Raw genomic sequence first — 72089 nt, forward strand, 5'->3', positions numbered from 1 at the left:
GTTTCATGTGAGCGAATGTTGCCTGTGGGTCCACACCATGCTGCTCTATCTGCTCATCCATCTCTTCCTCTGTCTTGGGCGAAGGCGACCTCGTGCCTTTGTCAGAGCCCCGCTATGTTCCACCTATTTACTTCTCCATTTGCTGAGCGGCATTGCGCTCTGCTTCGGCCTTGTCAGTGGCCTATTTCTTTCTATTTTCAGACAGTTGTGTCATCTTGAGCTTGGCCTCCTCCTTCTTGCGTTGTGCGGTGAACTTGCTCCCTCCCACCACCAAGTCTGTTGTAGTGTGCCATTCTGTCGGCCAGTGATCAAGTACTGCATCAATGGCGTCATCCATTTCCAGGTAAGGCAAGTCATACCATGTCTGCGCAGGGTCCTTCCACACCCTGATGGACACATGGTGAAAATATGCCTTAAACTCTGCGTAGCCCTGCAGGTTGGCAAACACTATAGGCGACAACCGCGGTTTGCGATTGATGGCCATGAAGATGTTCATCTCCATAAAGATCCAGAAGATCTTGCTATCCTTGATGCAATGCACATCCTTGCTCGCCCACAGCGAAGTGTACTTCGCTGGTTCTGCTATGTCTGGCACAACCGAAGGGAATTGACTGTCCTTTGGTAGCTCCCATGCTACCAACACAATAAATAGCAAGAGCCACACGTAGTGGAATGTCTTGCTGAGCTCATGTGCCTCGCGACAGTTCGCAAGGAACTCACTGCAGAGATAGTGCGCCTAATTTAAATGGACTCCTTTGGTGCACTGGGCTGCTAGCGCAATGACAGGTGCGGACACCTCATCGGCGCGCCACTTCCTCATCACCTTCCCTGCCATAATCTGTGTAGCCACCTTTACAGTAGGGTCAATGATGCTTGATATGGCATATCCGCGTGGCTTCTTCACAAGCTTAAATTTCTCCTTCATGGCCTCTGCAAGGGCCTGCTCACCACCTTTTCTGCCAAACATCATGGCCAGATTTTCTCCTGTGTAGGGCAACTGCGTGATCCTCTAGATCAATCTGTCAGTGATGGGTATTGGCTCCTCCAGCCACGACACCCATCATGCACCAAGCATAGCAGTTTCTTGATGACAAAGACTGTAATTGGGTTGCGGTTGTAGTGCGGCACCCATAGCAGGTTGAGCAGACCTGCTTTGTCTACTCCTCTAAGCCACTTCTGCAGCTCTAATGCGGTCATCTTGGTGGTTGTGTCAATAATGCAGTGAATTAGCTGCTCGGTTGCCAAGTGTGGGAACTTCTCATGGTTATCTAAGTCCCAGTATTTGAGCTTTAACAGAGGAACCCACCCCATCCTTCAAAGACAATCTCATCCAAAAACAGAGGGGTTTGCAAGGGGACCTTGCTCTCATCGATATCTTTTGGCACCTTGGTCTTGCCCTTGGGTGGAGGGACGTACTCATGCAAGCGAGAGATAGGGTCAGCACCCTGGACTTCAACTTCCTCCATGTCTATTCCCACGTCCTCATCATCCATCTCCAAATCGATGGCTTTTCCCTTTTCTATGCGATGGGCTTGTCTTTCGGTGGGTTTCTTCTTGGCGATGCGCGCACTGGTATTGCAGGTTGCTTGCCCTTCTTATCCTTCGTGCTCTCCTTAGTTGGGGTCGGCTTTAGTCTCGGCATCCTTGGTGATTTGGGGACTTCCGCTAATACTTAGGCAACCTCTGCAGAAGCTTTTTCTGCCTCTATAACAATTTCCGGCACCGACTCCTCTGTTGTCCCTGCTTCGGTATCTATAGCTTCTGTGGGTGCCAACATGACGCTATTCAACAATGCTCGTGTTGTCTCTAGTAACTCCTCAAACATCAAACTCACTATCAGAGCCTCGAAGAAATCTCAGTTGATGTGCACCTAAGAGCTTAACAACTCAATTCTCAAAATGCCAAGTGTTTTTTGTTGGGCAACCACCTGTAATTTATAGGGCATTTTGAATTCAAATCCGATCGTTCCCCCCACATTCGGTTCATTATGTCGGATTGGCGGCAGATTTTCAAGGATCTCACCCATAAATTTCATCTTAAATGTCAGTCTCTCGCTCCATTTGGCTGCATTTCTACCGTAAAATCATGAACAATGACTTTAACGGTCAATTTCCGGCCGACCTACGCGATTTCTCCCTGGGTAGTGCAACTCCCTTCATGTTGTCGTGAACCCTATGACACTTCCTTACTTTGCACAATCCTCCAATCGCGTAACTCCCCAACCCAGGCAGCATAGTTTATAGTCTTGTGCCTCCTTTCAGCTACCTGGAGCACTAAGACTGTGCTACCTTCATATAGTCACATGGCCAGACCATCAGTGTATGGCTTCAATCCACTACCATTCACCCCTGGGAAGGGATCTCCATTCAATTTGACCAACTGAACTACTCCTCTTTCGGTAATCTCCTTAATGACATAGGGCCCTAACCAGTGCATTCTAAATTCCCCTGGAAATTTATCAAACTTGTTGTCATATAACAAAACCAAGTCATTTACCTTTAAGGTACACAGCTTAATGTGTCGATCATGCCATGCTTTTTCGCGCTGCTTTTCGACCTGTTGGTGAAATCTAGCTAGAAATCTCTCTTCCTCAAGCTCTACCAGTTGCGAGAGCCTCTCTTCCAGAGCTCCGCAATCCGTCATACCCGTGAGTGTTGCTATGTGCAGACTAGGCATAATGTATTACATGGGCATCACTGCTTCAACACAATATACAAGCCTAAAGGGTGTCTATCCAGTCTAGTGTAGATAATATCGGCGAAATATCGTTGAATAGCATAAATATCGCGATATTTTCAGCGAGCTGAAATATCGCCTAGAAAATATCGGTGATATTTCGGCAAAATATCACGCGACGATATAAAATATCGCCAGGCGTGTTTTTCCGTGGCTAAAAAAAGGAAAAATTGGTTTTTTTTCTTCATTTTTGTTTCTGAGTGTTGGAGAAGGAAGGGAAAGAGTTTTGTGGTGCTTGTCAAGGAGGGTTTGAGGATCAAACAATTATTATCACCACCAATTAAGATTTTTTTGTGGATCGAAGATTGAAGAATAGTGAGACAAACTTCATTTCTTCCATCAACAGGTATGTTCTTAAAAACCCTTATGTTAATGATTTTTTCATAGATTTAGGGTTATGCTTGCTTGCCTCTTTGCCTACCAACATTTTGTTTCTTTGTTTTTTTCCATTTGCTATGATTTTCATGCCCATGAACCAATGCAAGGGTTTTCTCCATATTTGGACAACAAGCTTCATTTATTTTTTCAACTTTCTTATGCACCCTCTTATTGCCATTTTTCATTCACATTGCAAAATGCAAATAATGTAGTAATTTTTTTTTAATGAGGTGGTTATTACTTATTATTTTTTCATTTTGTGTTGGGGGGTTCAATGCCAATTTTTTGTTTTTTTTGTGCCCTAGGTTTGAATTAGTTCACTACAAATTTCAAATATGCCAAAAGCCTTGGACCCATTTTGGGAGTATGGGGAGACTATTGGTGGGGCAAATCAGGCATATATATCATGCAACTTGTGTGGGACCAAGATGTCAGGAGGGGTTACATGATTGAAATACCATCTGGCCAGACTCTCTGCATATGATGCAGATGTAATGCCTTGTATGGTTTCTAGTGCAGAGGTTACACAAAAAGCTCGTGAAGCAATTGCTGAACAAGAAAGAAAGAAGATGCTAGGGAGAGGCCAATGGTCTCAGATAGATAGCTGCTAGTTTTATTTGTTTTGCAACTTTTGCTACATATAAGTTTATAACTCATGATGATGAAATACTTTTAAAGTTTATATATGTGAACTTATTTTGTTTGAGTCCTTGATTGGACAACTATCACTATCAAGATCAGCTGGATATGTGATGTTATTTTGTTTGAGTCCTTGATTGGACAATTATTAGGGATCAGCAGGATTTGGTATCACCTTTGAAGTTTGATGTATCATTTCTATTTGACATCATATATATCAGTGCCTTCTTCATATTTATTTGCCAATGTGTTTAGTTCATGTTGTTATTGCTTTATATGTTTAGAAATCTAAAAAAATTGAATATATTATGCAGTTTTTATGCTTGCCGATATTTGTCGATATTTTCGCCGATATTTTCCCGATATCGATATTATCAACACTGGTCCAGTCAACTTCTTGCATGTCATCCGATAGGCCCATAGTATTGTGAGTATGCGTAGGTCCCAATCACTTTTCTAAGTGTTGCAAACCTTGTTCAGCGCATTCTCTAGCACTTTATTGAATGCTTCCACTGTCTCGTTAGCCTGCGGGTGATAAGGTGTGCTCTTCTAGTGATATACCTCCATCAGCGCGTTGATTGTCTCATTCAGAAAGTGAGTACCGCGATCACTCATCAAAATATTTGGACACCGAAATCGCGTCAGTACATACTCAAAGAGGAACTTTGCAGTAGTCGCACCTGTGCAATCCTTCACATGTTGTGCCTCCTCCCATCGAGTCAAATACTTCATCGTGGTGATAATGTACCTCGCTCCCGTCTCCTTCCCCTGGGGCTGAATGGGTCCCACAAAATCTATCACCCATTCCTCAAAGAGTTATAACGTCATCTATGGATTCAAAGGCAGTCATCCCTCCATGATGGCCTGCCAGCCCTTTGACACGCATCACACGCTTTGCAGTAAGCTTTTGAATCTCGATGGAGGGTTGGCCACCACAACCCTACGCGTAGAATCTCTTGTGCGGTTACTCTCCTTGCATAATGTCCTCCAGCGGCACCCCCATGAGCATCCGCGAGGATACTACTCCTTTCAAACTCTGGTAAATATTGTCGCAATATCTCATCGGACCTCATTTTGTACAGATGCCCGGTAATGACAGAAAAGTCAATCGTGCGCACCACTAACTCCTCCTTCCGCTAGACAGTGTAACCTTCCGGGGCAGTTCCTGTTGTTAGGAAGTGTATGATATCTTCAGAATGACCATCCGTGACGCGCACTGCAAATAATTGCACGTCAGGCAATCCCTCCTCCAAATTAGTGGGCTCTTCCCCTGTTTCGATGTGCGACAGATGGTAGGGTCCCACGTTCAGTCGTCGAGGCTTCACAATAACTTCAAAATCATACTTCTGGAACAATAACAACCACCTGAAGATTCTCCCCCCCACAAAGGCTTATTGGCTAGGTATTTCAACGAGGAATGATCTGTATACATCTTAAAATGGTCACCCAGCAAATAGTATCTAAACTTCTGGAGCGTGTATACCATGGCTAACCCTTCGCGCTTGGTGGTGGAATAGTTCTTCTCCAACTTGGATAACCTTCTGCTTGCGAATGTTATAGTATGCTCCAAGTTTCCTCCGCCAACCTGTGTCAATACTGCTCCCAGCGCTATACGTGACGCGTCGACTTGTACATGAAACTCCTTCTTCCAATCCGGGAAGACTAGAATCGGCACGGTGACCATCTTTTCTTTCAATACATCCAAGATTTTCTTACAGTCCTCGTTCCAGCAGAACGTGATGTCCTTTTTCAATAACTTTTCCATAGGTGCGGTGATCTAGGAATAGCCCTTGATAAACTTCATGTAATATCCAGTCTGTCCTAAGGTTGCACGCAACTATTTCACACTCCTCGACGCTTCCAAGTTAAGTATCATCGCGATCTTCGCAGGATCTAACATCAGTCCCTGTCTACAAACCACATGACCCAAGAGAGTCCCAAAAGGAACACAAAACAGGCATTTCTTTAGATTGAGCGCGGTCTGGTGTCTTCGACAAGTATCTAGCATCAGGCGCAAACTTGTCACATGGCGTTTCACCAGCCCGAACATAGTCCAGTCATCAAAGTACACTTCCAGAAACTTGTGAATAAATACCTTGAACGCAGCAATGAGTACGTGCGAAAAAATCACAAGCGCATTTTTCAATCCAAACGACATTACAGTGTACTGAAAACATCCCCACTCAGTCACGAAGGTGGTGAGCCTCATAAATGGGCAATTATATGGGCTCATTTTACCTCCTAACCTAGTCAAATCAACCATTCTTTTAGCTTATTGTATGATTTCTTGATTATATTTATGTTTATAGAGTGAGTTGAGTCAATTATTGTGCCATGTGGTCTAACATGTATTTAATGCAGATTATTGATGGATTTTTCGGTCAAAGTCAAGGATCCAGTGGACAAATGGTAGCAATAAATCGAAGTGGACAAAGGAGAGGACTTATAGGAGGGAATCCCCCTCATTTATTACTCCTCACTTCAAATTCCCCTCCATTCAGCTCGTAGTACAAGCAGCCGAATCATGCACTAGAAGGCAACCGAGCAAGTGGAGGATGACTGATGATTATCTCGAGTTTTGGGAACCAAGCCTCCTTGATTTTAAGGAAGTTGTTGGTAGCTTCATTTGTATAAGTAGAGGGACCTAGGGCCTCACTAGGGTCAGATCATTTTTGGATTTTTTCTTATGTAAACTCTGCTCCATCTTCGAGCTTATTAGTTTGTGACAGTTTCATGTAATCTTGTTATTGTTTTGACAATAAAGATGGGCTCCTTTTTGAACTAGCACTGAGTTACCTCAGAGGGATGAAGCTCTTGGGTTAGGGCCCAATACAAGTAGCCAAGCTCCTCTTTACTAGCATTTGTATGTTTTATTTCAGTTTGTAGATTAGGTTGTTGTTAGATGTATTTCTTTTATGGTTAAGAATAGGTTGCTTTTGATGATTAAGTAGTTTTCTTCCATTTGTGCTTTTTGTAGCAGGTTAAACAGTGATCAACAAAGATTAAAAAGGCTAGAAACAGTGCCTTGGCCTCTCTTCCTCCCTTTGGGACCATGATTTGAGGCAAATACCCTCTTGCTGCCCCAAAAACACAGATTGTCCTCCTTCATAGGACTTCTAGTGTTTGCAGCTTTTTAGTAGGTTAATAGTCCAGCTTTGCTTTGCTTTAGATCATCTTCATCATGCTCACTTCCTGATTTTCAATAGTCTTATTTCATGCTTTCCTTTCCTACAGTATTTCTCAGCATTTCCTTTCATAGATCATAGTTTAGACCATTTTAATGCAAAACTCTGTTTTTCCTAAATGCATTCATTTCAGTTGTTGCTTGATTTCCTTGGTTGACTGTCTGTTTCTATGCGGCAGATCTCTTCCAGTAGTAGGCTTTCTTATCAGCAATCACACCCTCCATCTGATCCATGCCCTAGGTCTCCCAAATCTCACCTCAATTCTGCCCTAGTTTCTTGCATTTTTTCGTAGAACTTCTTCCTCTCTCCTTGACCAAACCCAATCATCTTTTTCTCTCTTGGTGATTCATGGTAGAACTTAGGCACCCTAGCACCTCATTCCAACCTTCATCCACCTTTTTCACCCACTCTCACACCCTCAAAACAGTGAAAAATGCTCTCGGCCTCCTCCTGTAGGCCTCCTGTAGATTCCTTGTTTTCCTCCTGTAGATTTCCTGTGTCCTCCGGTAGATTTTCATGTAGGCTTTCTTTTGAAGGCCAAGTGTGGGAAAAGCCTCCAGAAGGCCACCAGAGACCTCCTAGAACCCATCCACACCATCCTACATCCTCTCAAGTCCCAAAACCACCCTTCAACGCCACCTATTCGCTGCCACACTCACACACAATAAATTACATGCATGTCAAATTCACATAAAAATACATGAAAATCCAAAAATATGTTTTTTGCCTATTTACTTCCAAAAGTAGCATAGTTAGATGTTGTTTAATTATTTGAGTAGGTAATGGAATTCCTTTCATGGTTTTCATAGTGCTTTCTGCAAAAGTATAATTAGTTGGTTAATTAGGGTTTACTAGGTTTTCTTTACATTTCAGTCTTTCCCCTTTCTGCAATTAGAATAGCATCTGTAGAGTAATCTTTCTTTCCTTTCATCACATATAGAGCTTCTTCTGGAATCCATAGAAGTTAGCTTGAGATCCTAGTGATCTTGCACCAACTGACCAAGTGACAACCAGTAGTAAGAACTAGTACTTGTGCATACAGCACCGACGCTTTCAAGTTTGTTACGAACTACCGGGTTGATAAGAGTAAAGTAGGCAGCCTAGGAGTTGCAACATTATTGCTGCAATATTGGTGCTCACCACTTTTTGGCATCGTTGCTGGGGAAGAATCAGAGTATTCTGTGATTACTGCTTTCTTCTATTTTCTTCTTGCAACATTCTGCTAATAGTTTATTTCAGTAAAAGTAGACTAGTCATTTCTTTTCTTTCAAGTTCTGCATTTCTTTTCTTTCCTTTCCAATTCTACAAATTTCATTTCAGCAAAAGTAGACTATTCATCTATTTCCTTTCAGGTTCTGCATTTCCTTTCTTTCCTTTTCAATTCTACAAATTTCCATTTCAACAAGTTCATTTCAGTTAGTTGCAATTTGTCTTGTTCAATCAATTTCAGTTTTTGCAAGTACTATCAGTGTGGGGAAAAAGAAACAAAAACCAACCAAAAAGATTTCCTTTCATACCTCGTAGGAATAGAGATAACTCAAGAAAAATTTTGCCCAACACCCCCACTGCTTCACACAACCAACCTTCTCTCTTCTTCGGTGGCTGTGATAAAAAAGAACCCTTAGGTGAACAGCCAGACATATTTAAAGAACCTATAGGGGAAGAAGAAGAAGAAAACATTCCTTTGGAGCCAATGGCTGAAAACAGAAATGCCAGGGGGAATGGAGAGACAATAGAGGGTACCTTTCCCATTTGGGAGACCAATGGGGACACCAAAATGAAGAATATAAGCCCTTCCACCCTACCTCATTTCTATGGTCTGACTAAAGAAGATCTTGACACCTTCTTGTTCGAGTTTGTTGTCATCTGTCGAACTTATGACTATGCAGAAAATGAGCAAAAGTTGAAACTATTCCCTTCTACTCTCAAGGATGCAACACTGCGCTAGTTCATGGGATTACCTAGCAATAGCATCACAACTTGGGCTCATATGCAGCAAGCCTTTAACAACAAGTATCGAGACTATTGTAGGTCAAAAGATACTAAAGAAGAAATTTTCCGAATGACCATAGGAAGTGATGAGTCCCTGGAAGATTATGAAGAGAGGTTCCAGCTCAGTTGCAAAAGGACCGGGTGTACACTTGACCCTGAGTCTCTGAAGTTGGTCCTGCCCAGGGGAATCCAGGAAGATCTTTTAGACACCCTCCATCTACTGGCAGGAGGAGACATCTACCAACTATCCTATGAGGACATAAAGATTGTTTTTAGAAACCATTCTAGAGCAGCCAGAAAGAAAGGTAGGGGGACTCAACCCATATCCAGTACCTCTTCCTCCAACTCATTCATTAAAGAAGAAATTGGAAACATGTTGGAAGACTTCAAGAGTGAGATGTTGCAGACTCTTGCCATGCAAATGGACACTTTACATATCAAAAGAAAACAAGAGGAAGCAGAGAGGGCTTTGGCCATTTTTTGCCCTAGATGCACCAGGAGGCATCCTAAGAATGAATGCCCATTGAACTCCATAGAGGTTTGTTCAGTCTGTGAAGAAAATCATTCTACAGATAAGTGCCCTTCCTTGCCCGGACTTAAAGCTGTATATCAAGGGGCTGAGGGAGTCACTGAATAGCTCTATTACATAAACCAAAGAAGGTCGCATGGACCTAGACCATACCAACAGGGGATGCAAGGGACATCTCAGGCATACTACAACCCCAACCAAGTGCCCTCCATACCTTCTTGGGTCCCCCTGCTCATCCTTCCTAGTCCACACTACCTCCTTGGTCCTTCACATCTCAATACCATGCCCAACCAGCCACCCATTCATTTCAATCCTATGCTCAGCCGCAGCCTCAGTGGAATGCATCTCATCAGGGGTGGAGGCCCAAATACAACTCTCTTCCCGCTCTTATGCCTCCACCACCTGCCCAACCATAGCCGTTACCTTCTGCTCCACCAAGGCAACCCCAAATGCCTGCACAGCAAAATCCGAACCCGAACAACAGACATGCTTAGCAAGTGTATAATGGGGAACCATCATGCCCAACTTATGTTGTGGAGATTCAAGAAATCAACTTGCAGTCTGGGAAAGTTCTCCCAGATAGCCAGCCTCCACCTAGGGAGGTTGAGGAAGTTAAAGTGGAAAGTGAACCTAAAGCAAATCCACCCTTTCTTGAGGGACTATCCGTAATAGTCCAGCCTACCCTAGAAGAGACTGAACTCCTAGGAGAATTGAAACATTTATGTGTAAAGATACCACTTCTTCAAGCCATAAAATATGTGCCTATCTACAATAGGTTGATCAAAGAGAAGTGCTTTAGGCATCCAGGAAGGCACAAGAGAGATGCCCCAACCATCAATGTCATAGGACAACTGTCCGACCTGATGTTGGGCAGGTAATCTGTCCAAAATATCTGGACCCTAGAAGCCCAGTAGTTGATGTCCACATCAATCGCACAATGATCCCGCATACCTTGATTGATCTCAGAGCTTCCATTAATGTGATGACAAAGGACACAATGCTCAAACTCAACCTCCAAGGCTCCTTGAGGAAGACCATGACAGTGCTACAGCTAGCAAACCGCTCCACTGTGACCCCTGAGGGGATTGTGGAAGATGTGATGGTATCCATTGATTCTTGGGAGTACCCTGCTAATTTCTTAGTTCTCCAACCAAAGGCAAAGCTCACTGGGTATCCTCTCATTCTGGGAAGACCCTAGTTGGCTACAGCCGATGCCAACATCAGCTGTCGAGCTGGGAACATCACCATAAAGAACGGGCACATGTCCAAGCAATTAATCATATATCCTCCTGCCCAACCCTTGCTAGAACATGATCTACCTCTCTGGTTGGAGGAAGATGAGGATGGAGTTTATTCTGCACCGCTTTGTGCATTAGAAACCACCATGGGGGGAAACTGCAAGATGAGGATGATATGATCGAAAATTTGATTCAAAATCCACCTCCCAGTGTATCACCATTAGAAGACATAGTAAGAGAAACCCAAAATAACCCCTCAACTAATCTTTGTGTGGCCGATCCTACTTCTCTTTGTGTTAAGAATATAGAGTTCGGCCCAGAAAGAACATTGAAAATCAATCCATCTCTATCTACTTCCCAAGAGAAGGAACTATGCAGCCTACTGAGAAAGCATCTAGATGCCTTCGCCTAGAGTTATAAGGAGATGAAGGGAGTGCACCCTTCAGTATTTACTCATCATATATACATCAAGGAAGATTGCAAACCAGTCAGGCAGCGTCAAAGGAGGATGAATCTAGCACTTAAAGATATTTTTAAGGAAGAACTGTAGAAATTGTTTAATGCAGGATTCATCTATCCCATCTCTGACAATGAATGGGTCTCTCCTTTGGTGCTAGTTCCAAAGAAAAATGGTAAGTGGAGAATCTATGTTGGCTATCGAGAATTGAACAAAGCCACTAAAAATGACCATTTTCCTTTACCTTTCATAGATCAAGTGTTAGACGGTCTATCAGGGAAAAAGTTTTTCTCTTTCCTAGATGGGTTTAGCAGGTACAATCAAATTCAAATCAGCCTGGAAGACCAAGATAAGACCACTTTCACTTGTCCTTGGGGCACCTTTGCATATCGGGTCCTTCCTTTTGGTTTGTGCAACGCTCCAACCACTTTCCAAAGACCGGTATTGAGTATATTTTCTGAATTAGTTCATGATGCAGTAGAGATATACATGGATGAATTTACTCCTTATGGTTCTGACTTTCAGGAAGCTTTATCTAACCTAAGAAAGTTCTAGACAAGTGTATTGAGATGAACGTATCCCTCTGTCCGAAAAAATGTGAATTTTTGATGACTGAAGAGATAGTGTTAGGTCATGCAATATCTCAACAAGGACTGTAGGTGGACCCCAACAAAATTGCCATCATCCAAAGGGTACCACCTCCTCAAAAGGTGATAGATGTCAGAAGTTTCCTAGGCTTAGCTGGGTATTACAGCAGATTCATTAAAGATTTCAGCAAGCTAGCCTCTCCTTTGTTTGGCCTCTTAGGCAAAGATGTTGAGTTCATATGGTCAGAAAATTGTCAAGAAGCCTTAGATACCTTGAAGAGCAAGCTAGTAACTGACCCAATTCTCAGAGGCCCAAACTGGGCCCTGCCATTTCACATTCATACAAATGCCTCGAACAAAGCGATAGGAGTAGCCTTAGGACAAATTGATGAAAAGTTACCTTATGTCATATACTTTATAAGCAAAAACTTGTCAAAGGCAGAGTTAAACTATATAGTGACCGAGAAGGAACTCCTAACTGTCGTGCATTCCTTAAACAAATTCAGACATTATATCATAGGCTATCAAACCTTTGTGCACACTAATCATGTTGTAATTAGATATTTAATGAACAAACTAGATGTAAATGCTCGCATTATTAGATGGTTGCTTTTATTGCAGCAGTTTGATTTGACCATTATTGATAAGCCTGGTAAAGAAAATGTTGTTGCTGACTTTTTGTCTAGAGTAAATTTGCCTGCAGGTGAAGAAGGAATGGTGGATGACCAAATGCCAGACGAACATCTGTTGGCTATCTCAGTACTCTCTCCATGGTTTGCTGATATAGCAAACTATTTCGTTTCAGCACAGTTCCCACCGCACCTGTCCTCAAAAGAGAAGAGCAAGATAGTAAGGAAAAGCACCCCTTTCACCTGGATTGGGGGCAATCTCTCTAAACTTGGCCCAAATCAAATATTGAGAATATGTGTTAGGGAGGAGAAGGTCTTTGACATCCTCCTGACCTGTCACGATGAGCCTTGTGGAGGTCATTTTGCAGCAAAAAGAACTGCCTTCAAGATATTGCAAGCAGGCTAATATTGGCCCACTCTTCATCGGGATGTGAGGAGATATACCAGCCAGTGTGACCGGTGTCAGAGGATGGGGAAACCTACTCCAAAGGATGAGATGCCCATGCAACCTTAGGTGACCTTTGAGCCATTTGAGAAGTGGGGCATGGAATTTGTAGGTCCTATCAGCCCTCCTTCAAAGAAGAAACAATACATCATTGTATACACCGATTTCCTGACAAAGTGGGCAGAGACAAAAGCAATCAAAGCAACGACAGAGGAAAAAGTAGCTGAGTTTTCGAGAGAAAACATATTATACAAGTTCGGGTATCCAAGAGAGTTGGTCACAGATCAAGGCAGTCAGTTCACTTCCAATTTGATTGAAGACCTGCTCACACATCATAAAATCAAGCACAAAACTTCCACCCCTTACCATCCACAAAGGTGGAGGTCACTAACAGAGCATTGGAAGGGATCCTGACCAAGGTAGTGAGCAGCAGCAGAAAAGACTAGGTGGACAGATTAGTTGAGGCCACTTGGGCCTACAACACAACATGGAAGACCACCACAGGGTTCACACCATATGAACTGGTCTATGGGAAGAAGGCTTTGCTGTCAATAGAATTCGAGTTCAAGACACTAAGGATGGCAGCTCAGCTTAACCTAGACCTTAGCCATGCACAAAAGGAGAGATTACTTCAACTCAATGGATTGGATGAATACAGATTGCAAGCCCTTCTCCATACAGAGGTAGTTCAGCTTCAGAGAAAGATATGGCATGACAAAAATATCAAGGAGAAGCAATTCCAAGAGGGAGATTGGGCACTACTCTATGATTCAAGATACAAATATTTCAAAGGCAAGCTAAGGACAAGATGGTTGGGACCCTACACTGTGGAGAAATGTAATGACAATGGTTCAGTTCTGATCAAAACCATTGATGATGAAGCCATCCCCATGCTTGTAAATGGACATCGGTTGAAAGTCTACAAGAAACCCCTCTCCAAGTGAGAGTTTATTGAAGGTCTGAATAAAACAATGATGGTAGTGGAGCATGTCTTAGCTTCCACTTCACCCACTCACTGAAGAAAATAAAAAATAAAAAATAATAAGGACTCAAGTGAAAACCTCCATGAGGCGCTTGAGTCCCATCATTGGGTTGAAAACCTCTTCTGAGGCAGCCTAGTGATGTCAAAAAAAAAAAAAGAAAAAAGAATAAGATCCCTGGGTGAAAACCTCCCTTGGAGGTGCCCAGGGTAGGCAATTAGGGTGAAAACCTCTTTGAGGTGCCCTAGTTGTTTTTCCAACAAAAAAAAAAACAAACAAACAAACAAACAAAAAAGAAAAAAGAGAAAATAAATGAATTTTTGTTGCATTGCAGGTCTGCAGGAGGACTACAGGGAAGAGAAGAAGGTGCCAAGGGGACCTTGACATTCAAACCATCATCCATCTCACCTTCTCCACACCTTCCTCCATCATATTTGGTATTTCTTTCACCCCACTGTACCTCTTTTCCAAAAACTGTGTTTTCTACAGGAGGCTCCTATAGGAATTACAGAGGGCTAGAAATGGATACAAAAGGCAGTTTGAGGGACATGGAAGCTTCATGAAGGACTTATAAACCCTCCTATAATATTCAAACCTCCTTGCCATCATTTCCAAACTTGCATCACACCCCAAGCATCATTTTTCTTCCTGTCCAAGAAAAACACAGAAAAACAGTTTTTCAGTTTTTTTTTTAGAAAAACAAAAAAAAAGGAGGAAAAAGCACCATCAACCTCACCTGAAGCCTACCTACTACCTCTCCATCTTTATCTACACCTTTGGCATCATCCTTAAAGCTCCAAGCACAGAAAGAAGCTGAAGTTTCAAGAGGAGAAGCAGCTACAGGAGCTCCTGTAGGAATTTCTGTAGCAGCTGATCCCATTAAAATCCAGCACCAGCAGCAAGAGAGTGCAAACATGAAGGTTGAGAAGGCACCTAAAGCTCAGATCCAACCAGAGAAGAACCTGCATAAGCACACAGCCACACATCAGCAAGCATACAACATGCATCAAAAGAAATAAAGGCATTGACAGAGAGAGCCACAGCACCTCACAGCAAATACATTCGGATCACAAGTAAGTAACTAAATCGCTCCTCTGTTTGCATTTGTGTAAGTAGAAGTCATGCAAAAGCAAAGAGATGGTTGAGGTTGAACAAGAGAAAGGTGGTCAGTTAACTTGGCCACCTTCATCTAGTTAACTCCACTCATCCGAGATGTCACCCACACATTCGCATAGTCAACTCTAGCAAAAGATGCCAAGGACAGGTAGTGGAGGAAGTGTGAACTCCGATGCAATAATGGGAGATGATTACGAGGAAAAGCCATGATGACAAGGCAGGTGGGGACCAACGGTCCGAATATGGCCAACGTATACCTTGCCAGCTCACCCCTCATCACTAGAAATATCCATAAAGGGTAATAAGTACTCCTCTCCGAGCATTCTCACCACCTTTTCCTTCATTCTCTCCTCGTAACTCAGCTACAGCAGTCTCCTTGTGCCCCCAAAGCCTCATAACCATCGTCCTCCATCGATCTCTCCCATATTCTTGCTCTCGGCGTTTTCTACAGGAACACCTATAGGTTCTATAGAAGCACCTACAGGAATTCTACAGGAGGGGCAGCAGACTTCTACAGGAGGGGCAGTGAGTTGTTTTGAAGGGAGAAAACACGAGTTTTAGCACGATTTTCAGTCTGAAGAGGTAGGGTTCATGCATGCCCCCTATTTAATATCAATATATGCAAGAAGTGGTTTCAATTTGAGGAGGAAATAAAGTCTTTAGGAGAGAAGAAAATACAAAAAAAAAAATCTGCTTATTAAAAAAAAAAACAGACTCCTCTGTTTCTCTGTTTTTCTCAAAATTTGTTGTCTCCATCTCCACATTTGGTTTCCCAAAAGAGTATAAAAAATGACAGGATGGTTTATGAGAAAGGAGCCCACTAACTCCACTAGGCTCCATGCACATCCACAAGTGGTGGACATCTTCACAAGGGCAAATTAGATGAATTTCTTTGAGAAATTCCAAGGGTTTGATTAGGAAATTGCCCAAGAGTTTGCTGTCTCTCTAGTACCCCACACAAGAACTCATGCCACTGTCACCTTTAGAGGTCTTTCCATGGAGATAACCCCTAAATTTATCAGTAGGGTCACCACCCTTCCTCTTGGGTTGCCTTGGAATAAGGATGAGAAACCAATTTTCCGGGCTGCCAAGAAATTTTTTTTCCAAAACAATGAAACCCCTGTAGAGGATAAAAATGGCATTAGAAGGGCTAGCATACCATATCCTTGGGATGAGGTTAGCTATCAAATAATCAAATACATTTCTTGTGAGGAGAGGTACAACATTGTCTATGGTTATCACTTTAGAATCCTCCATAAATTAAGGTATGGCATGGACACTCCAGCACCTTAGAAGTTCAGTATCCCCTACTTCCTCCGGCAGTCCCTCATTGACTCCAGCACTAAGGTTCAAGCAGGAAATTCAGAGTAGCTGAATCACCATGCGTTAATCAAAATCCTAGTGGAGGAAGCCCTCCATACATTTACACTCCCTATAGCATGGGAAGTTTTCTGAAACATGATAGCTGAGGATGACATAAGGGCCTTAACCTATGATGTCATTCCTACTGGCAGTGAGGAGGAAGAGCAGCAAGGGGGAGAAGGTGAAGCCACTGGTGACCTAGAAGAACAAGAAAGGAAGGAGGAAGAAACCGAAATAGAGGAGGAGAGAGTTGAAGAAACAGAGCAAGAAGAGACAAAAAAAGAGACAGAAGGAGGAGAAAAGAGGCAGAAAATGCAGAACAAGGAGAAGAGTCCCTTGAGAATCTGGAAAGGGAAGCAGCAGCTGCCCTCACTGCCCTCAATACACCAATCAAGCCAAAGCAAAAGAGGAAAAGACAAGCCTCCATGTATTTCAGGACTAGGAAGAGCACAAGGATCAAAACAAGCAAACCTCAGCCCTCTTCAAAAGTGCCAATTACAATTGAATATTCACCCTCTACCAAAGGGAAAGAATCCCCTTCCAAGACACCTATAACATATGAAAGGGGGACTCCTAGATCTTCCACATGGAAGGAAAAGGTATTACTACAGGACCCAAAAACAGTCCTACAGGAGGCTCAGGCAGTTCTACAGGAGACACTATCCAAACTACTGGAGACCCAAAAGCTTGAAAAAATGATAGAAGGACAGCCACAGGCAAAGGAGGAAGCAATAGAGCTACAAGAACTTGATCCCCAACCTAGTCTTGCCTCCTATTACAATCTACTTGAAGGAGGAAGGATAATCCCACAAAAATTTGCAATACCACTATTCTTTGAATTGGAGAAAGAAAGAGTAAGAACACATAGGTGGATGCAAATAGCCAAATCCAAAGGAGTTGAGGATGTTGGCCATATGGAAAACAAACTCAGAGAAATGGGCAGAGAGTTGAGTGCTCTCAGAGATAAGGAAGCAATTACAAGAAGCCACCTTGAAACTGAAAATGAATTGTTAAGGAGGCAGCTGCAAGAGAAAGAGACTCAGTTGGCATGCATGGCCAGCTTATCCATGGAGGCATTGCAATGCAGAACACCAGCCAAATCCTATGGCCTCTATCTCAAGGACCAATGGTTACAATTCCAGATAAAGACTTTGGCACAAAGAGGCACAATGCCTTTCCAAGATTACAGGCAGTTTATGGATTTGTGTGACCAAAGCACCTCAGAGGATAAGGCAAAGATGGTAGAATTCTACCTACATAACATGGCCCTCATAGACATGAATGTGTGGGACCCCAATGCCAAGCTAGGGGACCTGCAATTAATGGCCATGGCCTCATGGATGAACCATGAAGAATTGAGGGCAACAGAAATAAAAATATTGATGATAAAGGAGCAGAATGAGCCACTAATGATAAGAGTTGAGCCATCAAATCCTATGGCACTCATCAGCACACACAACCTACTTGCCAATGACCCTCAGATTGCCCCCAGATATCTCACCAATCAGGCACAAGCCATTGCACACTTTGAGGATATGCAAAGGCTACTTGGGGATGACTGTGTGCATGCATGCATGAGGAGATGGAACACCTTACCACACAGTTTGCAAATCATGGAATATCATTCCCCCATGAGGCTGAAGGAGGCATTAAAAAGAGTCTCAATGTACAAGCACTCCATGCAGAGGCTGAAGGTCAACTGGATTGGCCTCAAACTGAGTCCCCCACTGCTGTTAGGCATGCTGGAAGGCAGAAGGGAAGAAGAAGAGGAAGAGCAGTGGAAGGAGATAGACAGGAAGGCAGGATTCTATGGCAAAGAAGAGCAGACCACATCAGAAGCCTGGGATGCTAGGGAGGCCACCAGGGCCATAAAAGATGAGGAGATTGACTAAGTTGCTCAAAGGATGAGCAACACTTTCAGTAGGGGGGTGATGATGAGCCTCATAAATGGGTAATTATATGGGCTCATTTTACCTCCTAACCTAGTCAAATCAACCATTCTCTTAGCTTATTGTATGATTTTCTAATTATATTTATGCTTATAGAGTGAGTTGAGTTAGTTATTGTGCCATGTGGTCTAACATGTATTTAATGCATATTATTGATAGATTTTGAGGTCAAAGTCAAGGATCCAGTGGACAAATGGCAGCAATAACTCGAAGTGGACATAGGAGAGGACTTATAGGAGGGAATCCCCCTCATTTATTACTCCTCACTTCGAATTCCCCTTCATTCAGCTCAGAATAAGCAGCCGAATCATGCACTAGAAGGCGACCGAGCAAGTGGAGGATGACTAATGATTATCTCGAGTTTTGGGAGCCAAGCCTCCCTGATTTTAAGGAAGTTGTTGGTAGTTTCATTTGTATAAGTAGAGGGGCCTAGGGCCTCACTAGGGTCAGATTTTTGTTGGATTTTTGCTTATGTAAACTCTGCTCCAGCTTCGAGCTTATTGGTTTGTGACAGTTTCATGTAATCTTGCTATTGTTTTGATAATAAAGATGGGATCCATTTTGAGTTAGCACTAATTTACCTCAGAGGGATGAAGCTCTTGGGTTAGGGCCCAATCCAAGTATCGAAGCTCCTCTTTACTAGTATTTGTATGTTTTATTTCAGTTTATAGATTAGGTTGTTGTTAGATGTATTTCTTTTATGGTTAAGAATAGGTTGTTTTTGATGATTCAGTAGTTTGCTTCCATTTGTGCTTTCTGTAGCAAGTCAAACAATGATCAAAAAAGATTCAAAAGGCTATCAATAGTGCCTTGGCCTCTCTTCCTCCCTTTGGGACCATGATTTGAGGCAAAGACCCTCTTGCTGCCCCAAAAACACAGATTTTCCTCCTTCATAGGACTTCTAGTGTTTGCAGCTTTTTAGTAGGTTAATAGTCCAATTTTTCTTTGCTTTAGATCTTCTTCATCATGCTCACTTCCTGATTTGCAATATTCTTCTTTCATGCTTTCCTTTCCTACAACATTTCTCAGCATTTCCTTTCATAGATCATAGTTTAGACCATTTTTATGCAAAACTCTATTTTTCCTAAATGCATTCATTTCACTTGTTGCTTGATTTCCTTGGTTGATTGTCTGTTTCTATGCAGCAGATCTCTTCCAGTAGTAGGCCAGCTTATCAGCAATCACACCCTCCATCTAATCCATGCCCTATAGGTCTCCCAAATCTCACCTCAATTCTACCCTAGTTTCCTGCACTTTTCTATAGAACTTCTTCCTCTCTCCTTGAGCAAACCCAATCACATTTTTCTCTCTTGGTGATTCAAGGTAGACCTTAGGTGCCATAACACCTCATTCCAACCTTCATCCACCTTTTTCACCCACTCTCACACCCTCAAAATAGTGAAAACTGCTCTTAGCCTCCTCTTGTAGGCCTCTTGTAGATTCCCTGTTTTCCTCCTGTAGATTTCCTGTGTCCTCCTGTAGATTTTCCTGTAGGCTTTCTTTTGAAGGCCGAGTGTGGTAAAAGCCTCTAGAAGGCCACCAGAGACCACCTAGGACCCATCCACACCATCATACATCCTCTCAATTCCCAAAACCGCCGTTCAACGCCACCTATTCGCTGCCACACTCGCACACAATAAATTACATGCATGTCAAATTCACATGAAAGTACATGAAAATCCAAAAATATGTTTTTTGCCTATTTACTTCCAAAAGTAGCATAGTTAGATGTTGTTTTCTTCCTTGAGTAGGTAATGGCATTCCTTTCATGGTTTTCATAATGCTTTCTGCAAAAGTAGAATTAGTTGGTTAATTAGGGTTTACTAGGTTTGCTTTACATTTCAGTCTTTACCCTTTCTGTAATTAGAATAACATCTGTAGAGTAATATTTCTTTCCTTTCATCACATATAGAGCTTCTTCTGGAATCCTTAGAAGTTGGCTTGAGCTCCTAGTGATCTTCCGCCGGCTGACCAAGTGACAACCTACAGTGAGAACTAGTACTTGTGCATACAGCACCAACGCTTCCAAGTTTGTTACGAACTACCGGGTTGATAAGAGTAAAGTAGGCAGGCCAGGAGTTGCAGCATTATTGTTGCAATACTGGTGCTCACTAGAAGGTTGTCTTGCTTCTATCCTCCAGCGCAATTTTGATCTGATGGTACCCAGAGAACCCATCAGTGAAGGAATATGCTTCGGGAAAGGAACATGTACGCAAGCGCCATTCAACTTCCTGAGATCTATGCATATCCTTATTTCATCCTTCTGCTTCTTTTCCTATACCACCATTGGGCTTACCCAATTAGATTCTTCTACGGGTTGAATGATGCCTACCGCGAGCTTCTTTTCTATCTCTAAGTGGACCTTCTCCTTATACTTCGAATTGAGATGGTAAGGTCTTTGCTTAACTAGTTTCGCATCGGGCTTCAACGTGATCTTCATAACACCCAGGTCTCCTATTATCCATTCTAGATTCGTAAACTTGGTAGGGAACAAATCCTGTTATTTGCGGAGCAATTCAACGACCTTATCCACCATCGCGTCATCCCAGTAATCTCCAATATTTGCGAATTTGGGATCTACCTCTGTACCAATATTTACCTGTTTCGTTTTTTGTGGCGCGGTTATATCAGGATTCTCAATTTACGGTCCCTCATCCTCGCGGTGACCTTCTGTTTTAGGGATGTTAATCTTTCGCAAATCCTCAACTTCTTCTTTAGTGGTCACGTTATAGCATTCCAGCACATGGCTCAACTAACTGGTCCAATCGGGTTGAATCAAGTCCAAAGGATCCTGTGGTATCCTAAAGATCGTTGCTTTAACTTCTTGTAGCACCTCATCAATACAGTCAAACCCATCTTCAAAGTTGAATTTCATTATGAATCCTTCACATAGAATATCCCATTCACTTGTACCATGGCGGAGCTCTGTTTCCAAGTACCAGTTCATCGGGATGACATCCAAGGTGTGATAGAACAAGTGCACCCATTCAAGTTGGGGCTTCGCTCCGTAGGCCTCGGCCCATTTCACCAAGTGTGTGCGTGGATCGTCCTTCCCATCATATTTGTCTTTCATTCGTACCTTCGGCTTCCCAAAGCGTCTTCTCATCATCCTCCTACATTCACGCCAGTCATCAAAGCTACCCTTGTGCGTACCCCACCATCTTGCAGGTGAAGCACGCAGTGCCCAATCCAAAGCCTGGAAGCGTTGCTTCTCTGGTACCTCCCTCTCAAATGCATCCAAAAATATATCTACATCATTCATGCCATCATAAGTGGGCACCTCTGACGACACACAACGTAGCGACCCAGTCATCATGTTACAGCTCAGTGTGGTTACTTCATGTAACCAATTCTGCCAATGCTCTAATTCTTCATTAGAGTCTGAGGTGCAGGAACTCTCACAATCCCATGTAATTCGCCCATCCGTTGTTGGATTCACCCAATCTTGGTCTCACGCTGTTATCTTATAGATACATTCCATATCGTCATTGCTCTAATAATCGCGGACTGGTTTAGTATAGCACAATCCTTCAATGGGATCTAGGGGTACTATTACGCGGAGCAATTTCTTTTCAAATATCATTTTTCGCTTCTTTAGGTTAATTACCTGTTAAGAAACCAGCTCACAAAAAGATAGAAAAGATAGATCAACGCCTTAGAATTCAGCCTCTTCGAGGGGGCAACCTCCTTTACATTACACAAATGAATGATTCTTTTATGATTCAAATGACAAAACCTCCTTTCTATATATAGGATTCTAAGGAGTCACAATATAACCCAGCCGACCTAACAATAATAATATAAAGCCACAAAAATAACAATAGAGGGATTCTATGGGGCACAGTAATAACAATATGGGGACAAATAGGGGCACAACAATATTAATAAGGGCTACAACTACAATAGTAATGGGGTAATCACTAGTATTATAGGGACCTAACATGCCCCTCTCCTTCAAAAAAGTGTTGTCCTCAACGCTTGAGTAGTTCTGGATGCTTCTATATAAAATTCTCATCCTCCCATGTGGAATCTTCGTCAGATAAGTTCTTCCACTTGATGAGATACTCCAAAATTGATTGATTTCATAGCTGTCAAGTTCTTGTTTCTGTGACTGCTTCTAGTCCCAATATAATTTTTCCTTCCTCGTCAAGTTCTGGCAATATTGTTTGAACTGGGAGCTTGTTGCCTATAACCTTCTTTAAACATGAAACATGGAAAATTGGGTGCACTCGAGAAGCTGCAGGAAGCTCCAATTTGTATGCCAGAGTACCAATCTTTTGCAACACCTTGTACGGACCATAATACTTTGGTGATAATTTATTATCTCTCTTAGCTTGTTTGAGGGACATTTGTTTATATGGTTGTAGTCATAGGAATACCCAATCACCTACCTCAAAACTTCTTTCACTGCGATGTTGATCTGCCTGTTGTTTCATTCTATTTTGTGCCAACACGAGGTTATCATTTAAGAGTTGGACGACTTGTTGTTGATGTTCGATGTGATGTTCCACTGCTTGAACCTTAGAATTTTCTTGTAAATATGATGTGATGGATGGTGGCTGATATCCATAAAGTGCCATAAATGGGGTCATTTTTGTTGTTGTATGGAAGGAACTGTTATACCACCATTCGGCCAGAGGCAACCATTTGACCCATTGTGTATGTTTATTAGATACAAAGCAACGAAGATATCCTTCCAAACATTTGTTTACTATCTCAGTTTTCCCATCAGATTGACGATGATAATATGAGCTATGAGCTAACTGAGTACCAAGACAAGAAAATAATTTTGTCCAAAAATTTCCAGTGAAAATGGGATCTCTGTCACTTACAATAATCTTTGGGTTTCCATGTAGCTTTGAATTGTTTCCATAAATGTAGTAGAAATTGTACTGGCTTTAAATGGATGTGATAATGCACAAAAGTGTGCATACTTGGTAAGTTTGTCAACTACCACCATGATGACACTCTTTCCCTCAGACTTGGGTAAACCTATGATAAAATCCATGGAAACCTCCTCCCAACGTTGGCTTGGAATGGATAAAGGTTGTAATAGACCCGGGGTCTTAATTGTTTCAACTTTATTTTGCTGGCAAACCAAACATTCTGCCGCAAACTTTTGAATATCCGATTTAAGGCCATCCCAAAAAAATTCCTTCTTAACCCTGTGGTAAGTTTTTAAAATCCTGAGTGCCCTCCTAAGGGAGAAGTGTGCAATTCCATAAGAATCTTTTGTTTGAGTTGGGAATTCTTACAGAGGTATAAGCGATCTTTGTACCATAACGAATCATTTTGCCAGCTAAATGTATCAGATGTACTGGAATCTTGTTGTAACTTTCGAATAAGTTCCCACACTTCTTCATCATTCTTCCATTCCTCCCTTGCTTCGTTTATCCAATCTGGTTGCATAATAGAAATGGCGCACAACAATGCTTCCACATCCTCATCCTTTCTTGAGAGTGCATCTGCCACCACATTTTGCTTTCCTTTTTTGTAGATGATTTCAAAGTCATAACCCAACATTTTTGTGACCCACTTTTGTTTCTCTTTAGAGGATAATCTTTGTTCTAAAAAGTATTTAAGGCTATCATGATCCGTTTTTACCTTGAAGTGTATTCCCATTAGGTAGGGTCGCCATTTCTTAAGCGCATGTAGTATTGCCAACATTTCCTTCTCATAAATAGCTTTGTGTAAAAACTTTCCCTTGATTGGACGACTTTCAAAAGCAATGGGTCTTTCATCTTGCCTTAAAACAGCACCAATTCCATTTCCTGAAGCATCACATTTCACAATAAAGGTTTTTGTGAAGTTTGGTGTAGCTAAGACTGGTGCTTGGCACATTGCATCTTTAAGATGTTCGAAGGCCTTTGTTGCTTTTGGAGTCCATGAAAATGCATCTTTCTTCAATAATGTTGTTAGAGGTGCTACTATTCTCCCATAATTCTTAACAAACTTGCGACAATACCCTGTCAACTTGAGAAATCCTCGCAGATGCTTTATGGATGTGGGGATTTTCCATTCCTTAATGGCTTTAATTTTGCTATAGTCTACCTTAACTCCTTCATGAGATACAATATGACCCAGATATTCCACCTCTTGTACTCCAAAGAAACATTCGGATCTTTTTGCATATAATTGTTTCTCCTCCAATAGTTGTAGCACCCTGTCAACATGTTCAACATGATCCTTCCAAGACTTGCTGTAGATTAGTATATCATCAAAAACTACTAACACAAATTTTCTAAGGAAGGATTTGAAAATGGAATTCATCAAACCTTGAAATGTAGAAGGTGCATTGGTAAGGCCAAAAGGCATGACCAAAAATTCATAATGACCCTCATGAGTTCTAAATGTTGTTTTTGGAATGTCTTCAGTCTTCATTCTTATTTGATGATATCCTGAACGAAGATCCAACTTGGTGAAGTAAAATGATCCATGCAATTCATCCAATAATTCATCAATGACAGGAATGGGAAACTTATCTTTAATAGTGAGCTTGTTGAGCTCCCTATAATCCGGAGACATGTGCCACGATCCATCCTTCTTGTGCACCAATATTACTGGAGCAGAGAAAGAACTTTGACTAGGTTGAATTATACCAACCTCTAGCATTTATGCAACCATACGTTCAATTTCACTCTTTTGGGCATAGGGATATCTATACGGCCTGATGTTTGGAGGAACACTTCCTGGAATCAGATGAATAGCATGATCATGATCACGCATAGGTGGGAGACCTTTGGGAGTCTCGAATACCTTGGAATGATTTTCCAAGACTTTTTGGAGATCTGGAGAAATAGATGATTCCGATGTGGAAACATCTAGCGAACATAATTGTGCAATTGCAGCTCTTTGTTCTTTTTTTAGAAGCTTGGTCATACCATTAGAGCTGATTATCTTTCCCGGTTTCCCTGCAATACCCCTTAATTCAACTTCCTTTCCTTCCACAGAAAATTTCATGAAAATTTCTTGAAAATTAAAAGCTATTGTACCCAAGGATTGTAGCCATTGGACTCCTAGTACAACATCAGCACCTCCCATTGGAATGGAAAGCATTGGGCTAGTCAATACATATTCTCCCATGGATAGCTTGATATTATGGCACTTTCCAGAGCAATTTATTGTTCCTCCATTTGCAACTATCACTTGACACTCTGGTGTTGGATATAGGAAGCAATTCAATTCTTTTGCTACCTTACAATGAATAAAATTGTGGGTACTTCCTGAATCAATCAACACTATTACCTTTTTCTTCTTGATTTGTCCTTCTATCTTGATGGTTGGAGGAGTGGTAATTCCAGCCAATGCATTACAAGATATGGTCGGATTCATTTCTTCTTTATCTAGGCTTTGTTCCTGGAGTATATCCTCTTCTTTTTACCTTTCTTGCTCCTTTTCTTCTTCCTCTTCACAATCTATGTAGAATAATTTCTTCTCAGCACACTTATGACCTTTAGTGTATTTTCTATCACAACTGTAGCAAAGCCCTTTTTTTCTTTTTTCTTCCAAATGTTGTGGTGTCAACCTTATATGTTGTGGAAGACTAGGGGCAACACTTCCATCTTTATAGTTGTGAGTGGTATGCTTCCTGGTTGCCATAATTTTACTTTCCATTTTTCTTGCTAACCTGAATGCCTTCTCTAATGAATCAAGTTCCCAAAGGCGTACATCATGTTGGATATTATCCTTTAAATTCCCGATGAACGCATCAATCCTATGCTCCTCTAGAACATTTTTTACCCTTATGTTCAATTTTTGCAACTCCTCAATGTGCTCCATCATTGAACCCTTTTGTTTGAGACTTATCAATTGGCTAAAAAAAGTGTTGCTTTTTGTATCCTCATAATGTGTTGTCAATTCTTTCGTAAAAATTGCCCAAGTGATAATTTGTTTACGAGAGCAAAGCCATTGATACCATACAAACTGATTTGTTTCCAAATATAAAGTTGCAATACGTACCTTTTGTGTGTTTTGCACATTATTTAGATCGAAAAATTGCTCCATCTGTAATATCCATGCTGCGAGATCCTTGCCATCAAACTTCATCATATCAATTTTTGGAATATGGTGGGTCTTCGATCCAACATTAGAGTCTATGAAATCATGATTAACATATCTTTTGTTCGCATCATGAGTTTCCTTTACTACCCTTTCACCATTAGTAAGTATTTCTTGTAGAAAATTTGTCAAATCTGTCTTCAAATCTGCCATGCCTGTCGTCAAATTTGTCTTCAAATCTATCTTCAAATCGTCCATCTTAGCTTCCACACCATTCATCTTAGCTTCCATGCCCTTTATCTTAGATTCCACGCCATTTATCTTAGCTTCTATTAGCTTTTGTGAGAGTGACATTTGTTGCACTTGGTCTTGTAATTTTGATATGTCATGTAGCATTTCTTCCTCTTCTTCATGAGTCATGCTAGAGCTTTCAGGTTGCTTACTAGGTGTTTGCATTTTCTTTCCTTGGGGCATCCGTTACCAATAATAGTGCTCTACTATGCCCTTTGAATTCTGTCAAAATAATTTTTCAAACCAAGCTTAAGCAAAAATTTAAAAAAATCTACACACCTTTTTTCACTTTGTAAGAGCTTGATATTGCCTCTGATGTATCTCTGTAATTTCAGATCATCCAGTTCTGAAATTGCAATCTGTAGTAGCCCTCTGTGTCCTCTTTCCAATGCCACCAGTCTGATCCAAATTGGATTCTCCAAGGAAGAGTTATGCCAAATCTCCCACAAAGACCTGATTATATACTAGTTCAGTAGAGCGAACTTGTACGACGTGCCACGTGTCCCTGTTTCGACCTTTGGCTCTGAAAAATATATACAAGAAACTATAGTCTGTCCTCTTTTTGTACCTTCTTACTAAATTTCAATCTGATGCACAGAGAGAAAGTTATGACGATTTTCCCCAGGTCACCTGTTTGGAATGTAATTCAGGAGTCTGCAAAAAAACCAACTTCCTCAGATCATATCTCCGTAAATATAGCGCAAAAAGCTATGAAATTTGGACCCAAGGTTTAGTGTGATTTTGTCTCAAATGGGTTTTTTTTTCCACTTCTGAAACGTCGAAGAAAAAAAGTTATAGTGAAAATTCCATGATGACCTATTTGGAGTAACGAAACCCTAGAATCCAAACCTCTGATACCAAATGTTATGAAACCAGCTCACAAAAAGATAGAAAAGATAGATCAACGCCTTAGAATTCAGCCTCTTCGAGGGGGCAACCTCCTTTACATTACACAAATGAATGATTCTTTTATGATTCAAATGACAAAACCTCCTTTCTATATATAGGAGTCTAAGGAGTCACAATATAATCCAGCCAACCTAACAATAATAATATAAAGCCACAAAAATAACATTAGAGGGATTCTATGGGGCACAGTAATAACAATATGGGGAAAAATAGGGGCATAACAATATTAATAAGGGCTACAACTACAATAGTAATGGGGTAATCACTAGTATTATAGGGACCTAACATTACCTCGTTCATATCAGTGGCCCAATCAATGCCAAGGAGCGCAGGGTAGGGGTTGTTGTCATCCACAATTTCTATTACTTCAAAGTTAGCCAATGCACTCGCGCCTTCAATATCTACAATCACCCCTTGCAGCCACCCCATGGGGATGAACTTTTACTGATTTGCCATCCTTAACTAAATTGGAGACCACTGCAGTGTGGGTCTTCCCATCCATTCCCAAATCTACTTCGGTAGGAAATTCGCGTCTGACCCCAGATCCAAAATAACTTGATCCATTTCATATTCTCCTATATGCGTGGTCAGCCTCATCTCTCATCATGTCCTTGTTTTAAGCTTAACAATCTTTCATACCACACACAGTTCATCCGGAGTGTTTCTGGCGCATCTATTTATAAGCTCCTGTAACCCCTTCACAGCCTTACTATCGTGCAACAACTTCATGCAGGTCTCTAGAAAGGTCGTAAGCATAGAAGGGTCCATTTCCTGATCAGGTTTATCCTTGCTCCCTGAGGTGGAGGCCTCAACGAAGCTCTTCTTTGCTTCCATGAACGTTTCACGTCCGCGCTCCAAATCAAATTTAGCCTCCTTTGCCAGAGCTTTGCGAACCCATGCGCTATCTTTAGGATGTTTCCCCTTATCATCCCCTGTTGTAATTCCACTTCGGAGCACTATATTCACATTCGGATCCTCTTCACAAGGCTCAAACCTCATCATCTGCAGGTTCTGAGTCGGTTGAGGTGGTAGCGCCCCTTTGTCGCGTATCCTCGCTATCAGCGTAGGACAGTCCTCCGTTTCATGATCAAATAGAGTGCAATATTTGCATGACGGATGTGTTGGGTTAGTGCAGTCACGGGTGTAGTGTCCTGGTCCTTTGCAATTATAGCAGATTAGCTATCCCTGACCTCTGCCAGGTCCTCCTCTGCCTCGCCCTCTTTCGTGCCCCTGAAAGCTTGTTCCCACCATCCCTACGCTCTGGTCAAGGGGCCGCATTTCTGCCTGAACCCTATAGGCGGGTGTTCTGTCCATCATCAATTCATAACTTCTATAGTTGCACTCATCATGCCCTACCGACATGCAGAAGTTGCAGAACAGTCGTTGTGGTTTTTGTACAAACTTTTGTAGCAAATGACAGTTATCTGTCATATGTTTTCCTTCTACCTGACATATAGCACACCACAACGCAGGCCCTGCGCTTGGTCTTGCTTGAGCTTTTGGCCTCAAAGGCATCGATCCTCCCCCTGCAATATAGTTCGCGAAGATCGGGCAATGGTCTTTGTACTGCCCCTGACCTTTACATTTCAGGAACCATACCTCTTCGTGCACCTTCAGCCAAACTGTTCTATCCTGCTTCAAAATTTTCCTATCAGGGCAAAGATTTTGCAAGAACGCATGGATCTATTGAACCCCATATTTGGATCCTACATCGGTGTTTCATGCAGTCTCATTGCAATCTCCAAGGCCTCTACCTAAGTTGTTATCTTTTGTTGTGACAGTGCAACCCTTAGGTGTGGCAGGAGCGAAGCCACGAACCATTCGCGGTGTTGTCCATTTGTTAAGTTCATATTAACTTTGCGGATTTTACACTTCAATCTCTGATCTAATTCCCAAGGTGTCTCACCTAGTTTCATCGCGATTTCCTTGAACCCCACAATTGACTGTGCCTCAGATTTAGGCCTACTGAATTCTTCATTCGGCGATGTCTGGATGTCTGCCATTCTAGCATTTGGGTTATCATTAGATTATTTAATGTACCAGGTTAGCGCGCAATCCTGCAGAGCACTAACCAGTGTTTCCTTCTTCATGTGATCATCTGTAACACCCTGAGCTTCCCACACAACTTTCACAATGAACCAAAACTGGTCCGGGTCCTCATTTCCCAAGCCTTTGAACAAAGGCAACTTCACTGAATTTTCCATGCTGAACTATGGTGTAGGTGGAGGTGGTATGGGTAAAGTCGCAAGTGATGGTGGTGAAGTTGGAGGTGGTGTGGGTGGAAGTGGCATTTGCAGGAATCCTTGTCTTATTAACTAAATTGCACTTCGCAGAGAATCCTACGCTACTCCCTCTTCGTCACCTAGTGGAGGTGAAATTAATGGACTATATTCAGGACCCTTTCTCCCTTCATTCCTGTAAGGCTTTCCGCTTTGCGTAGCTCTGAACATCAAGGTAGTTGCATAACCCTTTTTTCGCACAGTAACATCTTAATCCAAGTATTCAAAGACCTCAAGTACTTAACTCATGGACCTTTGAAAAAGTGTCACTCCACCTCGCTGTAGCTAATTGAGGTATCGACCGCGAATTCAGTCACAAATCCTCCTATGATGTGATCGAGCCAATGATCGACAGCGCGGGCGATCTTATCCTCAAAGGCTTCCAATCTCTGTACTAACTCCGGGGTCCAAACAATAGGACCGTCAAGTCTCCACCTTCCTTGGCTATCTTCTAGCTTCGCGATCCACTCGTATAGCTCAACTGGAAAGGAACAGAAAAAGATCTCGTGGATCTCTATATACAGGTACCTGTCTAGCCACTGTTCCTTTGTTAGCCGCGGATTTTTGTCCTCCTGCACCATGAATTTGTGGATCTTCCTATCCAACTAGTCTCTGATCTCTTTCTTAGTTGGATTCCAGTGATACGACATCACACATCTCTTATGCAGATTCTGGTCTCGGCAACGGAACCATTTGTTGGATGTATGGGGCCTGGCCCAGGTTCAGCGTTAGTTAGCCAAACAAATCCCTATACTACTGGCCCTTTCGGCATCAGCCTGCGGAGTGCAGACTGAAGTCTCACCCGAAGCAATATGGGGGATGCTGAAACCAAGTTTCCGCACCCTGATATGGTCGTGATGTCGGTTTGTACCCTCTGTTCTTGCTTCCACGTAGGTCGCTAAGTTCTAGGCTATGTTAGTCTAGCCCTTTATTTCACTCTTCAGTACCTCTGCGAAGGAGTACGATTGGCCTTCGTGCAACCCTATCATGTAGTTCAGGTGCTTTCGCGCTGCTATGACAGTGTATTGTACAAGTTCCCAAGTTATCTTTAAGTGTTTTATTTATCTTACTAAACAATCACAGTTAGCACCGCGTAAACAGATATTCTTACTTGCGTTCAATTAACCAATGTAATTACATACATTTGCGCATCACATAAGCATTGTAAATGAAATCCATACACAATATGACAAGATGCATTAATAGGAAACAAAGACACAGAATTTGTAGAATGCTTCTCTTTATTGATATCTTCAGATGATTACAAACCCTATCCACCCTGCACACACAGCTGCAACGGTCTGTGCACTCAGTTGCGGACTTCCACCCTAGGTCTCTGCACACTCAGCTGCAGAGCCTCTACCTATGCTATGACCCAAAACTTAGACTTCTCTAAAAAATTCCTCCTTATCGCTTAAGACTTCTTACTTTTCAAGCTGCTTAGAGCTTACTTACTTAGCTCTTTTTATACAATCCCATGGTCCGCAAACCATGGGTATATCTTTACAACCGACTTTACACTTTACAAAATAAGGGCGGACAACCCTTTATGACTCATGACACCTTCGCGCTTCGCGACCACAATATGCTGATACTTTACAACTTTATTACAAAATTTGACCCAAAACATGGGCTTTAAGCCCCAAAACTGTCCTTGGGGGATTCTATTCCCAACAATGCCACATGCCTAGATAGATTTTGATTGTCTTGTCAAAACTAGCTGCCCCATTGTACAACGTCTCGCTCACCGAAGGGTCTGTCACGCTTTCCTCCTCTCCATGCAACACCAAGAACAACACTGCCACCTCCTGAAGTCGATCCTCCAAGTCCATGCTTATTGTAAGCATTTCTAGAGTTGTTTTTAATCGGGGCTTATCTTGATATATTAGCTCATTGGATAGAACTTTTTCTCTTTTGATGGGATCCTGGAAGGCTGAATCTATGACGTCCTTGGTGAGGACTATCTTCCATGTGGGGACAAATACTACTAATTTTGTTAGAAACTTGACCACCATAGGATGTGGCTTTATCTTCTCTGATATCTTGCACTTGGTATCTATGAGAACAACTCCATTCCAAAATGTAGGTTCCTTTATGTGCAACAGAAGCGTAACTACACTGCCCATGGATTCTCCATAGAGAAATTTGGGCATTACTTCATACTCTTCGCGAATGCAGATTCTCTTAAAGAAATTGTTACAGTCATTAACAATATTGTTGAATCTCTTAATATAACATATGGGGCCTTTTGATTTTCCATGGCCCTCCTAATCAATTTTGAACATGCCATATCTAGAATGGGCAAGCCTTATTCCACATTCTCTCATGAAAACACTAATCAGGCTCATGGATTCTTAAATAACGACAACTAGTCGGGCTTCAAGCCATCTCGGGCCACAAATAGAGCTACGAGGTAAATAGAACCCGACCTCAACCTATCGTTTTGGACCGACGACTAGTCTGAAGGTGCTGAAGGTAAAAAGCGCAGAGAAAAAATTGTAATGTTTGACCTCGACTCCGGTGGGCTAGCAGTCGGAGGTTGGGTCTCAGTGCCAAGTTGCAGTAGAAGTGTGGTGATAAGTTCTAACTCCAGACCTATTTGGACATCAAGTTGAAAAATTTTGCAAGGAAAATAAAAGGGGACTTAACAGGTCGTAAAAGTAATAGTAATAATATTAATTTAGTTTTAATTAATACTAATTAATTTCAATAACTGATATATTTAAATTAATGAATATAATATAATTAAAGTTCATATTAATTTAATTTAATAATAATTATTAGTGATTAAATGAATTAATTAATTAATAGTGATTAAATGAATTAATTAATTAATAGCGATTAATAAATTAATTGAATAATTAATAGTGATTAAAAGAAAGTAATAGTAATTAATTTTATTTTTTTTGTCAAGTAAGAGTGGAGCCTTCAATTAACCGATAAAAATATTACATATGGTACACATCTTTACAAGTGTAAAGACCAGCAAAAGACAGACCCATTGATGGTTAACAGACAACAGGGTCAACAAAACCCAAAATCATATATCGCATCACGGAGTTACAAAGACTCAAAAGCATATGCACATAGGATTCCTGACTTGCGATATGCGATTTCCCTTTTCCACCATTGATCTCATCCGCCAGATCAACGGTTGTCTCAAAATCGCATCGCACCATCATGTGATTTCATCGCTCTCACATGCGATATGCGATAACATCCGAACTTCAAATAAATTGAAACCGCGCCTATAATCTTCTCGGGTCCGCTCGCCCAAGCCTTATCGCTCAATCTCCACCATCGATCTTACCTTCAATCCGATGGTTAATACTTCCTCCGATCAACAGAGCTGCTCGGTGATCCAGCGCCGTAGATCAAAACCCATTTGATCCGATGGTCCACAATGACATTGCATCAAACCACTTACACGACATTTAACATCCTTACGGAGCCGATAAGGATTATACAACCTTAATCTATAAATGTTCGGGTCCGCCCTTGAGGTTAAAGTTCGATCTCTTTACGGCCCGATATCCGTTGGATGACGAAGGCCATTAAATCCTACGGTCTGTGGCCCTTCATCTAGCATATGGATTAACTAGCTCTCGACCCCCGTAGTTGACTATGACGTAAGCATTGACTGTGGGATCGACGATTAGGATTTACTGCAGCATTTCAACCAGGCTCAAGGACTTCTGCTCTCTCCTACTCCCGCTAGTCTATTGATCACCATCGATCCACCATGTCGATCTGACGGTCCAGATCGATTCTCGCCTTTCACCTTCCGCCAGTACTTAGATTGAATCTCCGTTGTTCATTTCTTAGCTCCATCTTATGCGACTTAATCCTGGCCACCCATCACAAACAAATCTTGTCCGTTGATCTTCTAGATCCAATGGTTATTGTGCATCAACACTTCACTTCTTTGCTCTTCTCTTCATTTGAGTTTTTACGGTTAGGATTTACTGCGGCACTTCAACCATGCTCAAGGACTTCCACTAGTCTTCCTCCTGCTCATTATTCATGGTCTGGAAGTGCACCATATCTTTCGCAGCCTGTCGTTGACAATCATCACGCAGTTTACCAAAGGGTATAGAATCCCAATCGTACCGAATATATATTTCTTTACATAGCACTCTTTCATTCGCCAGACAATCAACTAACATATTGGCTTTTCTTCACACATGAACAAAGCTGACAGTTCTCAGGGTTCGCAAGTGGGAATGAATCCACTGAAAGACTTGCGATAGCATCCAATGTTTCGACACTTTTCTAGGTGTCGTTCCATTACACATTTTCTTGGCCGCATTAATGACCAATTCAAAGTCAGCTTCAATGATGGCATTGTGTAAATTTGACTTGATCAGGATTTCCAGGCACTGCTCTAAGGCCGTGAGCTCCACCATGTTATTATTGGCAGTCCCCAAATGACTGTGAAAGATATCCTTTATTCACCCCTACTCATCTCTTATGACACCACCAAATCCAACCATCCCTGGGTTTCCCTTATAAGCCCCATCTATATTGATTTTCATAAAACCATGAGGAGGAGGCTGCCAAATATCTTTACAAGCAGTTGTTTTTCTCACACCCTTGTCAGTGCCTTGGGGAACCACAGAATGGAGACCCAACTGCAGTAGTATGATAACATCCTAGGGCGATGGAGGGTCCTCAGGAATTTTCCACATAAGGGCTCCTATGATATCTTTGAGCTATCATGAAATTTGGACAATGATGTTCTGGGTCGAGCCTGTTTTGTTCTTGAAAATCCTGCCATTGCGTTCTTTCCAAACATCCCAGATAATAAAGCCTGGAACCAGAGTCCAAGCCTTGTTAATGATTTCATTACCTGAGAAGTCTTTCCTCCAATTCTTCAAAGTGTTGGTGATGTTGAGTCTGTCCCTGTCAGTTTGCTTGAAGACTGAGGCCGCCCAATCCCACAAGGTTGAGGTGAAGGGGCAGAGGTTTAGTAAATTTTCCATCGTCTCCTCCTGTAAGCCACATAGATGGCATTTGGATGGGCCAACAAATCCCCTTTTCAGAAGATTCTCCCATGTGAGAATTTTCTTTTGGTGAACCAACCACATAAACAACTTAATTTTCATCCATTGCAAGTTCTGCCAAAGGGCATTCCAAACCTGATCAGGGTTAGGATAATCAAAACCTAGGGCCATGCATTTAGCTTCTTTAAGGTTAAAGGTTCCTTCGATGTTTCGACCCCATCTCAGTTGGTCAGACGAGGATGACACCAAAATATTCCTCTGCTCTAGGTCAAGAGCAAGGGAATCTGCCTCGACCTTCAAAGGACTCTCTTCACTATAATCAAGATCCTTCCACATTCTCCACTTACCATTGTCCCTTACCTGATCCTAGAAGTCACTTACCATAAGTAAACCTTTGTTTTCAGTGTCATTTTTTAGAGCAGTTAGTGCTTCTCTAAACAAATTTGGTTCCTGCTGCCAGTGATCCTCCCAAAACCGTGCAAGGTTCCCAGCTCAGATCTCCCAGAAACTATGCTGCTGGATAATGGATCTATTCTCCCAAGTAAGGTTCCAAAAGTGGGAGCCCTTGATGAGCCTTGACATTTGGATATGATCCCTCTCCTGCCAATTATTTACATATTTCTGTTTCCAAAGCTTAGCCCAAGGGGTTGCCGATTCCTTGAGCCACCTCCTCTAAAGTTTGGCTCCCGAAACTCTGCTAAGGTTTTCAAGGTCATGAAGCCCCAAACCACAATGGGCCTTAGGTTTGCAGAGCTTGTCCCAAGCAACCAAAACCCACTTCTTTTTCTCTTCCCCTTTGCCCCAAAGAAAATCTCGTTGAATACTCCAAATTTGTTGCATAACTCCTTTGGGAGCAAGAAGAGCTGAAAACATGAAAATGGGTATAGCCTGTAGGATAGCCTTTGTAAGCACAAGACGCCCCACCAAATCCAAAGACCTGCAAGTTAATTTCCTCACTTTGTCCTGAAGTTTATTAATTACTAGCTCCCACACTCCCTTGCTCAGAGGTTTGTCAGTAAGAGGCATTCCAAGGTACTTGGAAGGTAACTGATCCCTTTGAAACCCGAGAATTCTAGTGAGGTTCCTCTAAATAGCAAAGTCAGTGTTGAAAAAAACACCTTTGATTTGTCAAGGCTTACCTCTGTACCAATGGCCAAATGAAAGTCATTCAGGATTTGTTTGAAAGCTCTAGCTTCCCTGGTCGTAGGAATGCCCTGCAGCATTGTGTCATCAACAAATTGTTGATGAGTAGAAGCAGCACCATCCGGGGTAAGTTTTAAACCCTGGATTCTTCCTTTAGCATTTTCCATTTTGATTGTTCTGCCTAGCCCTTCCATTATGAGAACAAAGAGCAAGGGGGAGAGCGGATCCCCTTGTCTGAGACCCCTAGAAGGCATAAAGGTTCTAAAGGGAGAGCCGTTAAGCAAAATTGAGAAGCCAGCCATGGATACAAGGGCCATAACCCATCTTATCCAGTTTTGGTCAAAGCCATAAGCTCTTAGCACTGCCTTGATGTAAGACCATCTTAGCTTATCATAAGCTTTCGCTAGGTCCAACTGCATGATCATACCAGCTTGCTTATTTCTCTTAAGAGAGTGTACCACCTCATGAGCTTGTATGATGTTGTTAAGAATCTGTCTTCCTTCCACAAATCCAGTTTGCTCCTCTGAGACGAGAGCAAGAAGAAGAGGCTTGAGTCTATTAGCGATCACTTTGGAAATAATTTTGTACACCACATTACATAAGGCTATGGATTTGAATCTGTCTGGTGTCATAGTTTTTTCCTGCTTTGGAATCAAAGCTATGAAAGAGGCATTAAGATCTTTTAAAATAGTTTTGGATCTTCTAGAGTCTTCCACAACATCAAGGATATCTTGTTTTACTGTTTTCCAACAAGCTTTGAAGAAGTCCACATTGAAACCATCAGGGCCAGGAGCTTTCCCATTTTGCATCTCATTGATAACTTCACTAACCTCCTCTTCAGACACTGGCCTATTAAGATTGTGGTTGTCTTCCCTGGTTACAAGCTTAGGAATGAACTTTTTGAATTTGTTAATGAACCGAGTTCTGTCGACGAGAGGCTCCTCTGCTATGCTAAGGAAGTGTTGAACTAGGAGATATTCCATTTCTTTGTGAGAGACGAGCTCTTTCCCTTAAGAATCTTTAAGTTTTGAAATTCTATTATGAGATCTGTGATCTAAGGTTGATCTATGAAAAAACTTTGTGTTTCTTTCTCCTTCTCTAATCCATTGCACCCTCGATTTCTGTCTCCAGAAAATCTCCTCTTGCATGCACCGATATTCCCATTCATTCTGAAGAGAGTCAACCAGATTTTTTCGTTCCTCTGTAAAACCTTCTAAGATGATGATCTAATTAATCTCCTGGAGTTTTTGCTCAGCTTCTCTTTTGGCTTTAAAAATATTACCAAACTCTTTTTTGTTCCAATCTTTAAGCCTAGATTTGATGTGTTTAAGTCTCTGCTGCAACATGAAAATTTTAGTGCCTTGAATGGGCATATTTTCCATCCACCATTTGTCAATATTTCTGGTGAATTCAGTGTGAGAGAGCCAGACATTTTAAAAACTAAAAGGTCTATTCCTCGGTGTACCCATAAAAGTAGCTTCAAGCTGGACAGGTCAGTGGTCCGAGCCTCCGAAGGGAAGGATTAAAGCTGACATATCAAGGCCTGTGAGAAGGAGGTCCTCTGAGATTATGAATCTATCCAATTTAGAGGCGACTTGAGAAGCCCCTGCCCTCTTATTATTCCAAGTAAAAGTGCCATTTATTGTTTATGTGTCCACTAGCCCCATGTTATTCATGAAGTTCTAGAAGGCAATGGAGTCTTTGCCTAATGTTCTGGTACCGCATTTTTTCTCTGTAAGAGATCTGATCATATTGAAATCCTCTGCTAGAATCCAGGGCATATCTGGATATCTCTCTCTTAGCTCCTCAAGGGAGGTGATACGCTTAAGCTTGTCTTCTAGTTTTTTAGGACCGTAGACGTTAGTGATCATGTAGATCTCCTTATCACCCAAAGGTTGAATCACCAATGATAGATAGTTCCCATAAGCTTCAGCATCGAGGATTCCAAGTTTTTTAGGATCCCATAGAGTAAGAATCCCACCCGCCAAGTTATCCGCTTTAACCTCTAGATACTCATACTTGATTAACCATTTGTTGTGTATCTCTCTGATCTTGTCCATCGAACATTTTGTTCCCTGAATAAAACCATATCTGGTTTTTCTTCTTTTATTCTACTACTAAGAGTTCTTTGTTTCCTTTTACTTCCTAGACCCCTAATGTTCCAAGTTGTAAGCTTCATGAAGAAAGGTTTGTAAAGGAGTAACTGGTGAGATCCCTCATCTTACCTGAGTTAATCATAAGTTTCCCACATTTGGTCAGCAACTCATTCTATTTTTTCCTTCCTCTTTTCCTACTCGAGTTCTTGGAAGAATGCATCGGTGTATCCTCCATCGTTTTCACTCCCCTATTCTCCTGGCTATCATGGTTTCTTTTGACTCCAGAACACTTCATTTGTGATCTTTAGAGGAAGAGTTGTTGAACCCTGTCAAACTCCTCTTTTGGCAAAGAGTCTACCCCTTTGGTGATTACCTACTCCAGAAACTTTTCTAGATCTAAATTCTCCCTCTCTAGAATCTCCTGTAGTTCATGGTCTTCCGTTATAGCCTCACTTGGGGTCATCTCGTGGTCCATATTGAGCTCCAATGCTTGGCATATCATCCTTTTGTTTGTTGTTTTCTAGTATATCCTCCATATTAGCATCCCTTTCCTTCTCAGTGGGAATATCCTCTAATTCCTGGTTTGTCCCATTGTTTTCGACTTCTTCTTCTAAGATCTTGAAACTATTATGGCTCGGTTGTCCGTCTTCATTAATTTTCTTTTGGTACCTCTTGCCTCCTTTCCCTTTACCCCCAACCTTAGTAAAACCTTTAGGATCCTTTCCTGTTCGTATTGCTCTCCAACTTGTTCATTGGGCAGTCCCTATATAGGTGCCCATGTACATGGCACTTACAACACCTAAATGGGACGTGTTCATAGTCCACCGCCTGCATCCATTCCTCGTCATACACTTCTAAAATCATTGCATCCGGAAGTGCCCCAGATAAGTCCATTTCCACACATATCCGGGTGAAGGAAGTGTATTTTCCTCTTAGAGTAGCATCTGACATCTTTATAAAATGCCCTAGCTTGTTGTCGATAGCCTTTAGAGACTCCAGCAGCCAATAATCTAAAGGAAGGGAGCAGAGTCTTATCCATACCGGCACTGAGATGAAAGTTTCTTGTTTTGGGACAAAGTTCATTACCCATGGTCTCATATAAAGGCCTGCAGAAGCGTAAAAATAGGGTCCTCCCTCGAACACTCTGTCTTTATCCTCTAAGCTTGTGAACACCACCGTGAAGAAGCCCTTGGACCCAAGGTGCAAGTTAATGTTCCCCTTTGGTTTCCAGTGGTTCCTTATCCATGCTTGCAAAGCCTTCTCCATCGGCCAAATCCCCATAAATTTACAGATAACAACATATTCTGCCATGTGTTCTCTGTGCACCTGCATCACTGGGTCACTTAAAACGACTCGAGGAATAGTGGTCGACTTGGGTTTACAAACCCCAAATGTACTCATAGGAGCAACTTTCTAACTGCTAACCTCTGTCCTCTTCTCCTTACTAGCTTCCTCATGATTCTCTTCCTGTCCTTGAGGTCTGATGGTTTCCATTTTTTCTGTATTCGTAGCCTCTGTTACCATCTCCATTGGTTTCTTGAAGCGATGCGATCCATCTCCCTTGCTTCTGTCCGCAACCACTTGACTGTAGGAGGGAGCTGAACTCCCTCCTATGCGCCCCGCCATGGTGACCAGCAACAAAACCCTAGATCAGATTGCAGCTTAATTAATTTTAATTTTAATTAATAGTAATTAATTTAATTAATTATATAACTTAATTATTTTAATTAATTAATTAAATATAATATTAATTTAAATTAATTAAATATATATTAATTTCTTTAATATTAATTTAATATTATTAATATAATCATACTATTAATATTAATTAAATATTATTATGTCACTAGGATATAGCAAAGAGCGAACCCAAGGTTGATTTATGGTCTAGTAATTGGGCCTAGTGTGAAATTGTCAGTAAGCCTTAAGTTGTATAAGGGTTGTGAGCTCATGGTTCTGTTTTAATTTCCAAAGGTGAAAAAAAGGGGGATTGAGGAAAATTTGTCCCACATAGAAATTGCATTACTGAAACCCCAACTACTTGTCATTACAAATTTAGATAAACCAACATACATAGCAAGAAAACCAAATAGAACGAGCTATTAGATTATCAAATTTGCTAGATTATATTGAGTTGCCATATGAAGATACTAGACAGGCACAAATACACATATACTCCATAATCAAAATTACCAATGTGCATTGAGTTGTAGATATTATACGCCTCCAGTGGATTCAAATTTTCCAAAGTAGGGTGAATTGCCATCTGGAAATTTCTTATTTTTTAATAAATATATTGTTAATAAAAAGTTGTTTTATTTCAAATAATTTCATTTTCACAAATATTATTTCAACTAAATAAATTAAATTCACACAATTCATATATGCAAATAAGGAGTGACATGCCACCATGTGGCTCTTATTTTATTATTAATTCATTCTTCCAATTTATTTGAACATTCAACAATTAAATTTATTTAAATTATATAGAAATAAATGTTAAAATTATTTTAATTAATTAAATAAATTTTCTTCTAATGGTTCATTATTATAATATTTTTGTCATATATATTTTATCATTAAATAATCTCCCTAATCACTCATAATTATTTAATATAAATTTATGACATTTTCTTTATTCGTCTTACCCACCCTTATTTCTAATTTATTATTAATAATTCATTATTCCAATTTATTTGAACATTCAACCTTTAAATTTATTTAAATTATTTACAATAAACAATGAAAACCTTTTAATTAATTAATTTTTCCTCCAACGACTAATTATTATATATATATATATATATATAGGCGTTGTCTATCAACACCACAAATTTGCTCGGAGAACAGTTTGAATCCGGTCTTTAATTACTCAAAAAATATTTAATAATTATTTATGACCTTTCTTTTATGAATCTTACCCACCCTTATTTCTAATTTATTATTTTATTATTAATTTATTCTTTCACCTTATTTGAATGTTCAACCTTTTTTTGTGAATTAATTGTGTATTGCTTCAAAAATCAAAATATCTGATCTAAAATGATCATATGTTAAACTAAAATATAATTTATTAATGCCAACAATGAACTGAATGTTAACTTAAAGTGCTTAAACCATGAGAATTGCTTGAGAAGAAAGACTTTACGACAGATGAGAAACATAAGCAAGATGTAAAACAAAAGTGAAAAGCAGCAAAACACAGTGATACCAGATAACAAGATTGATTACGGAGTTCGTCCCTGATGGACTACGTCTCCGGGTCCGCTTTCAATATGGGCGACCGCTTTATTAGGATTGAATCCGAGAAGGTATATTACATAGAAAATTATCCAGACTAATTGTGCATGCAGGCACTTTTGGTCATTTTCACAAGAAAGCTCTCTGAAATAGCTTTCCAACGCCTATCACGGTTCCCAATTCTGACTCCCGATGCTCATGTTACACTGAAAACAAAAACTACCTATAACTTCCAGAATCTGCACACAAAACTTCAAAACCACTAATACCTTTCTTCATGACCAAAAGGTGAATTTATAAGGTTGCAAGTACATTCGAAGCCTCACAAGCCAATATTTGCATGAATGTTGAAATTAAGGTTTGTAGTTATGACATAGAGACACCTAGGGATAATTTGCATGGTCATTGAATTAATTTGTCTGTCAAATAACCACAAAAAAACCCAAAATAACAAAGTTTTATCCTGACGGTCCATAAACAGCGCGTAGGAGTTAACCGTCCATGTGAACAGATCACGATCAAACCACAAATGGACACGATACAGGTTTGTCCAGCGGTTTCGGAACCACTTACCGATCTGCGTGTGACAGCTACCTCCAGCGGTTATAGTGAGTTGTCAACCTATTCCGACACAGGCACGATTTACGTGTTCACATGCTGGAGGTGGTTCCTGACACGGCTAACAGATGGCAGTTATGGTTTATGTGATAATGCTTTGCTATCACGACTTTCAACTAGTCTGCCTATTCACATGCCCCTATCTCCGCTGCGGGCTCCATACCCACGCAGTTTAGGGACTTTGTTTAAGTTTTATTGTCTAGGTTTTAAATATAAGCTCGGAAGTGGGTTTTTAATATAGTTTGAAATGCATTCTTATGTCATAGTCCGAGAGAGTTAGGACTTTAGGTTATGGTTTAGTATATGTTTAGGTGTTTTAGGTTTGAATTACATGTTTTTCACCATAGCTTTTTAGGGCTAGGTTTTAGTCATAAGTTTTTAGCCTTTACATTAAAAAAAAAAAACAATTTACAACCAATTGTCACAAAGTGACATTCAAACCCACATGACAATAACCATGGATGAAAATTGACAAGCAAACCCTATCGAAGCTGACAACGAACATGAGTCTAGAACCAAACCCCGGTGGAATTGACAACACTCACATGTCGACAACCAGATACAAAATCCTATCCTTCAAACACCATGAAAACCATTGACATCACCGGACAACCTGAACCATAAACATCACTATCAAAGTTGAATATACTAGACTGAATGCTGACGACGAAACTGAACCTATGCAACTGATCTGACAAGATCCTCCTGGATCAATCCTCTCCACTTGAACGCTTTTGGACCACAAAAGTTTGAATTAAACAGATAGTAAATGAGGGTAGAGCTCCCTCACTCTCCACCTTGCCCTGATGATGTACCAGTACATTTGATCAACCACCTGAAAGTGATGACCCTGATGATGATAACCATGGCACATTTTGAATCGGTGACCTGTTCCACCCATCTGCAGTATGTACAACTTGCGAAGATGGTCAAACAACCTGTCATGAACATGGCAATTGACTTCTTTCCATGAAGTACCATGAATTAGTGATTCATACACATCTTTGAAAATGGTCTCTATGGGATATTGTTCAATACTATTGACATGTATTAACAATCTATATTGCAGAATGACAGAGACAATCAAAGACATTCTTGACATCATACCAGCCATTTGACTTGAGATACTTTCTTGATTCCTGATTACTAAGTGAACTTGCTACAATAAACTCATCAAACTATAAGGTGAAAGCTGCTGCAACTTAGTTTGATTTTGAAAGTATTGAATTTTCGGATGATTTATTTGAATCATTGTTTCTTCATTCATTAAATGATTTTTCCATTGATTAGCACTTCCCCTGATGCATAAGTTTTCCTTAGATGTATTGGATACTTTGACACTACTTTAGAAAAGGCTTTGATTTGAAAACAAATGGGCTTCTCTCCACTTGAAAAGAGGCTTCCAAACTATTTGAAACATGAAATGGTGACACAATACAAGAGAAATTTAACATTGACTTTCCCCAATACTGACCTGCATCCCTGTAACTTATAAATTCCAAACTTGGACTGAATTGATTCATTCTGACATTAAGAAGAGGAACTTTAGGCATTAACTGTATCTCATGTTGTATTCCCTTATTATGAGTAAGATGTTTGGGTTCTTTAAATAGAATTGAAAAAGTTTCTACCTCTTTGATCAAACTATCTTTAAGCTGAGACTCATAACTTGAACAAACATCATGTTGATTCTTGTGTTGTTCCTTTACACACATGATTACAAATCTCTTTTTTGAACTTATTAATCGCTTCATCTAATTAGCAACAACTAAATTCAAGTGATTTTTACTTTCATGTGCCGTGACAATAAATTCGGCCCCATCTTTCTTAAGGTGATATTTATGCTCTCTCCTATAAAATATTGCATCACGATCATAAAGATAAGGACTTCCTAAGATAACTCCACATATGTCTACTAGAAACACATCTAATTCCACTTCATCAATGTAATTAGTTGTAATGGAAAATCTTAAGTGACATTGTTTTGTGACTTTTATCTAAGTTTATTTATTTAGCCATCCTAATGGGTAAGGTCTTGGATGATTCCGTGTCTCCAAACCCAAGTTCTTAACTAAATATTCAGATATTAAATTTTCCTATGATCCACTGTCAAACATTGTATCTATCTTTGTGTGCTTAGAAGTTATCCTTATGTTAAATAATTCAACTCTTTTATCCTCATTTGAAGGATTTATGTTTGATGAAGATGCAATAATATTTGAACTTGAACCAGTGTCAGAAGTTTTACTTGTTGAAACTATGGCAGTTATCCTCCTTTCATCACCCGAATCGAAACCTAGATCTTGTTGGACTGCTGCAATTGCTTTCTTTTCATCCTTCTCTTTAAGGAACTTTTTAGGCTTAAGTTCGGGATGAAGTTTCCAACACCTAGATTCATCATGACCGATTCTCTGGCAATGAGAATAAGTAGGTCTTTCTTTCTGAGCTATCATTCATTTCTTTCTCTTCGAATTGTTCTTCCCTTTGCTATCATTGGAATCCTTGATTTCCAACTCTTTGGATGATTGTGGTGAAAACTTGAATGGTATGCCACCTGATTCAATATGTATGGCTTGTACACACACTTCATCAAAATCATCAGGATTAAACATCAATAATGTATGCTACAAATATGAATGCAAATTGCCGGTGTATTTTAATAAAGTTTCACGTGTATCTAATGAAATACCAAGCGCCAATGCTTTCTTTCTGAACTCCTGAGTAAACTCCTGAACACTCTGCCCTTTACCTCGCCTCAAGTGTTGCCAATCAATAACAACTTTCTGCATGTCTCCTAAAGGATAGAATTGTTTCCTAAGAGATTTTTAAAACTTAGACCATGAAGAGATGACTTTACCTTTCGCTTTACATCTATTTGAGTTTTACTTTCCCACCAAATTAAAGTTTTTCCCCCCATTGTAAGTGTAGCTAACTGAATTTTCGTTTTATCGTCAGAAATTTTCTGAATACGACAATACACGTCTAACTGCTTAATCCAGTTATCTAACTTTTCAAGATTCATTTTGCCATCATAAATAGGTAACTCAAATTTTACATCAAGTTTCAAAAGAGATGTTTTCTTAGGTTTCTTTTTTGTTTCAGATTCTACACTTGAAGAAGAAGAAAAAGAAAATGATGATGGGGGTGAAGGAGGTTTAACGACCTTGCCTTTACCTTTGTCCTTCTCCGATGTCTTTGAAGCAGAAGTTGCATCTCTCACCTTCTTATCTTCGTAGAGTTCTCCCAACATCTGCTGCATGTTCAAGAATGCTTGCTGAAACTGTTCCTCACTCATCTTAGTTTCAGGATTTTCACCTACATCAGATCCTGTCATGGTCGACTTATGAGCGACTCTTCGCTTTCCAATTTCTAGATTAATCTCCTCGAGGATTCCTTCTCCACGTTGCGACTTAGACCTAGTTAACATTCAATGGAAAAATTCTACAAACGCAACCTGCTCTAATACCAAATTATATGATCTGAAATGATCATATGTTAAACTGAAGTAGAATTTATTAATGTTAACAGTGAACTGAATGTTAACTTAAAGTGCTTAAACCGTGAGAACTGCTTGAGAATAAATACTTTATGACAGATGAGAAACATAAGCAAGATGTAAAACAGAAGTGAAAAGCAGCAAAACACAGCGATACCGGATAGCACGATTGATTACGGAGTTCGTCCCTGATGGACTATGTCTCCGGGTCTGCTTTCAAGATGGGCGACTACTTTATTAGGATTGAATTTGAGAAGGTCGATTACATAATAAATTAACCATACTGATTGTGCACGCAGGCAGTTCTGGTCACTGTCACAATAAAGCTCTCTGAAATAGCTTTCCAACGCTTATCACGGTTCCCAATTCTGAATCCTGATGCTCCTGTTACACTGAAAACAAAAACAACCTATAACCTCCAGAATCTGCACACAAAACTTCAAAACCACTAATACCTTTCTTCATGACCAAAAGGTGAATTTATTAGGTTGCAGGTACATTCGAAGCCTCACAAGCCAAGATTGGCATGAATGCTGAAATTAGGGTTTGTATTTATGACATAGAGACACCTAGGGATAACTTGCATGGTCATCGAATTAATTTGTCTGTCAAATAACCACAAAAAAACCCAAAATAACAAAGTTTTATCCTAACGGTTCACAAACAGCACGCAAGAGTTAACTGTCAATGTGAACAGATCATGATCAAACCACAAATGGACACGACATAGGTTTGTCTAGCGGTTTCAGAACCGGTTACCGATCTACATGTGACATCTACCTCTGGCGGTTACGGTGAGCTGTCAACCTGTTCCGACACAGGCATGGTTTACGTGTTCACATGCTGGAGGCGGTTCCCAACGCGGGTAGCAAATGGAAGTTACGGTTTATGTGATAACGCTTTGCTGTCACGGATTTCAACTAGTCTGCCTGTTCACATGCTTCTATCTCTGCCATGGTCTCCATACTCGTGTGGTTTAGGGACTGTGTTTAATTTTTATTGTCTAGTTTTTTAAATATAAGCTCGAAAGTGGGTTTTTAATATAGTTTGAAATGCATTGTTAAGTCATAGTCCGAGAGGGTTAGGACTTTAGGTTATGGTTTAGCATAGGTTTAGGTGTTTTAGGTTTGAATTACATGTTTTCCACCATAGCTTTTTAGGGCTAGGTGTTAGTCATAAGGTTGTAGCCTTTACATTAAAAAACAAAACAAAAAAAAAACAAAAAAAAAAAAAAAAAAACCATTTACAAACAATTGTCACAAAGTGACATTCAAACCCACATGACGATAACTATGGACCAAAATTGACAAGCAAACCTTGTTAGAGCTGACGACGAACATGAGTCGACAACCAAACCCCGGCAGAACTGACGACAATCACATGTCGACAACTAGGTACAAAACCCTATCCTTCGAACACCATGAAAACCATTGACATCACTGGACAACTTGAACCATAAACATCATTGTCAAAGGTGAATATATCGGACTGAATGTTGATGACGAAACTGAACCTGTGCAACTGATCTGACAAGATCCTCCTGGATATCCACAGAGTTTTCTTGATCATACTAAGCCTGACATGGCTGATCTCAATCTGCCACCTAGGAAACTAGATATATTGATCACCCATCAGTGATAATGTCCAAACAAAACTAAACATCCTCCATAAGTAAATTGATCAGTCTGAAATAGAGACACTAAACAATTTTAAAAAAAGTTACATAACAAATTCATCGTTCAGATTACATCATTGGAATATTGTTTTTGGGGTTGGATCCTAAGGTAGTTGTATGTTTCTCCTCACACTAGAGGCATCTCTCTAGGTGAATTGATCAAGCATCCCAACGCTCGAACCAATAACATTGATTTCGTTGAGCAAAGTTTGATATCCTCTAGACCCGCGAATATGTTGTACTGCTCTACCTGTTTTTTCTTTCAGCACTCGACCTAGGATGGTTTTCAACTACCAGTGCAATGTTATAGTGTTGATGTATTGCTTCCATCGTCCCCTGGTGTTACGAGGGTCAAGAACCCATTGGAAAACCTCATCAATGATATCAAAATCGGAAAAGGCTTACCTATTAGCTACAAAAAAGGATTCCAAATGACAAATTTAAGATCAAATTTCTAAAGGAGAAATCAAGTTAAATATTGTTGCAACTTCTTCTACTTGATTTTGGGCTTATGGTTTACCCTAAGGGCCGCAACCACCCCTTTCTCGGCTAAAGAGAATGAAATCAAGACAAGTACCACAATCTAAGAAATTGAACCCCAAGGGAGTGGGCGTCCCAAACAAGTGTGCCCAATAGTAATGATCACCATCGAAAGACAACAAACCAATACAAAACCAATAGGTAAAGTGTGAAGGCACTCGTGGTCACAAACTCTCTGTGAAAATTGACCAGAAACCACTAGTGCCAAAGGATTGTAGGTACAAAGTAAACACCATGTAAAAACCTCCAACAACATCTGAGTGTATATTTTTTAGAGCACAAAATTTACCAGTGTCGAGGTCGACAGACTTGCCAGCCTCTCTAGTTGCAACCGAATGGGCAACACTACAAAATCCAACTCTAGAATGAAAGTACAGTCTATAGGGCACCACAGGTGCACATAAATTATGAAGTCACAGAGAAATCCCCTAACTCTACCAAAAAGATATTAAGTATAACATTCCAAATTGCCCAGACCCCAATTTCATGACTCACAACAACCACCCCAACAACCCAAACTATCATAGGCCTAGAAGTGGAAACAACTAGGTTCAAAAGTATATATTTCAACTAAAGAACTAATCATTAGATACAATTGCCAAAACTTCAAAGACAACAAGAGAGCACGATATGTAGGCACTCAGACAGGGAAAAACCCCTCCAAGGGGAAAACCCATTCCAACTCTTCCACTAGTAGATTCAAATCAAGATGAGATAATCAAAGACCCTTTAGACCTAGGTAAATACTTCCTCCAATCACCAAGTTAGCCCTTCCTTCCAGTAGATGATCCCTACCAAAGTCTACAAGTGTCAGCTTCGCAGAGGCAACTTCAATCTATAATTTCGGCCCCTAGCTTCAGAATTTCGGACATATAGTAAGTTTAGAAATTTCGGCCCCAACTTCAACCTAGAAAAATTGCACATGTGAGAGAGAGATGCCCAAGAACTCGATTTTAGTCTTCCCACCTTCTTCCTTCCTTCTTCTGCAATTTTGCTCTTTTTTTTTTCTGCCTCTTTCTCTTGTAGATCAAACTTGTGTAGTGTGTTCTTTAAACGAGTCGAGTTGCCTCTATATATAGACTTTTTGCTAAATCGAATAGCCCTAATCCAGGCCGACTTCATGAGGACAGGGCTGACTTTGTGTGGAGGTGACAAATGACTCTTTTGACTAAAAAATAATTCTTTTTACATGACACAAAAGCCCAAGAAGGATCTAATAAAAATGACAATGACTCTATTGACTCAAGGCAAAACATAGAAGCCTTCAATGGAAGCTTTGACCTAAAAATCATTGACCCAAGCATGAAACCCATGCTTTAATAAGTCAATTTATTTTACAATAAAATATATTTTTCCCTCTTTTCATCAAATACATTTATGAATACCGTCACTAGTTACATTTTGCAACACTCCCTCTTAACTAGGGAGGTATTCATAATTACATATATATATATATATATAGGTAAATGGAAGGAAGATCTCGAAATGATATGAACTATGAAGAGTTTTAGCACACACAGTACTACATATTAGATACTTGACTAGGGTACTCTAATCGGGTGGGACTAAGGTGTACTCAAGCTTTATCTATTCTATATACCATCAAGCTTTTAAGCTCAAACACCAACCTAGGGATCTAGGTGTGTATCCAAGGTCAGAGATCCATGACCAATGCCACCCTCCCTACTTTGGGATCTAGACTGTTAGGTCCCTATAATACTAGTGATGTCCCCATTGCTATTGTAGTTGTATCCCTTATTAATATTGTTGTACCCCTATTGTCCCCATATTGTTATTACTGTGCCCCATAGAATCCCTCTAATGTTATTTTTGTGCCTTTATATTATTATTGTTAGGTCGGCTTGGTTATATTATGACCCCTTAGACTCCTATATATGGAAAGTAGTTTTTGTCATTTGGATCATCCAAGAATTGTTCATTTGTGTAATGTAAAGGAGGTTTCCCCCTTGAAGAGGCTAAATTCTAAGGCGTTCAACTAGCTTTTCTATCTTTTTGTGAGCTGGTTTCATAGCATTTGGTATCGGAGCTTTGAATTCTAGGGTTTCGCTGCTCCAAACAGGTCATCGTGGCATTTGCGCTATAACTTTTTTTCTGCGACGTTTCAGACGCTAAAAAAAAACCCATTTGGGCTGAAATTGTTATGAACCTTGGGTCCAAATTTCAGAGCTTTTCGCGCTATATTTGTGAAGATATGATCTGAGGAAGTTGGCCTTTTTGCAGACTCCCGAATTTCATTCCTAACAGGTGACCTGGAAAAAATCATCATAACTTTTGTTTTGAGCATCAAATTGAAATTTCGTAAGAAGTTACAGAAAGAGGACAGACTTTAGTTTCCTATGGATATTTTTCAGATACTAAGGTCAAAACAGTGACACGTGGAACTTCATACAAGTTCGCTCTTCTGGAAATGTCTATAATCAGGTCATCCTGGGAGATTGTGCATAACTCTACCTTGGAGAATCTAAATTCAAACAGACTGGTGGCATTGGAAAGAGGACACAGAGAGCTACTGCAGGTCATAATTTCAGAACTGGATGATTCGAAATTACAGAGATACATCATATTCAATATCGAGCTCCTATAAAGTGAAAAAAGGTGTGTAGTTTTGTTTAACTTTTGCATAAGCTTGGTTTGAAAAATTAGTTTGAAGGAATTCAAAGGGAATAGTAAAGCATTATTATCAGTAATTGATGCCCTGAGGAAAGAAAATGCAAACACCTAGTAAGCAACCTGAAAGCTCTAGCATGACTCATGAAGAAGAGGAAGAAATGCAACATGATATATCAAAATTACGAGACCAAGTGCAACAAATGTCACTTGCACAAAAAGTAACAGAATCTAAGATGGATGGTTTAAAGAAAGGCGTAGAAGCTAAGAGGAATGACGTGGAAGCTAAGATGGATGGTATGGAAGCTAAGATGAATGGCATGGACGCTAAGATGGATGGCATGGATGATAATATGGAAGAATTGAAGATAAATTTGAATAAGTTGCTACAAGAAATGGTCATTAATGGTGAAAGGGTAGTAAAGGAAACTCATGATGAGAACAAAATAAATGTTAATCATGATTTCATAGACTCTAATGTTGGATTGAAGACCCACCATATTCCAAAAATCGATATGAGGAAGTTTGATGGCAAGGATCCTGCAACATGGATACTACAGATGGAGCAATTTTTCGATCTCCATAATGTGCAAAACACACAAAAGGTACGTATTGCAACTTTATATTTGGAACCAAATCAGTTTGTATGGTATCGATGGCTTTTCTCTCATAAACAAATTGTCACTTGGGCAATTTTTACGAAAGAAATGACAACACATTATGAGGATACAAAAAGCAACACTTTTTTTAGCCAATTGATAAGTCTCAAACAAAACGGTTCAATGATGGAGCACATTGAGGAGTTCCAAAAATTGAACATAAGGGTAAAAGATATTCCAGAGAAGCATAGGATTGATGTGTTCATAGGGACTTTAAAGGATAATATCCAACATGAGGTTTGCCTTTGGGAACCTGATTCATTGGATAAGGCATTCAGGTTAGCAAGAAAAATGGAAAGAAAAATTATGGCAACCGGGAAACCTACCACTCACAACTATAGAGATGGAAGTGTTGTTGCCCCTAGCCTTCCACAACCTATAAGGTTGACACCACAACAATTGGAAGAAAAAAGAGCAAAAGGGCTTTGTTACAGTTGTAATAGCAAATACACTAAAGGTCATAAGTGTGCTGAGAAGAAATTATTCTACATAGATTGTGAAGAGGAAGAAGAAAAGGAACAAGAAAGGTCAAAAGAAGAGGATATACTCCAGGAACAAAGCCTAGATAAAGAAGAAATGAATCCGACCATATCTTGTAATGCATTGGCTGGAATTACCACTCCTCAAACCATCAAGATAGAAGGACATATCAAGAAGAAAAAGGTAATAGTGTTGATTGATTCAGGAAGTACCCACAATTTTATTCTTGTCAAATAGCAAAAGAATTGAATTGCTTCCTATATCCAGCACCAGAGTGTCAAATGATGGTTGTAAGTGGAGGAACGATAAATTGCTCTAGAAAGTTCCATAATATCAAGCTATCCATGGGAGAATATGTATTGAATAGCCCAATGCTTTCCATTCCAATGGGAGGTGTTGATGTTGTACTAGGAGTCCAATGGCTACAATTCTTGGGTACAATAGCTTTTAACTTTCAAGAACTTTTCAAGAAATTTTCTGCGGAAGGAAAGGAAGTTGAATTAAGGGGTATTGCAGGGAAACCGGGAAAGATAATCAGCTGTAACGGTATGACAAATCTTCTAAAAAAGGAACAATGAGGTGTAATTGCACAATTATGTTCGCTAGATGTTTTCACATCGAAATCATCTATTTCTCTAGATCTCCAAAAAGTCTTGGACAATCATTCCAAGGTATTTGAGACTCCCAAAAGTCTCCCACCTATTCGTGATCATGATCATGCTATTCATTTGATTCCAGGAAGTGTTCCTCCAAACATCAGGCCGTACAAATATCCCTATGCCCAAAAGAGTGAAATTGAACTTATGGTTGCAGAAATGCTAGAGGCTGGTATAATTCAACCTAGCCAAAGTTCTTTCTCTGCTCTAGTAGTATTGGTGCACAAGAAGTATGGATAATGGAGCATGTGTCTGGATTATAGGGAGCTCAACAAGCTCACTATTAAAGATAAGTTTCCCATTCCTGTCACTGATAAATTATTGGATGAATTACATGGATCAATTTACTTCACCAAGTTGGATCTTCGTTTAGGATATCATCAAATCAAAATGAAGACTGAAGACATTCTGAAAACAACATTTAGAACTCATGAGGGTCACTATGAATTTTTGGTCATGCCTTTTGGCCTTACCAATGCACCTTCTACATTTCAAGATTTGATGAATTCCATTTTCAAACCCTTCCCTAGAAAATTTGTGTTAGTATTTTTTGATGATATACTAATCTACAACAAGTCTTGGAAGGTTCATGTTGAACATGTTGACAAGGTGCTACAACTATTGGAGGAGAAACAATTATATGCAAAAATATCCAAATGTTTCTTTGGAGTACAAGAGGTAGAATATCTGGGTCATATTGTATCTCATGAAGGAGTTAAGGTAGACCCTAGCAAAATTAAATCCATTAAGAAATGGAAAATCCCCACATCCATAAAGCATCTGCGAGGATTTCTCGGGTTGACAGGGTATTATTGCAAGTTTGTTAAGAATTATGGGGAAATAGCAGCACCTCTAACAACATTATTGAAGAAAGATGCATTTTCATGGACTCCAGAAGCAACAAAGGCCTTCGAACATCTTAAAGAGGCAATGTGCCAAGCACCGGTCCTAGCTACACCGAACTTCACAAAAACCTTTATTGTGGAATGTGATGCTTCAAGAAATGGAATTGGTGTTGTTTTAATGCAAGATGAAAGACCCATTGCTTTCGAAAGTCATCCAATCAAGGAAAGTATTTAGACAAAGCTATTTATGAGAAGGAAATGTTGGCAATACTACATGCAATTAAGAAATGGCGACCCTACCTAATGGGAAGACACTTCAAGATAAAAACGGATCATGATAGCCTTAAATACTTTTTAGAACAAAGATTATCCTCTGAAGGACAACAAAAATGGGTCACAAAGATGTTAGGTTATGACTTTGAAATCATCTACAAAAAAGGGAAGCAAAATGTTGTGGCAAATGCACTCTTAAGAAAGGATGAGGATATGGAAGCATTGTTGTGTGCCATTTCTATTATCCAACTGTTGTGGCCAGCAACAACCCCCCTTTTTATTCAGTATTATCATTAATATTAAATAAATGGGGACCCTTATCCATAAAAATTCAAAAAATAAATTAGGACTTGTATTTCCTTTTTGAATAAATCTTACTATCAAAAAACTTAGGAGAATACCCAAAAATCCAAAAAGACTTAAGTTTTATGATAAGTTCGAACAAAACCATTTTCTAAATAAAAAGCGTCGCATCGCATCGTAAAAAGGTAATAGATGCTTTCCTACAAACCGAATCGTAAGATTGTGAAATCGCGATGCGAAATCACACGTTGAAGACATTCATTGCATCGCAGTTTTAACGTGCTTCAAGTATCACTTAAAGCGAAATACCTCAAACTACCGATATGCGATGGCGCGTCTCACAAATTGCATTGCGCAGAAAACATATGGTAAAAGATCGCCACACGTAACGGATCAGCGATATTGCAATCTGCGATATTGCGAAGCAAATCGAAAAATCGCCTTATCGCAAATCTACAGGGCTCGTCATTTGAAAAAGATTTTCCACAAACCAATCCCCACTTATGCGCGTTAATGTTAATTTAATGAGTTAGTTGGGAATCATTAATGAAATATGGTTTTGATCTAATCGAAGAGCCATTTCACGTAAAGGTGATATATTTTATGTGATTTCGGCATTTAAACCTTTCCCGTCACCTTTTTCTTATCATTACTCTTGCCTCATTTGCAAATTGCAAGAGCGAAAAGCAGAGAGGTATACATAGCAGTGTTCAGAATATTATGGGAAAGAAAGGAAAGGCTTTGAGTTCTGAAGAGAAAGAAATGATGCCCTTATACACAGACACCACCTGTAACAGAGATGCTGACATTACTACTTGGGAAGGCATGCACAGTCTACTCAAGGAAGAAAATCCCAGAGTAATGGAGGTTACAGCTACAGCAGACTCATGCGGGTCATCTGAGGCGTCAATTACAGAACTAGCATGTTCATTCTTGCACCAGATAGCGGCAAGGCCCAAGATTCTTCCATACACGGACATGGTCAAATGGGTATTGGATAGCGCTGAGATAACAGACCAATAGTTTAAGACTCAGAGCTAAGAACTCGTGGAGTCATTCCTCCCACAAAATTTAAGGTTTACATCCTCTAACAAAAAATGCGCAAGAGGCAAAAAATAGCATCAGGGAAGCCCGGATCAAGAAACCGAGGCAGTTTCCGATGTGCGATTAGCGCCATCGCCAGGAAAAACCTCTTAAAATGGAAAGCCTCTAATCACTCAGTTACCTGTAAGCCCGGAAAATTGTAGGAAAAAGTACTAAAGGCGAAAGACAAAACCCGAACTCTAAAAACCAGTTGTATTTATCAAGGATATCTTCAAGTGGTATGTAAATTTCTACCAAATGTGCAGCATCTACATACAAGTTGGAGACAAAAGGCTCAAGAAAGAGCAGAGTCCATCAAAAGGTTAACCAAGTTAAATTGGGATTCTTACTAGCAGTACTTGGTTAAACCACACAATCAGTGCATGACTCTCAAATGTCTCACTAATTCTGCCGAGAAGATGGTGCCAGCACTTGTCGATTCTGTTTTCGCAGGACAATTAAAGTCAGAGGTTGGCCAGCCAACTCTCCTCAAGCCGATGCTAGATGCTTGCGACTACAAAGATCAGATACATAGATAGTTAATTGCCAGTTTTACTTTTAGATTCAGTTTTAGTTTTAGTTTTGCTTTATTTTTGCCTGAAGTGAGGACGGTCATTTAAACCGCCTCCTATATTTTTGTAATAAACTATTTTTAGATTTAGCTAGTAGTATTTAAACCCTTCTCATGCATTTAGAGAAGGGTCCTGAAATTTATCAAAAACTTGTCCTCAGAACATGCACTTCTGCACCCTCCGAGGAGGTTTTGATGAATGAATGGAACAAGATTTATTGATATCTGTGTTTAATATCTGCTACTGAAATTGCACTTTTGTACTCTTAGTAGATGTTGAATTAAGAAGAGATAAATCATTATTGCTGGAGCTCATGAGTAGAACTCGTTATAAATGGTACTTTTATCTCTTAACAAATTCTGCTTATGTGTTATGGTGATATTCGTGTTCAGTTATTTATGTATGAATGCTTGAATTCTTGAGTTATCATTTGGCAATTTTGTACGGTGATATCCATTTATTTATGCTTAATATACGAGTGACTTATTATGCGATATGTTTTTCACAACTGTTCGGCTAACTTTTTATACGAAACAGTTCATCTTTATTGAATTCTTTTCTTATAGCAATTGAATGATCTTTATTACCAATTGTTGTAGAAACTATTTTAGATCGCATAATTGAAAGATTAAATCTCAGGGTAGTTTTAGAATTAGATATTTCTGTTTATTAGAATACAATTGCATTGTTGTTAAATTAGATTTAGAATAAAAGCATTTTTACTTAGAAGTTATTGGAAAGGAAATATCAATTCTCAACACACACACACACACATAAATTTGGAAATTGGTCGCATATCCCCAGTCGGACCCACTACACCAAACGGAAAAGGAGTTGCTAACCAAGGTCTGGACCGGGTGGGTATCCCCCTTGTTGTAGACCCGATTTTCGGGGCTTCAACATATTTGGCGCTAGAAGGAGGGCCCCGAACTATGAATGGCAAGTAAATCTAAATCTAAATACCATTCTGAGAGTAAATCGCCCTCACTATCTCCCCCGACTTCTCCATAGCATTTAGAATCTTTAAATCTTGAGCGAGAAGTCGATAAAACAACAACCACTACCACAAACCCAAATATTTCAGGGAAATTTACTATTGAACCTCCTAAAGTTGAATCTTTGATCCATAAACTTTAGCGATTTTCAATATCTCCCCAAAAATCTGAAAAATCTCAAGGTAGTGTGACTTCGCAATATAACCCTTCTCATCCCCTTACTAGATTACAAAGTGAAAAGTTTGGTATCGAACCAACTGAATTACCTCTACCTACAAGGAAGAGAGCAAGGAAATCACCTGAAGGGTCTGATAGCGAGACTCTTTCATCATCATCATCCATCTCAACCTCTCCACCGTAAAGTCAACCATCCACTCCTCCACTTCAAATTATCATCCACCAAACCACTGGAACTTCAACATCTCCTTCTCAATCATCTGGAACTGTAATATCCTCATCTTCCCAACCGCAAGGATCATCTTCTGCGGTTTCCTCTATTAGTAGTTCAACGATGGCCCAAACTCCATGGAATAACCCAGGGGCAGTCTTAATGCCTGCGCCCTTGAGTCAATTACCGACCCATCCTGAAAAATGGCTGCCTAAGTTTAATCCTGAAACAGGCATGCTAGCAGAAGAACACATAAACAACTTTATGTTATCCATAAATCTCAATGAGGTTACTAATGAAGACGTTGTCGCTCAGCTCTTTCCTTACACTTTGCAAGGAGCAGCAGGATCATGGTATTTCTCATTACCATCTGGATCTATCACTAGTTGGGATATTTTCCAAGAACAATTCTTGACTAAGTTCGGTGATGACAGGTCTACCACGACACTGATCAATGACCTGTCTAACCTTAGGGCTGAATCAAGGGAACCTGTCAAAGATTTTAACTCACGTTTTAATAAATTTTTGAACAAAATTCCTACCGCCTCCAAGCCTAGCGAAGAAGTTCGAAGTGACTGGTACATATCTGCTCTACCATCAAACATAGCAATCTTCGTTGATAGAGCTAACAAAACAACTTTAGCTGACAATATGAAGGAAGCAATAGCGGTAGAGAAACGTATCATAGCCTTAGAAAAGGAAAACGTCGTTGATGAATGTAAATCCAAGAAGGTCACTTTTAAAGAAGATCCAAAGAAAAAACAGTCCCAAGACCCATTTGATTTAGAAGGATTGCAAAAAGTTTTGAAAACCGTGTCTAACGAAATTGTTGATATAAAGAAACAAGTAGTAGAGACTTCTTCTAAAAAGGCTTACAAGCCTTATAGAAGAAATCCTTCAACTAATTCAAAGCCCCCCAATGCTATCACAAATGTTGAATCAGAAGAAGAAGAAGAGGAAATTTCCAACGAAGAGCCTACTGATGAAGAAGAAGTTGTAGAAGTACAGGGAATGTGGGATTTTATCCTCCCAGATGAAGAGGATCAAGAGGCATCACCAGTCAGTACTAGAAGTAGAAATCAACTCGATCCTCCTCAACCTACTCCTAAGCCAAAGAGCGTAAGCTCAATGTCTAAGGATAAAGTCACAGGAAAGAAAACGTTACCCAAAGCGACTCAAACGAGCCCAGTCCAAACAGATTCACCAGCTCCATCTAAAACATTGATTATTTCTGCTGAGATGGAATATAATATCGTAGAAGACATGAAGAAGACTAGGGCTAACATTACTTTTTATGAATTGAGCGAGTTAAAACATCAACAAAAGCTGCTTTTGAAAGAGTTACACTCAATATCAATTGCACCTCTGCCTGCCGCTGTAATCTCGCAAGCTTCTCACGAGATGGGAAGACCTCCAAATACTGTGACTAGTAAAGTTGATCCTAACGACATCGCTCTAATTGGAGGAGGTCAAGATCTCAACTCCACCATTTCTTCTTACTTATGAAGTTTTCAACAAAAATTTGCATAATTGTTTAGTTGATTCAAGAGCTTCATCCAATATCTTACCTAAATCAATACGTGCAAAGCTGAACGTTTAACCTCAAAAATCTGCAGTACGCATAGTTCAGCTGGACGAGCCACAGGTTGAAGTGATCGGTGAACTAAATCAGGTTACCATAAGGTTGTCATCTAATCCAAAGGTATGTCAAGTTATTGATATTTTAGTTGCAGACATTCCAGAATTTTATGGCTTAATTCTTGGCAGGGATTGGTCTGAAAAGCTTCATGGATATTTTGCAACCAATTGGTCGCATATGTGGCTCCATTACAATGGCAAACCAAATCAAATAAAGGTTGAGCGAGAAAGGCATCAAAAATACATAGTAATAGAATTGGAAGGAGAAAATGAACCTGTAGCATACAGCAACAATATAATTGGCAACTATTCTGTTGTCTCTTTCCTAGGAAATTTCAATGCTCATACTTCGCCTTATTTAGAACATTTTGTTTTATCTCAAGTAGAAAACTTTTCTCAAACAGATAGTTCTAAATGTGTTAATTTCATAGATAGTCCTGTAAATAAATCTTTATTTTGGAAGTTATTTTTTGATGGTTCTAAGTCTAACGATGGAGCAGGAGCACGATGTGTATTAGTTAGTCCAGAGGGAAACAAAATTATGCTAACTTGTAGACTCGAGTTCGATTGTACCAATAATACTACAGAATACGAGGCTTTAATCCAAGGATTATAGAAAGCAATCGGACTAGATATCAAGTATCTACAAGTTTTTGGAGATTCAGAAATTGTAATTAGACAGGTACGAAATACTATCCATTGTCTATCAGGTCATTTAGAGCATTATCAATCTTTAGTGCAAGATCTAACTGAACATTTTATAGCATTCAATATTTCATCAATTCCCAGGCTCCAAAATGCTAGTGCTAACCTCTTGGAAAACGTAGCTTCCAAGCTCATTCCCTCAGAAGACTAGAGCCCGAATAGATTCTCAATTGAATTAATTTTTAGACCCTCGATTCCTGATAACATTACCAATTGGAGAATTTTCAACGATGATCCTGATATTGTAAGCTTCCTCACATCAAAGGGATCTTACAATAATCAGATTATAGATGAAGACCAACACGACAAACAGTTGCAACAAGATAGCACTAATAATGCTATTCCAAATTCAGTAGTCAAATTAGAAGACTTATATGATCTGAAAGACCGATTCAAAAGATCTACCAATTCAAAACTTCAAATTTCAACTCTGCACTATGAATTAGTAAATCTAGGAACTGATACCAAGCCACAGAATATCAATCTAGGTCTTGGCCTAGCCCCTGAAGAAAGATTAGTGTACGTTCGTCTCTTAAAACAATACAAAAGTGTCTTTGCCTGGAACTATGATGAACTTAAGACTTACAATACTTCTATCATTCAACATACTATCCCAATGATAGACGATGAAAAACCTGTCCAACAAAAGCTGAGGAAAATCCACCCTAATTTGGAAAATCAGATTAAAATTGAGCTCAATAAATTATTGAAAGCCAAAATCATTTTTCCCGTTCGACATTCTAAATGGGTTTCCAATATGGTTCCCGTTAGAAAGAAAAACGGAGACATTAGAATTTGCATTGACTTTCGAAATCTTAACAAAGCCTGCCAAAAGGATAATTTTCCTTTGCCTCCCATGGAGCAAATATTACAAGCAGTTGCACGATCAGATTAATGTCCTTTTTGGATGGTTTCTCCGGCTACAACCAAGTTTTGGTCCACCTTGATGATCAATTAAAAACCACATTCAGAACCAAATGGGGCACTTATGCATATCAAAAGATGCCCTTTGGTCTGATTAATGTTGGTGCCACATTTCAAAGGGCCATGGATATCGCATTTAAGGGATTAGTAAACAAATCAGTAGTAATCTACTTGGATGATATAACTGTATATTCCAAGAAACGACGTAATCATCTCAGAGATTTGAAACAGATATTCCAACGTTTCCAAAGGTATGGAATTTCACTTAATCCAAAAAAAATCCTTTTGTTGCATTAAGTGAAGGAAAACTTCTTGGATGTATAGTGTCAAAATCTGGAATCCATATTGATCTCGACAGAATCAGGGAGATTTCCGAAATACCCTTGCCTCACAACAAGAAAGCTATGCAATCCTTCCTTGGCCAAATTAATTTTGTAAAGAGATTTGTTCCAGACTTTCCGAGGATCGTATCTCTCTTACAATGGGGCCAATGGGGCCAAGAAGAATATGAAGCATTCAATTTGATTAAACAAGCGATTGTAAATGCCCCATCTTTAGCCACTCCAAATCTGATCCTTTAATTTTATATACATTTGCCTCTGATAGATCATATGTTGTGATACTCACTCAAGCAAATCAAGATAAGGTGGAAGCCCCAATTGCCTTTTTAGTTCAAATCTATAAGGGGACGAATTAAATTATTCTGACGTTGAGAAGCAAGCTTACGCTGTTTTCAAAGCGATCAAACATTTCAGACCCTTCTTACTTAAAACCCATACAAAAATCATTGTGTCGTTTCCAGCGGTAAGAAATCTTTTAGTACAGAAAGATGTGGGTGAAAAGAGAGAAAATTGGGTTACTGCTTTACAAGAATACGATGCTGAAATTAAACCAGCAAATATTATAAAAGGTCAAGGCTTTTGTAAAATGTTGGTTGGAGCATCGCTTATTTCCAAAATACCGTCTTCAGAAGTACAAATGTATGAGGTAAGCCTAAATGATATTGAATCATTATACGCTGATATCATATTTTATCTAAAGAACAGATATGCTCCTTCAAACCTAGATTATACAAAGAAAAGAGCCCTAAGGTTGAAGGCTAAGCAATATCAACTCGTAAACGATGTACTTTTTAGGATGAATTATGATTTTGTTCTCCTTCGATGTCTTGAGAAAGCTGAAGCTGAAAAAGTGTTGCAGGAACTCCATGATGGACCAGCAGGTGGACATTATGCTGGAGATACTACAACACATAAAATCTTGCGCGCAGGGTACTATTGGCCTACACTATTCAAAGATGCGCATAGCTACGTAAGAAAATGTCAAGTTTGTCAAACTGATGATGGGAGACAAAAGAAACCATCATTGCCTTTGCAACTAGTCAATATCGATCAACCTTTTGATCAATGGGGATTGAATATAATAGGTGAGATTGTTCCTCACTCTTCTAAAGAGCATAGATATATCCTTACAGCTACAGATTATTTTACTAAATGGGTAGAAGTAGTTCCTCTCAAGACAGCTAATTCCGAACACATCATTGATTTCATAGATCAGTTCATAATCACCAGGTTTGGTTTACCCTCCGCTTTAATGTTTGATAATGCATCATATTTTTCTGGCAATGCTATGACTGAATTTGCGCTCAAAAGAGGTTTTAAGCTTGAATACTCTTGCAATTATTATCCGCAAGGGAACGGGTTAGCTGAATCAACAAATAAAAACTTAATCAGAATCATTAAGCGAACCATTGATCAAACTCATAAGAATTGGCACAAATCCTTAACATATGCTCTATGGGCAGACCGAATAACCCAGGAAGCCTCCATTGGCACTTCTCCCTTTAATTTGGTTTATGGGAAAGAAGTGGTCCTTCCAACTCATCTAGCGATTCCCTCATTGGCCTTAGTTCAATTTATTGATGAAACACCAACTTCTTCCTTACAACTAAGGCAGTTACAAATCCTTAAGCTCGAAGAGCAATGAGAACAGGCTAAAATAACTCATGCGCATCATCAAGCATTAGTAAAAGCTTCTTTTGATTCAAACATGATATCCAGAAAATACTTTCAGATAGGGGATCTAGTTTTAAAATGGGATAAGGCTCACAAGGAAAAGGGAAAACATATGAAGTTTCAACGAATGTGGCTTGGCCCTTTCCAAATCGCAAAAATCGTAGGTTCATCTACCTTTATGTTACAGGATTTAACAGGAAAAAGAGAATCTTTACCTATTAATGGACAGATCCTCAAAAAATACTTTCCTAGGAGATCATTCTTCTATTTTTGTAAATTAGCTTTTCCTTTATTTTGATAATAAAACCAATTGTAAATGGTTACATTTGGAATTCACGAAAAAGACTAGAATTTCTTTTAAATTTTGTTTTTCGCTTATATAAATAGGACTGATTTAGAAAATTGAACATTATTATTGAAAGATACAGTCAAAGGCTATAAGCTTGAAAATGATACTAGTTTCAACTTTGTAAATTTTGATAAAAAATGACCTTTAGTTGGAATTTGTTTTATATCAGTCAAATGAAAAGTATCAATAACAAAACGAAGATTCTCTGTAGAAAAGCTCTTTCCAAAAACTCTACCATTGTTGTCCAGAGCTATTCTTAAGGAAACAATGGTTTCCTCCCCACCTAGGGAATTACGAGCTTCAAGGAATAATCCAGCGATACACTTTAACTTAAAGAATAAGAGGTCTCATCATGAGCCAACTTATCATCATCATAGATATTATAGCTTGCTGACTTTGCCAAAACTGCATATCACAACAGGGCAATGACTCGAGATTATTGCAATCAAAAGACAAGGGGTCTCATCACGAGCCAGCTTGTTCAGCAGAGTTATAAATCAATTGAGTGGCATTGTCATAATTTGGCTACCAAACCATGGCACTGTTCTTTAAGGATTGAAAGAAAATAAAAGCAATAAGTGTGAACATGGATTTCCCTTTGAAAATCGTATATTTCTCTAAGTAGGATACAGGATCATTGTTGGGTAACAGGTAACCCTGTCGAGGCTATAAACGCCTGCTGGCAGCAGAGGCTCTACCTACGACAAATGAGCATATTTAAAACTGATTTACAGAGAAGACTTTGTTTTTATTTATAAACCAAGTAGTGGCTGATGTAAATACAATGACTAGCTCTAGGAAGTAAATAAACAAAGTTAACGTAGAAGAAACAAATTATCCTTAACAGCTGAAAGCATGGTGTACTTTATCTTTCTATAATAAAGTTTGATTCTCTAAAACACCTTCTGTTTTGGAAGTTTAGAAAATTCAAAAGAAAAGCAGAGATAACTGGTTCTTCCAAGTGAATCGCCAATTGTTGTGGCCAGCAACAACCCCCCTTTTATTTAGTATTATCATTAATATTGAATAACTGGGGACCCTTATCCATAAAAATTCAAAAAATAAATTAGGACTTGTATTTCCTTTTTGAATAAATCTTACTATCATAAAACTTAGGAGAATACCCAAAAATCCAAAAAGACTTAAGTTTTATGATAAGTTCGAACAAAACCATTTTCTAAATAAAAAGCGTCGCATCACATCGTAAAAAGGTAATAGATGCTTTCCTACAAACTTAATCCTAAGATGGCGAAATCGCAATGCGAAATCACACGTTGAAGACATTCATGGCATCACAGTTTTAACGTGCTTCAAGTCTCACTTAAAGCGAAATACCTCAAACCGCCGATATGCGATGGCGTGTCTCGCAAATCGCATTGCGCAGAAAACATATGGTAAAAGATCGCCACACGTAACGAATCAGCAATATTGCGATCTGCGATATTGCGAAGCAGATCGCAAAATCGCCTTATTGCGGATCTGCGGGGCTCGTCATTCGAAAAATCTTTTCCACAAACAAATGCCCACTTATGCGCGTTAATGTTAATTTAATGAGTTAGTTGGGAATCATTAATGAAATAATGTTTTGATCTGATCAAAGAGCCATTTCACATAAGGTGATATATTTTATATGATTTCGGCATTTAAAGTTTTCCCGTCACCTTTTTCTTATCATTACTCTTGCCTCATTTGCAAATTGCAAGAGCGAAAAGTAGAGAGGTATACATAGCAGTGTTCAGAATATTATGGGAAAGAAAGGAAAGGCTCCGAGTTCTGAAGAGAAAGAAATGACGCCCTTATACACAGACACCACCTGTAACAGAGATGCCAGCATTACTACTTGGGAAGGCATGCACAGTCTACTCGAGGAAGAAAATCCCAGAGTAATGGAGGTTACAGCTACAGCAGACTCACGCGGGTCATCTGAGGCGTCAATTACAGAACTAGCATGTTCATTCTTGCACCGGATAGCGGCAAGGCCCAAGATTCTTCCATACATGGACATGGTCAAATGGGTATTGGATAGCGCTGAGATAACAGACCAATAGTTTAAGACTCAGAGCTAAGAACTTGTGGAGTCATTCCTCCCACAAAATTTAAGGTTTACATTCTCTAACAAAAAACGTGCAAGAGGCAAAAGATAGCATCAAGGAAGCCTAGATCAAGAAACCGAGGCAGTTTCTGATGCGCAATTAGCGCCATCACCAGGCAAAACCTCTTAAAATGGAAAGCCTCTAATCACTCAGTTACCTGTAAGCCCGGAAAATTGTAGGAAAAAAGTACTAAAGGCGAAAGACAAAACCCGAACTCTAAAAACCAGTGGTATTTATCAAGGATATCTTCAAGTGGTATGTAAATTTCTACCAAATGTGCAGCATCTACAGACAAGTTGGAGACAAAAGGCTCAAGAAAGAGCAGAGTCCATCAAAAGGTTAACCAAGTTAAACTGGGATTCTTACTGGCAGTACTTGGTTAAACCACACAGTCAGTGCATGACTCTCAAATGTCTCACTAATTCTGCCGAGAAGATGGTGCCAGCACTTGTCGATTCCATTTTCGCAGGACAGTTAAAGTCGGAGGTTGACTAGCCAACTCTCCTCAAGCCGATGCTGGATGCTTGCGACTACAAAGATCATATACATAGATAGTTAATTGCCAGTTTTACTTTTAGATTCAGTTTTAGTTTTAGTTTTGCTTTATTTTTGCCTGAAGTGAGGACGGTCATTTAAACCGCCTCCTATATTTTTGTAATAAACTATTTTTAGATTTAGCTAGTAGTATTTAAACCCTTCTCATGCATTTAGAGAAGGGTCCTGAAATTTATCAAAAACTTGTCCTCAGAACATGCACTTCTACACCCTCCGAGGAGGTTTTGATGAATGAATAGAACAAGATTTATTGATATTTGTGTTTAATATCTGCTACTGAAATTGAACTTTTGTACTCTTAGTAGATGTTGAATTAAGAAGAGATAAATCATTATTGCTGGAGCTCATGAGTAGAACTCGTTATAAATGGTACTTTTATCTCTTAACAAATTCTGCTTATGTGTTATGGTGATATTCATGTTCAGTTATTTATGTATGAATGCTTGAATGCTTGAGTTATCATTTAGCACTTCTGTACGGTGATAGCCATTCATTTATGCTTAATATATGAGTGACTTATTATGCAATATGTTTTTCACAATTGTTCGGCTAACTTTTTATACGAAACAGTTCATCTTTATTGAATTCTTTTCTTATAGCAATTGAATGATCTTTATTACCAATCGCTGTAGAAACTATTTTAGATCGCATAATTGAAAGATTAAATCCCGGGGTAGTTTTAGAATTAGATATTTCTATTTATTAGAATACAATTGCATTGTTGTTAAATTAGATTTAGAATAAAAGCATTTTTACTTAGAAGTTATTAGAAAGAAAATATCAATTCTCAACACACACACACATAAATTGGGAAACTAGTCCCATATCCCCAATCGGACCCACTACACCAAATGGAAAACGAGCTGCTAGCCAAGGTCCGGACTGGGTGGGTATCCCCCTTGTTGTAGACCCGATTTTTGGGGCTTCAACACCAACCCGATTGGATAAACAAAGCAAGGGAGGAATGGAAGAATGACGAAGAAGTGTGGGCACTTATTCGAAAGTTACAACAATATTCCAGTACATCTGATACATTTAGCTGGAAAAATGATTCGTTATGGTACAAAGATCGCTTATACCTCTATAAGAATTCCCAACTCAAACAAAAGATTCTTCTGGAATTTCATGCTTCTCCCTTAGGAGGGCACTCGGGATTTTTAAAAGCTTACCACAGGGTTAAGAAGGAATTTTTTTATGATGGCCTTAAATCAGATATTCAAAATTTTGTGGTGGAATGTTTGGTTTGCCAACAAAATAAAGTTGAAACAATTAAGAGACTAGGTCTATTACAACCTTTATCCATTCCAAGCCAACACTGGAAGGAGGTTTTAATGGATTTTATCACAGGTTTACCCAAGTCTGAGGGAAAGAGTGTCATCATGGTGGTAGTTGACAAACTTACCAACTATGCACACTTTTGTGCATTATCACATCCATTTAAAGCCAGTATAGTTTCTACTACATTTATGGAAACAATTCAAAAGCTACATGGAAACCCAAAGATTATTGTAAGTGACAGAGATACCATTTTTACTGGAAATTTTTGGACAGAATTATTTTCTTGTCTTGGTACTCAGTTAGCTCATATCTCATCTTATCATCCTCAATCTGATGGGCAAACTGAGATAGTAAACAAATGTTTGGAAGGATATCTTCGTTGCTTTGTATCTGATAAACAAACACAGTGGGTCAAATGGTTGCCTTTGGCTGAATGGTGGTATAACACTTCCTTCCATACTGCAACAAAAATGACCCCATGTATGGCACTTTATGGATATCAGCCACCATCCATCACATCATATTTAAGAGAAAATTCTAAGGTTCAAGCAGTGGAACATCACATCGAGCATCAACAACAAGTTCTCCAACTCTTAAAGGATAACCTCGTGTTGGCGCAGAATAGAATGAAACAACAGGCAGATCAACATCACAGTGAAATAAGTTTTGATGTAGGTGACTGGGTATTCCTACGGCTACAACCATATAAACAAATGTCCCTCAAGCAAGCTAAGAAGGATAATAAATTATCACCAAAGTATTATGGTCCGTACAAGGTGTTGCAAAAGATTTGTACTATGGCATACAAATTGGAGCTTCCTGCAGCTTCTCAAGTGCACCCAGTTTTCCATGTTTCATGTTTAAAGAAGGTTATAAGTGACAAGCTCCCAGTTCAAACAATATTGCCAGAACTTGATGAGGAAGGAAAAATTATATTGGAACCAGAAGCAGTCACAGAAACAAGAACTCGACAGCTACGAAATCGATCCATTTCAGAGTATCTCATCAAGTGGAAGAACTTATCCACTGAATATTCCACATGGGAGGATGAGAATTTTATACAGAAGCATCCAAAACTACTCAAGCGTTGAGGACAACACTTTTTTGAAGGAGAGAGGCATGTTAGGTCCCTATAATACTAGTGATGCCCCCATTACTATTGTAGTTGTATCCCTTATTAATATTGTTGTGCCCCTATTGTCCCCATATTATTATTACTGTGCCCCATAGAATCCCTCTATTGTTATTTTTGTGCCTTTATATTATTATTGTTAGGTCGGCTTGGTTATATTGTGACCCCTTAGACTCCTATATATAGAAAGGAGGTTTTTTCAATTGGATCATCCAAGAATTGTTCATTTGTGTAATGTAAAGGAGGTTGCCCCCTCGAAGAGGCTGAATTCTAAGGCATTCAACTATCTTTTCTATCTTTTTGTGAGCTGGTTTCATAACATAGACATCAACACATATGCCAACCAAACCAGATATATCCACCAATCCAAGCATGCATCAAACGTTTGACCTTTTATGGAGAGGTCATGCACAATCACAACCCTAATCAGTCATAAACCTTCAGATATATAGACAAGTAAGCACAAATCTTCAGGGTCATTCTAATGCTACTTATATCATCATCAAGTTTATCCAAATACAACTTGTTAGAAGCTTTCTTCCTTCACTTCTTCAATAGCACCAAATACAACCTCAGTACTTATCAGGGCTTTTGTTTTCAAATCCATCTATAATACTTTCATCCATTCTTTAGTTTCATTCTTTCTTCAAGGTATTTACTATGACTGTCATAATATGCCCTCCCTCTCAACTATTGATATATACCCTTTCTTTTAGCCAAGCTCCCTCTCAACTCAACAACTTCCTTTATAACATTGGAGAGACTTCAACATTTTAAGGCTTCATTTATTTTCATGGCATCAATGTCATCTTGATCATCATCATTCTTGTATCTTCCTTCATCATGCTCATCATTATTATCATCTTCAATTATGAACATCTTTAATATCTTGAAGATTATGTACCTGCAAAACTTTAATAGCAAGTACAACCAAATACAAATATACAAAAGCATGAAGTCAACTATATCAAAATCATGTTATTATAATGGAAGCATCAAAATATTCAAGATTTATACATCAAATGCATAAACCTAGTTAGGTTCATCATTAGCAAGGGTCACATCTTTTATATACTAGACTTCAACATATTTCTATGGTTTTAAAAAACACTAGACTCCATCTTTGCAACATAAAACTTTAGATATCAACAACTCAAACAATGTTCCTTTAGAATTACATGTCACACTCTACTATGGTTTACTGCAAACCCTAGATTTCATCATCAAAACTAACTCATATCAATAATAAAAAATAATATACTTCTAGGGTTTCATTTTCATGCCCAAAAAATCAATATCTACTAGGGTTTTGTTACAAACCCTATATTTCTAAAACATGAATATCAACAATTAGGCTAGCATGCCAAGATTTCATCTCCAGGGTTTCATTCCTTATATCAATTTCTTTCTATGTTATAAACCCTAAATGCAAACAACATATTCCAAAATTAGATAACAATTTTGACTAGGCTAGGGTTTCGATCATACGAAAGAATATACACCTAGGTTTTCATTCCTAGGATCTAACTATAACTATTACAAGGTTTTTGTTCATAAACCCTAATTCACCAAACTCTGAACATCTAGGGAGCAAACCCTAAAGGACTATGGTTTTTACGACAACTTACCAAAACCCTAAACTTCAAATAGGATTTCATCAAATGTTCTAGAATTTATCAACAAACCCTAAGAGGAATAGGGTTTCATAATCAACATTGACATACCCTTAGCATCAAGATGCTAGGGTTTAACAATGAACCCTAAAGGTTAGGATTTCACAAAAATGATCAAATAAGAGATAGTATGGTAAGGGTAGATTTAATCTAATGATTAATCACCCTAATAAGAATCCTTACGATTCAAAAACCTAAACACAAGAAAGTTAGTAATAAATTTCAAAATGATTGTGTCCTTTAATGAATAATTTCTTATGGTTTTAGACATACCTGGAGTTGCTCCTTTTACAAACCTTATAGGGTTTCCTTCATTGAAGTGCTCCCTCTGAATTTAGCCATAATCTTTATACCTGCAATACTTATTGACAAATACAACCAAGCAAAATATCCAATACCAAAAGCAGATGTCAAATTTGTTAATCTAATGTTTCTATGCAATAGTGGAGGATGGAATCCTAGGGTTTCCAAGTACAAACCCTAGATCTAGTAATAATAAAATTATCCTCTTCTTCAACCAATACTAGGGTTTACCATACATCCTAACTCTAATAGTAATTAGTGACTAGGGTTAGGCTTTCTATATGACTAAGGCTTTCATATACCAATATCAACAACTTTTGATAGTGAGGACAACAAAATCTTAGAACCATATAACCAACTAATCCTAGAATATCTTATGTTAGATCCTTAACAAATGAATATATATTATACATACCTCATAATTACGTGCCTTTGTCATAGAGATTGTTATAAGGGCCTGCTCTTCTGGTTGCCAGGATTTCCTTATCATCATCTTCAAGGTGAATGTCAACTTCCAGGTATTATTCATTGTATCTAACAGTCTCTTTTATATATATGTTGTTGCTCTGTCAAAGATCCTGTCTTGCCTTCTTGACACAGGGACTTATGACTGGCACTGTAACAGGATCATTGCCTTTCTATGTTATATCATTGGATCCTTTAAATACAAAACTTGGCTTTTATAATGCTAAAGGTATGTAAATATGTGTCACTACTTTGTGGTTTCTATGCCACTGAATAGACCTGAGAAATTATCTCCAAGATATGGATCCACCAAATATATTGGCCTTAGAGTAAATTATATGCACGGGTCCTTTAGCTTCTTAATGACTGTGATGGTGGCTTTAGAATATGCTTGAATCTAGAACTAGATGAGGTCTTGGCTCCCTCTTTCCAGCATGGATGTAGCTTCATGTTAGGTCCTTTAATTAGGCCTATTAATCCTTTAACCAACGCAGGCTGACTTTCTTCTTTTGTTGGCTGAGAAGGCTGATTTAAGTTAACACGGTGGCTTCAAATAAGGATTTGGTTACTCGCAAATATGCCTAGATTTCGGATGAAGTTAACACAGTCAATTCAGACCCTTTCGATAGAGATTTCAGACCTTATTTTACATACCCATAACTGCACTTTTCTTACCAGGATATTTGACCTTCTTTGGGCTATAGGACTAGCTTCTTGGTCCCTTAAAACAACGCTTTTAAGCTCTTCAAAAACCCTCACTCTATTTGTTGTTCAAAACTTCGGTCTTATCACTGTAATTAGGGCTTGTAAATATGATTAGAACTTATATCTTCCTTTTCTAGGAGCACAGCCCTGGGTGAAAGACTTCCTTTGCTCACCTTGTAATCCTTTGTGATCTCCTTCCTGCACTTATGTACAAGAACCAAGATCTGATACCATGTTGAGAAATCTAGGGCAACATAGTTAGGGATTCTTATTACAAATTATTTCTCTTTTACTTAACAATTTCTTGTGATTAGTTCTTACTTTTCTTCTTTATTAAATGTTTATCATCAAGACAATTTCCAAAACTTCAAAGACAACATGAGAACACAAGAGGTAAGCACTCAACCAAGGAAAAACCCCTCTAAGGGGAAAACCTAGTCCAACTCTTCCACTAGTAGATTCAAATAAGGATGAGACAATCCAAGACCCTTTAGACCTAGGCAAATAATTCCTCCAATAACCAAGTCAACCCTTCCTTCCAGCAGATTATCCATACCAAAGTCTCCAAGTGTCAGCTTCACAGAGGAAACTCCAATCCAGAATTTCATCCCCCAACTACAGAATTCTAGCCCCCAGCTTTAGAATTTTAGACCTATAGTAAGTTCATAAATTTCGGCACAAACTTTAGCCCAGAAACTTCACACGTGTTAGAGAGAGATGCCCAAGAACTCGATTTTAGTCTTTCCATATTCTTCCTTCCTTCTTCTGCGATTTTGCTCTTCTTTTCTGCCTCTTTCTCTTGTAGATATAACTTCTCTGCGTGTACTTCAAATGAGTCGAGATGCATCTATATATAGCCTTCCTGCTGGGTCAAATAGCCCTAATCCAGGCCGACTTCATGGGGATAGGGCCAAATTGGTGTGGAGTGAAAAATGACTCTTTTAACTAAAAAACAATTATTTTTACATTATACAAAAGAACAAAAAAGGGTCTAATAAAAATGACAATGACTCTATTGACTCAAGACAAAACCTAGAAGCTTTAAATGGAGGCTTTGACCTAAAAATAATTCACCCAAGCATGAAACCCATGCTTTAATAAGTCAATTTATTTTACAATAAAATTTATTTTTCTTTCTTTTCATCAAAAACATTTATGAAGACCGACACTAGTTACATTCTTCAACACGCAAGTCCCCCCATGCTACCGGGTCTAGAAAATCCCACCTATATACAAGGCAAATATTCAGGTGCCAACCCCTCTGTTGAACAGAGATGAGAATGAGAAGAGTGTGTTTCATATTGATGGTTCACTCGTGATGTCACATGCTTCTGCATGTGGGGGGTTGGCCACAACACCCCCATCTTAAATGAATTATGACAAGGTGGGGTGGTGAGCTTGCCCCCAAACCCCTTTCCCCACCTCATTTTCTCACCCCAATGGGGAATTTGAATGTTCAGAGTTTAAAATTATATTAAAATTTAATTACTTTAAGAATAAATGTTGAAAACCCTTTTAATTAATTAATTAAATTTCCCTCCAACGCCTAATTAAGCGTAATCCTCTTTAAATTGTCTAATTTTTTTCAACCTTTAAAATTATATTAAAATTAAATTACTTTAAGAATAAATGTTGAAAACCCTTTTAATTAATTAATTAAAATTCCCTCCAACGCCTAATTAAACCTAATCCTCTTTAAATTATCTAATCTTGCTCTGTCTTCACTATGAATTTTAAATATTTCGGTCCCTAGAGATGGGTGAAATGTTCACTTCAAATGTCAGACATTTGTAGTTTCTCTGCACAGTTTTTCCAAAATTTTTGTCTCTTGCATGAATTTGTACTGTGAAAATATGCATTCT

General features: G+C 39.3%; 1 pseudogene; it reads right to left on the bottom strand.

Annotated features, from left to right (window-relative positions):
• Window positions 1-31363: 31363 nt before the first annotated feature.
• On the bottom strand, window positions 31364-32026 carry LOC149227660 (caffeoylshikimate esterase-like; annotated as a pseudogene).
• Between the last annotated feature and the right edge of the window lie 40063 nt (window positions 32027-72089).

Source organism: Pinus tabuliformis, chromosome J (assembly GCF_031772625.1).
Source record: "Pinus tabuliformis cultivar Carrire ecotype Pingquan chromosome J, CPIR1, whole genome shotgun sequence".
Taxonomy (NCBI): Eukaryota; Viridiplantae; Streptophyta; class Pinopsida; order Pinales; family Pinaceae; genus Pinus; species Pinus tabuliformis.